The following is a 67,181-nucleotide window of genomic DNA, read 5'->3' on the forward strand; positions in this document are numbered from 1 at the left end:
CATTTTGAGACTTTGTTTTTTGCATCTGTAAAGTGGCCTTGATGACAGTCCCTTCCCTCTTTCGTGGGGCGGATTGTGAGGATGTTTAGTGCAGTGGGCATTCAATAAACGTTAGCCAGGATTACTGACATTGCCTTAAATGAGGCATCCGAGGCTTAGGTGAAGAAACAGCCCCTTGCGTGAGTTACAGTGGGACTGGAGCACCCATTTGATCCCACTGCTTCCCTTAGACAGCCCCCTTCCCCCAACACCATATCCCAGTTAGACGGTCCTGTGGTGGTGTGCCCCTCACTGCTGGCCTTGACTGAGGACTTGAGTGCCAGAGGGACCCTTAGAGATGACATAGCCAAGTTCCTTCTACAAATAAGGAAACTGAGATCAGGGTACAGAAGGGACTTGCGCCAGAGCCACTCCCTGGCCAGGTGTCACAGAACTGAGGCTCTGTCTGCTCCCTTGCCTTTGTCCCTAGGCCAGCCAGCTGAGACTGGGCCAACATCCAGGCCCTTTTGGAATTATGTAGAAGGCCTCCAGTAGAGGGCCTGTTTTCATAGCGCCAGCATTTCAGAGTTGCAGGGTGAGGGTGGGCGGGGTGGGGGGTGAGCAAGGGTTGTTCCAGACACACACTGTGTGACTAACGCTCTGGTTATTGATTTGTCTCACTAGGACATAAACCAGGAAGTGTATAATTTCCTGGCAACCGCGGGTGCCAAATATGGTGTGGGCTTCTGGAGGCCTGGCTCTGGAATCATTCACCAGGTAAAGCAGGGCTTGGCCTGCCTTTCTGGGGGAAGGGCCCTTAGGGAACCAGAGAGCATCTCCTGGCCTACAGGAGCAGAAAGCCAGAGGCTCAGGAGGGTGGAGGGGGGTTGTATCATTTTTTTGTCTGGCTTTTTCCCACGAGTGTTATTCCTTGTTGCACGGACAGCTGACATTTGATGGGTGCGTTCTGTGTGCAGGCACTAGACTTAGCACTTGACAGATGATAACGTACTCGTTGTTCACCACAACTCTATGAGGTAGGTGGCTTCATTATTTGTGCCTCACAGATGAAGAAACTGAGGCACAAAGAAGTTAATCCACTTGCCCAGGGACAACTGGCTGAGGGTGGAGGCAGGATTTGCCTCCGGGAGTCAGTGCTCTGCACCGTGGGCTGCAGGCTCGCCTCCCATCACACCAGGGGTTCTTACCTCTTTGGGCCCCTTATTCTGTAGGATGGAGGTGCCCCAGGTCACGTGGCTTTGTCAGCCAGGAGTTCTTCCGGGGTCTCCTGAAGGATGGATGATCTTTTGATGGGCGATTTTGTCTCTGCAAGTGCAAGTGTGTGTGCATGTGTTTCTAGGGAGATAGGTACTTCGCTTTCATCCAAGGTGACTAGTTTGTGGGGTGTGCACTGGTTTGTGTGTCCATTTGCCGTCCATCCTGTATGTGCGAGACCTGCCTCTTTACACCTTTCCAAGGTGACCCTTCTCTCCACCTCCATCCCAGGCCTCCTTCAAGATGAGGTAAGTCAGGCTGTAATCTGACCCTGCATGGGCTCCAGCACTGCCCCACTCCGAAACCAGAACCCTCGGATCACTGCTCTGCCCTTTCGAGCCATTGCCCTTGCCAGGAAGGGACTGCCTGGGAGTGGCAGGTCACAGCTGTCTGCAGGGTGTAGAAAGCCTCTCTCAGCAGTAGGGCTAGGGAGTCAGGTGGATCCAACTTTGGACTTTGATCGTGAAGGGCACCCCAATCCAAGGGTCTCCCTTTCTACCCCATTAGAAATACCCAGGCCTTTTTGGCAGCTCCTGGGCAAAGTTTGGGGCTACGAGTGATGGCAGCTCATAGCTGCCCCTGGCCACCAGCTAAGTGTACAGCGTGATATATTTTTTCCTTTATTTTAAATTATTGATTTTTTTTTTTTTTAAGATTTTTAAAATTTATTTCTTTGACAGAGAGAGACACAGCGAGAGAGGGAACACTAAGGGGGTGGGGGAGAGGGAGAAGCAGGCTTCCCGCCGAGCAGGGAGCCCGATGCGGGGCTTGATCCCAGGACCCTGGGATCATGACCTGAGCCGAAGGCAGATGCTTAATGACTGAGCCACCCAGGCGCCGCTTAAATTATTATTTTATTATTTTATTTTTAATTTTTTTATTAAAATATTTACTTATTTTAGACAGTGCGGGGGAAGGGGCAGAGGGAGAAGAGAATCTCAAGCAGATACCACACTGAGTGTGGAACCCGATGTGGGGTTTGATCCCAGGACCCTGAGATCATGACCTTAGCTGAAGGCAGACACTTAACAACTGAGCCACCCAGGCGCCCTATTTTTATTTTTTTAAAGATTTTATTTATTTATTTGAGAGAGAGCAAGAGAGAGCACTCATGCACACATGCAGGGAGAGGAGGAGAGGGAGAAGCAGACTCCCCACTGAGCAGGGAGCCAGAAACAAGGCTCCATCCCAGGACCCTGGGATCATGACCTGAGCCGAAGTCAGACGCTTAACCAGTTGAGCCGCCCATGCACCCCTATTTTTTCCTTTAAAAAGAAAATTCCCATGAAGCATGTGATCTCTGTGCAGCTTTGATTTTTCTCTTCCCCTTGATGTCAGGCCATCAGCAGCTTTCATCCACCATGTCTAAACCAAACCTTAACCCCTTTCCCTCTGCTTTGAATGTCCTGTGCCCAGGCCTGGCACATCCTTCCTCCTCCACATCTCTGCCTTTTGGTTACCTCTGTGAAGCCCCCCTGCCCTCCCTTGTGCCCAGCATCAGAGCACCCTTATGTGATCCTCTGTGGGACCCCTTCACGTTATGATCCCTGTATGTGCCAGGACCTTCCGCACCAGACCATGTGCTCTGGGGACAGAGACTGCACTTTACCGATTCCTCTGTAGCTCTGGGCTTGGAGCCAGGTAGGTAGAGACTAGGTCCACAGTGTACACATGTGTTGTGTGGGTGGATGGCTAATGTACACTAATCCTCTCCTCCCCCATCCACATCCAGCTGCCCGAGGAGGTCACTGTCACAGCCAGTTTCATTGTGACACTTTGTGCAGTCCTCGGGTCTGCACTAACCCCTTCCTTTTGGACGTGGACCATGTTGGTGGTCTGCACTGTGTAGATCACACTGAATTTTGTGTGTCTCCTCTTCATGATCAGACTTGCAGAACCTTGAGGAGCCTTATATTAACTAGGTTTAAACTTTGGTTTGTGGTTGGGGCAAGGAGTCCAGAGAAATGAAACAGTTGAGCAGTGTCCTGTCCAACAGTTGTTTGTCCAGGATTTCCTCTCTGTTGGCTTTTTCTCCCAGCCAGCTGTCACCCTCCTGAGGAAGGAACCAGCCCTTCTAACTGCCGGCATCCTGAGAGGCAAGACCCCTCACTCCTTGCTGAGTCTGCTGGGAGATGTGTATCCCAGGGCAGGGGCCCTGGGGTTTCTGTAATATTCCATGGAGCCTGTCCACCATGAGGCAGGCCCGACCATTCATGGAGCCTTTCACGTCTCTGACCTCCTTTGCCCTTCCCAACATCCGAGTGTGTGCTACAAAAGAATACATAGAAATACTGCCTCTCACAGGCACAATTACAGCTTAATACACATAATCCGAGGGGCGCCTGGATGGCTTAGTCGTTAAGTGTCTGCCTTTGGCTCAGGTCATGATCTCAGGGTCCTGGGATCGAGCCTGGCATCGGGCTCCCTGCTCAGCGGGAAGCCTGCTTCTCCCTCTCCCACTCCCCCTGCTTGTGTTCCCTCTCTCGCTGTCACTCTCTCTGTCAAAAAATAAAATCTTTTAAAAAAAAATTACCCATGATCTCATTGAGTTATCACTGTGAGCACTATGGGCTGTTTCTATCTATGAGGAAATAGACCTGGAAGGTGAAGTGACTTGCCCGAGGTCCCACACCTACTAGCAGGCAGTGGGTCTGGGGCTCAGACTAAGGGCCCCTTGGCCAGGGCTTTTCCAGTAATATCCTGTGGCCTCCGATGCCTGGATGGGGGGGCAGGGCTGCTCTGGGATAGCTGTACCTCCGGAATCAGATGTTTTGGGGAAATGCTCACTGCCAGCACCTTCCCAAGCTGGGAAGAGGCCCTCGATGAAGGAGCCATTTTGAACAGGAAAGGGGAGGAGGAGGCAAGGCAGCATCTACATGAGCAAGTCACTTCAATTATCAGAGCCACTTCCAGGCCTTGGGTTGGGGAGGCATTGTCTGTACTTGCTTTCAGTTCAGCAGCAGAAGAGCCCAGGGCCTGTGCTCCTGTCGGGTCTCCGGTGCTTCCTTGCGGACACTGGAGCCAGCTCCTGAAGGAATTGTCCCCCCGAGAAGCCCAATAGGCACGTGCCACGCCCTAGGCAGTCGGCCACGTGAGATGGGGAGCAGGTGTGAGGAGCACCTGTAGGCGGTCACATTTGTCACAGGACACATTCCTTATCTCTGCTCGTCTGGTTCTCACCGTGATTCTAGGGTCAAGGCGGTGTAGGTGTTCTTGGTACCATGCCGCAGACACGGACATTGGGGCACGAGGAGGCACTTGCAAGCCCAAATCAGACTAGTCCAGGACTATTGGAGCTGGTCAGGGGCCCGGGCTTCCTGTCTCTCTTCCAGCCACCCTTGAGAGGCTCTGTCCTGGAGGGGTGCCTGGGAATGGCCCAGAGAGCAGCTTTGCCGGACCCTTTTGGTCCCTACTTCTGTTCTCTGATGAGGGCTTTTAGGCTGAAGATCTTGGGGTCTTTTTTTTTTTTCAGATCATTCTGGAAAACTATGCATACCCTGGGGTTCTTCTGATTGGCACTGATTCCCACACCCCCAATGGCGGTGGCCTGGGGGGCATCTGCATTGGAGTCGGGGGTGCTGATGCAGTGGACGTCATGGCCGGGATCCCCTGGGAGCTGAAGTGCCCCAAGGTGAGGAATAGGGAAGGGCTCTTTTAGCCGTGGCTGCAGAGGGGTGGTTGATGGGGAGGCATGGGAGCCTGTGGGACCCAGATGGGATGAAGGAATAGTTCAGACTCAGACCTCTCTGAGAGAGAGGCAGGGGTAAATAAGCAGGAATGGGAATCCCAGCAGGCAGACCCTTTTGGTTGGAGCATGACACATGGCGCCTAATTGCTGTCTCACTCCACCTATTCAGGTGATTGGTGTGAAGCTGACGGGCTCGCTCTCCGGTTGGACCTCCCCCAAAGATGTGATCCTAAAGGTGGCGGGTATCCTCACCGTGAAAGGTGGCACGGGTGCCATTGTGGAGTACCACGGGCCTGGTGTAGACTCCATCTCCTGCACGGGTGAGGAGGGTGGCCATGTGACATCGCCCGCAGCCTGTGTGGGGCCTGATGGGGCCTGTCGTTGAGCCATGGAAGCAGTGAATGGCCTTCCTCTGAGAACCCTTCCAGTTTGGGGACTTCGATGGACACCGGGGGGGTATTATCTAGTCAAGGTCCCTCAGTATACTTCAGCTGCCATAGCACTGGGCTGCCTTGGGGGACCCGGAAAGGGAATGCCAGAGAGGACGGAGGTGGTGGTGGGAATGGGGAGTCAGAGCCAGGGCTTCATTCACAAAGCAGCCCCCTTCCCACATCTTCCCTGGAGCCTCACTCAGATCCCTTGAATTAGACTTATCACCTACTAGGCTCTAAGACCAAGTAAGTAGGAGCCGGCCCCTTTTCCTCATCACTCCAGGTGACCTGGCTTCAATGCCTGGGTGCTCCGGAGTGCAGGGAGACTTGCAACAAACCTTCCAGATGGTCCAGTCCAGACTTCCCCAGGTCCAGAGCTCCCACAGGGCTCCTGTTCAGCTGGCCCTTCTCCCCTCCAGAGATGGGGGCTCAGTCTTACAGGTAGCCCTTACTGCCATTGGACAGCTCAGTTTGGAAGTGGATAACAATCCTAGTCCCATGCCCCAGCAACCCCATGAGACTAGTGTCCCGGTACAGTCAGGACATCTGTAAGCCTCACCGTTTCTGGGTGAGGCTCTGTGGTCCAGACAGTGGATGTCCTTCCAGTCTTATTGCTGGAAAACCTGAGACGCAGAAACATTTCCACACAGCACCGTGGTGTGGCTGAAAGGAGAGCAGGCCTGGACACCAGGCAGGAGGACCTAGACCCGAATGCCAATGCAGCACCTGCATGTGCTCTGTGGCATGGCCTCGGACCTCTCTGAGCCAGTTTGCTCACCTGCAGAATGGCCACAGTAACAGCTGGGCCGGCTGGCCAGGTCAGCCTTCAGTGCACGGCGGCCGTCTGGTCAGCCGAGCGGCACTGCCAGGCCCAGAAGTGGAACCCGGCTGGGAGGGGCTGAATCTTGTGTTCTGTCTGCGGGCCCTGGTTTTAACCCTGGGCCACGAGGGACAGGTCTGCCTGCTGCCACAGGATGGCTGCGTGGGCAAAGGAAGGAAGGACACCAGCTCCCCGGGGTGAAGATGTGTGTGCACACCCAGCAGGTGTGTGCGACCCATGCCCAGCTGCTCCGCCCGCCTCACAGGCTCTGTTTCTCTACAGGCATGGCGACAATCTGCAACATGGGTGCAGAAATCGGAGCCACCACGTCAGTGTTCCCTTACAACCACAGGATGAAGAAGTACCTGAGCAAGACAGGCCGGGAGGGTGAGCCGGCAGGGCCAGGGGGGGAACGGCAGGACAGTCGTGTTGCATGGAGACCCCTGAGCTAAACCTTTCCCGTTGGGGCAGGGTCTTTAATCTCGTGTTTCCAGTCTGGCTTCAGAGGCCCTGAGAAGCCCCCACAGTGGTGTGAAAAATTACGTGTGTGTGTGTGACTGTTTCTGAGTAGAGTGTCTGGCTCCACCAGCTTCTCAAAGGGCCTGGCATCTGAGATACCTCTGCCTTGGGATTGGAATTTAGTTCTACCTGAAAGGATGGCCAAGTCCGGGGTCTTTTTGGTCTGGTCCCTGGTGCCCCCTACAGGAAGCTCTGGAAATGACACGAATCTGCTTCTGTTTATGATTCCTGCCCAGTAGGAGGAAAACATTTGGAACCAGAACCACTTCCTCAGCCTCCCCCACAATTTTCCTGAGGTTCTAGCTTGGCTTCTTTGAAGCTCAGAGGAAGAAATAGGGCCTGTGGGAGGGATCATTGGAGCCTCCAAAGGGAGGTGAGCAAGGGTGGTTGGTGGAACCAGAAGCCAGGGGTCATGGGCAGAGCTTGTCCAGTTGCTTCCAAGAGCTGAACACATGGAGTCCTACCTGGCCGTCCCATCCCTCTCTTTCATTATCAGGTACCTTCTCCTTCAAAATTCAGTGCTTCTCATTTCCAGGAAGCCTTCCCTGACTCTGAACCTCAGTTGTTACTTCTATGTCCCCGTGTTCCTGTGTGTCTCGTATCATATTGTAACTTCCAGCTCATTGATAACTCCTTCATTAGATTGTGTTCTCCTTGAGGGCAGGGACTGTGTCCTGTGCTGTTTTCATTGTTTCTCCAGGGAACTGGCTCGAATGGATGGGTGTATGGATGGGTGGATGGTCTCATGACCAGGTTCTGTCCCACATGCTTTAATCTCCCTCCCTTATTGGTTTCAGACATTGCCAAACTAGCTGATGAATATAAGGATCACTTGGTACCTGACCCTGGCTGCCATTATGACCAACTGATTGAAATTAACCTCAACGAGGTGAGCAAGGCAATTGGGTCCAAGGAATTTCTGAGGGTGGGGAGTTCAGGCCCCATCTGGGGACTCCTAGGGGGCCCTGCCTGCACACCCAGCAGGGTAGTTGGGCCTTTGGTTCCCCAGTGCCCCTGCAAACTGCTGCCCAAATCAGGCTGCAGTTGGGTGGGAGAGGAGGCTGTGGCTGCTGATTCAGAAACTGGCTCAGTTTGCCTCCACCTTGGCGTTAGCAGAAGCCAAGACTTTGCCCTGGAATTTGCTTTGTTATCTGAGTTCAGGGGTCATGGCCCAAGATTCCTAGGCCTGGGCAGCGTTTGGCACCCTGGGACCGGCAGACCAGAGTGAGCGTCTGGAAGGCGGAGGAAAGGCAGGCTGGAGGAAAGGAAGCAGCCGAGTAGACTGGTTGAAGGCTTAGGCCCTGAAGACAGTCTTCATGAGTTCAAATCCTAATTCCTGACCCTGCCACCTGAAGCCTGTGACCTTGAGCAAGTTCCTCAACCTCTTTTGGCCTCACTTTATCATGTGTAAAATCTCAGGTGGCCATGGGACCTGAATGCGCTAATTCACGTAGTAATATTTGGGCACATGTATTGAGAGCCGTGTGCAGGCGCTTTGCTAAGTGCTTCGCATTTATTGGCAAGTATTATCACAGACAAAGCACCTGGCTTTAAGTCTGTTTTTGTCATAAAATTGATTACAGAGCATCATAGTGTAGGAGACAATGGACTCATGATGCTGACTTCCTTCATTTCTTCCATGCTTTTGCCATCTCCTACTCTGTGACCTTGAGTGACCTTGAGCAAGGCACGCCATCTCCTTCATCTGCACAGTGGAGATAATATGAGCCTCACAGGGTTGGAGGGATCCCGCAGCTGGTGCGAGTACAGAGCCCACCGCTCGGGTGTTTCCTGGGTTTGAGCTAGAAGCTGGCCTCCCGGGTCCTCTGTGATTACCTGGGGGAGTGGGAGCCACGCAGCCTCTGGAGAACAGTCTAAGAGTTCCAAACTACGATTTGTTCTCTCCCCTTTGTTTTTTCAGCTGAAGCCGCACATCAATGGGCCCTTCACCCCTGACCTGGCTCACCCTGTGGCAGAAGTCGGCACCGTGGCAGAGAAGGAAGGATGGCCTCTGGACATCCGAGTGGGTGAGTACCTCCCACCCTGTCGGCTTCACAGGCTGCGGGACCAGGAGGCCTGCCCAGGGCTGCAGACACCTGCCCGCGCTCGCCGTGGGCACTTCCTACAGGTACCAGGCACTTTCTGAAATAGTTTGTTTCTTCTTTATGGTTTTTTAAAAAACGTAGTTTTTTTGGTAATACCAAAAAGAAATACATGCTCTCATTGTAGCGAATATTCACAAACAGGTGAATTTTAAAAACTCCTCATCTTAACCCCCAACCAGAAACCAGCTCAAGGAGCTCCTGGAGGGGTTCTTTCTGCATACGTGTACATACTGACATGTGTCTACTTTTGTTTTACAAACATTTCATCAGCCCAGCCCTGTTGCTTGATTTCCGTTCACATGCTTTACATGTACGGACACACTGGCATGTCATGATGACTGGCCCCTGTCACCGGACAGTGTGACTGGAGCGTGGACCACGAAGCCAGGTGGCCTCGGCTTAAATCTGGCTTGGGTACTACAGAGCTGGGCGACCGTGAGCAAGTTACATTACCCACCTGTGCCTCGGTTCCCTGTCTGGAAAACAAGGGTGATACTGTGTTTACCTGTAAATGTTGGAGGGGCGGCGAGTTAACACGGTGTCTGGCGTAAAACAGTGCCGTGTGTTTTCCCTCAGTGGTTGAAGCAAATGTGCAAAAACGGTGGTGGTTTCATTAGAAGCAGATTGCTGAACTGCTGAGTGAAGACTGTCTTGAGGTCTATCAATAATATGCCATCCAGTCTTTATTGACTTTTTGAATAACTATCACGGACTTTTAAAAAATAATTTTTTCTCCCTGATGATAAAGCAATTAAAGAAGGAGAGAATGCTCAAAAGTATGAAAGAAGAAACTTTATCTCCTAAAAGCCCTGATCCAGCCGTGGTCACTGTTAGTATTCTGGAGTGAGCCCTCTGACTCACTTCACTGGCCACGTCGTTTTCCCCTGAATGGCTGGGCCGTGGAGCAGCCTGTCCTGTGGTGTTAGACAGTTGGATTGCTTCCAACTTGTCTCTGTTAAGAACAGCCCCAGGCCCGGCACGGTTGGTGAACTCTTGACCAGGTCTGGATAGTTGAGGTCAGGTGGAGACCTCTGGTCCTGACCCCTGGCCCCACCACCCACAATGCACCAGGTCTGATCGGCAGCTGCACCAACTCCAGCTATGAGGACATGGGGCGCTCGGCAGCCGTGGCCAAGCAGGCGCTGGCCCATGGACTTAAGTGCAAGTCCCAGTTCACCATCACACCAGGCTCTGAGCAGATCCGTGCCACCATTGAGCGGGACGGCTATGTGAGTGCCCACACGCCCTGCCCCTGGTTCCCCCTCCCCACCGCTGAGCAACGTGGCTTCGGGCAGGACAAGCCACAGCCTTGTGAGCTGGGGCGGGTACAGGTCCCCCTGCAGCTGCCCCAGGGCTCCAGAACGGCTCTTCATCACTCAAGCTGCTGACCCACCCTTGCCCATCAGCCACCAGCCTGCCCCTGACCTTTCCGTGTCCTCCTCTCTGCAGGCACAAATCCTAAGGGAAGTGGGTGGCATCGTCCTGGCCAATGCCTGTGGCCCCTGCATTGGCCAGTGGGACAGGTGAGAGGTGCACCTCTGATAGGACAGCCTGTTGTGTCCTGGGGTCCAGAGCCCCAGATATTGAGGGGAAGTGTTACTGGGTGGAGAGAAGAGACTCAGCCCCAGGCCTGTAGCTTCAGGGGCTACTGCACACTAGAAAACTTCTAGGAAGGACTGGAAAGTTGGGCTGGAAGTAAAGAGGAAGGAGTGGCCACCTGGCTGAAGCCAGATGCAGCCAGGGGCTTTGAGGGAGCCGTGTGAGCGGAGGCCGTGGCCCAAGGTCGGGAAAGTCAGGCCTTGGTTTGGGCTCTGCCTGCCTTACCTGTGGTCCACGCAAACCTCTGGGCTCAACCAGCGACCCTCCCGCTCTGTATGCGTGAGTCCCAGGGAGGAGGTGGCTGTTTCAGGGTCTTTCCGTTTCCCCCTCTTCTGTCATAAGCCAGGCAGGACGGGCTTGGTGACAAGGACAGACACGCTTAACCCTGTCTCCTCTGGCCTGGCAGAAAGGACATCAAGAAGGGGGAGAAGAACACAATCGTCACCTCCTACAACAGGAACTTCACAGGCCGCAACGACGCGAACCCCGAGACCCACGCCTTCGTTACGTCCCCGGAGGTGAGCCTGCCCGGCCGGGCCATGACCCAGGACCACCTCTGGGGCCGGGCGTCTGACCCCATGGGGCTGCTGAGGGAGGGTTGGCATCGCAGAGCAGGGGGCTTTCTGGGTGGAAACCAAGAGCCACAGGCCTCAAGTGTCACGCTCCCTCTGCTCCCTGCCTGGCCCCCTGACGGCCCAGGAGTCTGAGGGGCTTGTCGGCCACAGTTAGGGTCACAAGCCGGAGCTTGGAGTCCCTGCCCAGGACGAAGGGCAGCCCTGCCTCTACCCAGTCGTACGGCTTTGGCCAAGTCACTGTCCTTCTCTGTGCCCCAGGCTCCTGTCAGGATTACAGGAAAGTGCGGAAGGCGTGTGCACCGTGTCCTCCGGGAAGGCGGCCTCCGACTAGGAACGCTGATGCGCCAAGCGCTCCGGGGCGCAGTGGCTATTTGGCCTCGGCCATTGGCAGCACACGGCCAGGCTTTCTTGCCTTCTTATTTTTTATATAAAAGATTTTAAGTCATCTCTACACACCATGCAGGGCTTGAGCTCACAACCCCGAGATAAAGGGTTACACGCTCTTGTTTCTTGACTTTAAATGAGTGTTCCAGAAGTACTTTTAGCCCACAAAAGTGACGGAAGAGGTGGCGCCTTCCTTCCATGTCTTCAGCTGCCCATTTGGGAACGTTTTTGCCGCAGCGGCGTTTCTGTGCGAGGGCCCCAGCGCGTGCCCGTGACCTGCACCCCCAGAGACGTTCTTGCAGCTCTGGCCTCTGTGGGGAGGACTTGTGTGTGCAGAACTTAGATGTACCTGGGCTCCATTCCCCGTTTCCGTCTGGGCTCCTGCTAGGGTGGGGGGTGGGAGTGGTGTTTGGTACTAACCAGCAGTGGGCCACCTCCATTCCAGATTGTCACAGCCCTGGCCATTGCGGGCACCCTCAACTTCAACCCAGAGACTGACTTCCTGACAGGCAAGGATGGCAAGAAATTCAAGCTGGAGGCTCCGGATGCAGATGAGCTTCCCCAAGCGGTGAGCAGGTCCTGCCGCTTGCTGTGGGGCTAAGACACTCCTTCCTGGGCAGGCAGGATGGCACTGGGAGTGAGAATGAGGCAGCTCCGTGTGGGGGGCGGAGGGGGGGCTTCTACAGGAGCCTGTCCTCGTGGGGACGGAGCACTCGGCACCCAGCATGTCCCGATCTCCTCCTGCAGGAGTTCGACCCTGGGCAGGACACCTACCAGCACCCTCCCAAGGACAGTAGCGGGCAGCGGGTGGATGTGAGCCCCACCAGCCAACGCCTGCAGCTCCTGGAGCCTTTTGACAAGTGGGACGGCAAAGACCTGGAGGACCTGCAAATCCTCATCAAGGTCAGCGGCGGGGGGAGAACAGCCCCGGCCTGCCCGGGCCCTGCCCTCAGCAGCAGTCAGGGCTGTGAAAGCACATGCTCTCCCCTGGGCGCCAGTGGGGAAGGTCAGGCTGGGGGTGGGGGGTGGCGGCCGGCAGGGAGGTCGGCTGCAGAGGAACCAGGGCCTCCACAGCCCAGTGTCCCTTTCTCCTCCGCCCCATGCCAGGCCGAGCTGGCTCTGGCCAGCTGTGTCTGGGGTGCTCTGCCATCGGCGGCAGCCGGGGAGGGTCACCTGCAGCAGCCGCGGGCCGTGGGTGCGGCACAGGAAGAGCTAGAAGAGCACCAGGTCTCCACGCCTCCGGCTTGACCACAAAGGCTGCAGAAACCACAGAGTCCTCTGCTCCCGCAGTTGGGCATCGGTTGGTCTGGCCCGTGTCTGGGAGCCGAGCGGACACAAGCCTCTGTGGTGTGGCCAGAGGCCTCAGACCCATGTCAGGCATGGATTTTTGCTGTTTCCTAAGGGTCTTCAGGCAGTGGCAGCCGGTATTAAGCCCACGTGATCGATAAAACTGGTGACCAGCCAGGACCAGGACACGTCCTCGGGCTCCTCTGGGTCCAGCATGAGGTCTGTGGCTGGTCTTCCTGCCTGGCCGTCAGTTGCCTGGGGGCCTAGGTCGGAAGGGGGAGTGAGCAGACCTGCCTGTCCAGCCACTGCCCCCTGTGGGTGTCCTGTCCCGGACAAGTCACCGAGCAGTGCAGGGCCTTCAAGGGGTCGGGGACGGTCTGGCCTGAGCCCTCGTGGTCACAGTGTGGCAAGGCCAGGGCGGCAGACTGTGTGTCCAAAGCCAGACCTGCTGCCCTTGTCACCCTTCCTGGGTCGCAGTTGCTGGGTCTGCTGCCAGCCTCTAAAGGGCTTCTCCCTTCATCCACCTCTCCCGCGCCGTGCCCTGATCTCTGTCTTCTCACCCACCCAAGGTCAAAGGGAAGTGTACCACCGACCACATCTCGGCTGCGGGCCCCTGGCTCAAGTTCCGTGGGCACCTGGACAACATCTCCAATAACCTGCTCATTGGCGCCATCAACATCGAAAACGGCAAGGCCAACTCCGTGCGCAACGCCGTCACCCAGGAGTTTGGTCCTGTCCCGGACACTGCCCGCTACTACAAGGTGGGTCCTGGTCAGTGGGGGCAGGGGCGGGGATGCAGGGAGGGGGTGCTCTCCCCCCAGGAGCCCACACCAATAGCTCTGCAGTTGAAGGATGCCCTGGTGCCACGGGGGCAGTCCTGTGTCACCCTCACCACATGCCCCTGCTCTGATCCCACACTGGCCTTCCCCCAACGCCTGCCTCTGTCCTGAGTACTGATGGGTAGGTGGCACCTCCCATGCCCCTTGCAGAGAGTCTGATCGCAGGTGTCTGATCGCCTCCGTCCCCTCGGCCTGAATGGGGCCTGATTCACCTCTCATTTCACCAGCCCTTGGGGAGCAGGTAGGGAGGGGTCTCTCTAGCCCCTTGATCTGTGAACCTCAGGAAGCCCAGGGCCGGCAGGCAGGGGGCCAGCGTCCTCTCCCTCATGGCCGCCTCACTTGCCTGACAGAAACACGGCATCCGGTGGGTAGTGATCGGAGATGAGAATTACGGGGAGGGCTCGAGCCGGGAGCACGCAGCACTGGAGCCTCGCCACCTCGGGGGCCGGGCCATCATCACCAAGAGCTTTGCCAGGATCCATGGTAAGGTAGAGCCGGGTCCCGCCACATCCGCTTCCCCTCCCTGGCAGCCCACGGTCACCCACCCTGCCCGTGGTGGAGTCAGGCCTGGAGCCGTGCGCCTGGTTTCCACGCCGTGTCCACAGCTCCCGTTTTCCACCACAATCTCTGCCCCTTCTGAGTTGCGTTGGGTCCAAGGCCCACAGCTTCCCAAGATGGGAACTTGCTTCCAAACTTGCAGACCTAAGCAGCAGAAATCCAGGGCACGTGGTCAGAGGATTTTGATTGTAAATGTCTGTCAGGAAGGCCAGTGGAGACCCAAACCAGCACGCTTACGTAGGCTCAGGCAGAAGGTACCCTGTCATTGGGAGTATAGCCACCTTGGTCCTTTTGGTTCTGCTCAGAGTTGTCTCCAGATGGCAGGACCAGGGTGCTTCTCCCAGAGCCCTCGCTGGGCTTAGAAAAGGAAGCTCTTAGGCTGGTGAGGCTCCCTGTGCAGAGAAGGGGGGACTGGCCCTGCGCGCTATGGAATGACTCAGTATGCTCTCTGCCTTCTAGAAACCAACCTGAAGAAGCAGGGCTTGCTGCCCCTCACCTTTGCTGACCCAGCCGACTACAATAAGATTCACCCCGTGGACAAGCTGACCATCCAGGGCCTGAAAGATTTTGCTCCTGGCAAGGTCAGGGGGCCAGGGAAGGAGGGCAGGTCGGGGACACCCACTTCGGCCCCCCCTTGTTTCTCCTCCCATGAGCCTTTGTTTCAGTTGGAAGGGCCCTTAAACTCTCAAGGCACCCCCCCCTCGGAGAGAAGGAAGTGCCTTCCCAGAGACCAGGGTGGAGCCAGCTCAGGCCCCACTCATTAGGGCAGGCTTGGCACTCAGGCCAACAGCCCGTGCAGAGCAGGACCCTCTTGGCCCTGGGAGTCATGCCATCCAGGTCTTTTTTTAAAAAGATTTTATTTATCTGACAGAGAGAGAGACAGCGAGAGAGGGAACACAAGCAGGGGGAGTGGGAGAGGGAGAAGCAGGCTTCCCGCAGAGCAGGGAGCTGGATGCGGGGCTTGATCCCAAGACCCTGGGATTATGACCTGAGCCGAAGGCAGACGCTTAATGACTGAGCCACCCAGGCGCCCCGCCATCCAGGTCTTAACTGGGGCCACCCAAGCCCAGACCTGGCCTAGAGCTTGGTTTGCCTGCTGGCCCCTGAGGTTCACCTTGCGTGCACCCCACCTCCCTGACCCTGCAGCAGAATCCAGGGCCGTGTTCCTAAGAGCCACTCTGCTTCCCCCCACTTCCTACAGCCCCTGAAATGCATCATCAAGCACCCCAATGGGACCCAGGAGACCATCCTCCTGAACCACACCTTCAACGAGACCCAGATCGAGTGGTTCCGTGCCGGCAGTGCTCTGAACAGGATGAAGGAACTGCAGCAGCACTGAGGTCCGGCTCCACACTCTGCCTGCCTGCTCCTCGGACCCGGGGCCGGGGTCCCCAGTGCAGCCCGCACGTCATCAGAACTGGATCCACCCCGATCCAGCCACGGCTTCCTGCTCCAAGACGGTGTGCTCAGCCCGCCAAGTGACCCACAGTTGGGGGGGGGGGTTCTTAAAAGAATGTTCCAGCCCCCCTGCCTTCCCATGTTTAGTCTGATTCAGATCTTGAGCAGCTCCATTCAACTGTATTTATTTTTGATGACAAGACTCCCATCTAAAGTTTTTCCCCTGCCTCATTTCACTGGTGGCTCAAGGATTTTAAAGAAACTTTTGCTCTTACAAGGAAAATAAGAATCCAGACTCGGTGACTGTCCGTGTGTGTGAGTGGTGGTGTCCGTACAGGGCGCGGGGCGGGTTGCTGTGGCCAGTCGGCAGAGGCCCCACTGGCCACGCCACAGCAGACCTGCCACTGCCAGGAAGTTCAAGTGGGAAGGCTGCTTTCCCGCGTCTTCTCAGCCCCACCTTCCTGCGCCCTGGGCCAGCCTCCCCTGCCCGCGCCCCAGCATCCGCACGGCCCCCCTCGTGTCCTTCCCCTGGGCATGGACTCAGCCCCCTCCCTCAAGGCCGCGGCGCCACGCGGCGGCGGGCATCATTCTGCAGCTGCTTCTCCCCCTGGAGCGCTGTCCCCGGGCAGGACCCACGCCCCGGTGCCCCGGTGCCCAAGCGAGCAGAGAAGGCCAGAGCAGGAGGTGGGCTCCAGGGAGGGCCCTTCCTCAGCACGAGACTTGCCTGACTGACAGAAACTCGGTGTCCCGTGGGCGCCATAAAACAAGGCTGCGGGTCCTGCGGAAGTGAGTGAAGAGGCAGGAGGAACCTGGCAGAGCCCTTGTGCTGAATAGACAAGGTGCTGTGTGCCCTCGTCTGGGATTTGGCGCCGCCAGCAGGCCCACGGAGTGTTCCTGGCGTGGCCGAGGTCTGAAAGTGACCGTTGTCCTGCCGGGGGTGGTGGGGGGGGATAGCACAGCTGGCCACCAGCCCGGCCCTCGGGCCACCTAAGCCCACGGCCGCCACTCTCCTGATGGCGCCAGCTTGCCTGAGTCCAGGCCCCTGCCTTCCAAACGCTGGTGGGGAAAAAGGCGGTTGTCCCTGAAAGGTCAAGACCTGACAACAACTAGCAGCTAGCCCAGGCCAGCCTCTCGCTCAGTTACTTTAGGGAGCCACCAAGCTTAGCCCAGAGCCCAGCCTGAGGCCCTCAACCCCCAAGTCCTGCCATGGGGGCAGGTCACCTGCAGAAGTGACCTGGGGACAGGAAGGACAGGCGGTCCCAGCTGTGGCAGCTTGGTGACCTTAGCTCACGCAGACAAGGGTGGCTCCTCCCTGACTGATACCGTCTTTTTATTAAAAGCGTGCGCCGTCGCCAAGAGGCAGAGGTCCAGAGGGAGAGCGTGACTTCAGGGATAGCTCGTCTGGCGGGGCACGCACTCCGCTCCTCGGCATCTGCGGAAGCGGCCGTGCTTCTCACGGCCGGCCGCACCACCTTCCCCGGGGCTGGGCTGGGGTCTGCCGGACTGGCCGAGGTCCGCCGTCAAGCCCCAGGGCTAGCTGCTGGTCCACCAGGAGAGAAGGCCCAGGCCTGGCTCACTGATGGATCCCTGCCGGGGGAGAGAGAAAACAAGCACATTTCATCTACCTTCACGGCTTGAGCCACCTCGGGAGGCAAAGGGGCCCACCCTTCCGGGCGCCCCCCGCATAGGCAAAGGGAATAGTGGAGCGAGCACACACCAGCCAAGAGGATGGGGCGAAATCCAGGGGCCACCCCAGCACTCCCGGCTGGCCCCCGGGAACACAGCCCAGCTCCCCTCTCCTGCCCCAACCTCTCCTGGGGCCTCTAAGGAAAGTGCTGGTTCTCTAAGGGCATGGCCTCTGGCCCCAAGGCCTCAGCTGGGTCAGGTTCCCTTCCTCGCCCCCAGGCCTGCCCAAACATGGCCACCGGCAGGCCAGGCCTGGGCATGCTCTCAGTCCTGCCAGGAAGGCCTAGTGACCCTGCGCCCCAGCCTCCAAAAACATGCAGAGGGGATGCCCTCGGCCACCCAGATTTTTGACAAAGCACAGCAGCCCCCAAAGCAAACCACCTGCAGCGCAATTATACTGGGAAACCCTCCTAGCAGGCCCCAGAAATGAGTCCTACTTTGTCCCGCATCACAGTCCCTTCATGAGGGTAGAAGACCCAGGGAACCCCGGTCAGGTCTGGTCACAGCTCCCCTGCCACCCCATGCGCACACCTGGTCGGGTGTGGGAGCAGCCCCGACGGAGGGTCACCCCTCCCCGAAGCCCCACTCTTGTGCTTGACCCGCTCCCACGCCCCTTCCCCGCTTGCTTTCTCCCTCAGCCTGCTCATCAGCAGCCTTGTCACCCAGCGAGGGCTCGGTCCCTCTTGCTGTCCGGAGTCTGACGCTCCCAGTGTTATGCCCTGGCTTCCGAAACAGGCTCCCCAGGGAGAAGTGACCACCTAAGAACTCATCAGGGACCGGCGCCCTGACCTGCGGGGAGAGGGGCTCCAGGCGGGGAACCCCAAGTCAACACCCTAGGAAGCCGCTCCCGCGCCGGGGTTCTCCCGCCACACCGGGGCCCGTGCACATCTCACCATAAGCGTGTACGGCGCCTCCTTCTTCGGCAGCTCCTCACTGGAAGACGTGGCCTCGGCCGAGCTGGGCCCCGTGGGGGACGTGTCCACAAAGCTCTCGTCCACCACCCGGAAGCGGATCTCCTCGCCGGTGTCCATGTACAAGTCGTGCGCTCCTTCCTCCGTCTCGTACTCCCACACCCACACCTGCTCTGCCTCGTCGCTGGGCGGGGTGCGGGGTCAAGGCAACAACCAGGCAGGCGGCAGCCCGCGGTGGGGGGGGGGAGGGGTTCCTCCCCCAGGCAAACCCCACCCGAGGATGAGAGCCCCTTGGCTGGGGGGTCAAGGAGAGGCAGGCCCACACCACGTGCATGAGGCAAGGCTGGGCAAGGTCTGGGCCCCACAGGCAAGAGCGGGAACGCTGGGGAACACGGGCACCACAGCCAGGCGGGCACACACATCCTCAGGGCCCCAGAGCAGGAGGAAGGCTCAAGGGCAGAGCGAGCCCCACCTCTTGAGGCAGGAGTGACGAAGGCCTCTCGCTGCCCGGGTCCTCGCAGGCCAGCCATGTTCAGACCTCCGTTCCACCGGCCGTGACCGGGGCCAGGCCCAACCTCTGAGCCTCGGGGCCCCGTGTGTAAAACGGGCTGTGGCGAGGCCTGCCCCCGAAGGGCTGCGGTGAGGAGGTAATAACGCAGCGCTCCCAGAAAGTGCTTTCCACGGGACCCGCGCAGTCGGCCCTGGGGTGCTAGCCGAAGCTGCGCTATGTTCTCTGCAGCCCGACTCCGCACCCCTTTCCATCGTGCCCTGTGAAAGTGACCAACACGCGACGCAAGGACCTTCCCGGTGCTCAGGATGGACATGGCCGGAAGGTCACCTGCCTGAGGGCCCATGGCTGGCGAGAGGCCCAGCCGGGCAGCGCCGGCTTTCCTGACAAGCCCCGGCGTGCCCCACAGACCCTGCCCCGGCCCCCACGCCCGAGCCACAGTGACCCGATGAACCAGTGAGGGCAGCACCCCGGGCTCCCGCCAAAGCCCCAACCCCTCCCCCAGCCCACACCGAGGAGCCACAGCGCCCTCTAGTGGCGGTCCCACGCCTTAACCACCCCCCCTCAGGAGCCCGGTCCCCTGCTGGGTCCTGGGGACACAGTCCTGACAAGATGGGGTCCCTTCCAGGGAGCAGTCTCAGCGAGGACCCCCAGAAACAGACAACCCTAGGGCGACCAGGCAAGGGCTGGGGCAGCGCAATGGGGGAAGCCAGCAGAGGGGAACCACAGCGCAGGACCGGGCACAGTGAAGCCCTCAAACGTCAGCCGACGGTAACCGTTCTCATAGCAGGGAAGCGGGGAGGCGAGCCAGTCAGAACAAACCTCTCCAGGGAGGGGATCTCCGAGATGATCCCTGAGAGGACAACCTAAGCCAAGGGGACAGCACGCCACCTACAGAGCACGAGAGCCCCGACGGGGGCACGGGCGTGGGGACACCACGGTTAGCAGGGGAGCATGGGCAGGTCAGAGCTTCTGGAGCACGACTGCGGGCCGGGGCGGGGGGGTGGACACAAAGGTCAGCAGTGTCAGATCCCAGGCCCCAGGGTCACCCCAAGGAGCGGGGACTGTCCTTTGGAAAGACCTGAGCTTCCCTGTGACCCACTTTAACCTTGGGAGGATACAACTTGGCTGGCTGCTGCAGCGACTCGGGGGGAATGAGAATGTCATCGAAGAACCCTAGAGAGACTGGAACACACGGGAAAGTAACAGCATGGGACAAGGGCAGTTGTCGCCATGGAAATCTGAGCCCCCCACCCCCACCTCGGAGCCCTGCGCCCCCGCCTAGGCCACCCAGCCACCAAAACCTGCAGTGGACACCACGCAAAACTGGGACCAGAGGGTGCCTGGGACCCCGAGCCCCCTCTGGCAGCTGCTGTGTCCAGCCCGCGGTCCTGAGGGAAGGCCTCACGGTGAAGCCCCGCAGCTGGCCAAGGCCTTCACTGTTGCGTGAGCACGAGGGGGCTGTGTGCTGCCCTCCCCCCCGCAGCTCCCTGACAGCACCCCCCCCCGACCTGTGGCCCAGCCCAGAAGCTGAAGGGAGGCCTGCGGGCCTGGCCACTTGCCCCAACGTGCTCCCAGGCTTCGTCTGAGGATCAGGGCCACCGTTACCGTGCACTCCCTCCGGGCTGCAGCCTTTGATCTTGCCAATCAGAATCTCGTCCAGGAAGGGATGGAACACCACATAGCGAAAATGGACTGGAAGTGAAGGAAGAATGTCAGTGACGAGCAGGCACGTGAGGGACGGCTGCTCTGCGGCGGCCCTGGCTTCCCAGTGTTGACCGCCCTCGCCAGCCCGCTGACCCGGAGGCCCGTGGCTACCCCGGAGTCCGCTGGGCCCTCCATACCCAGTCCCTCCGTGGGTCCAGACCCACCAGCGGAGCCACAGAGACCCACGCCCCGTCCCCTGCAGGGCCACAGCACGGTCCCTATAACAGGCCAACAGCAGTGGCCCTGAACGGAGGGCTGGCCCCCAAGCCCACCCGACAAGTCACTCCTGAACCCAGATTCTGGGCCATGGATGACTCCAAAGTCAATTCCACCCTTCCTCTAGACTCACTCCCTTAAATTCTAGAAAGGGCAGAAGTAACCGGCAAAGGGAGCCAGGTTCGGAAACAAGTCTTCCGTCTCCCTCTGATGGGAAAGTTTGCCCCAGGCATAGCTCTGACCTGGAACAGGACGTTAAAAATGCCCTGAAATGGACGGGGCCACGGGGAGGCAGAGGCAAGAAGCCAACAAAAATGCCTCTGTGGGCTCGCAGGCCCCGCCCTGGGTGGTCCCCAACTCGGCAGACCCCCAGGACCTGGCAGAAGCCATTACCTCGTCACTCCTGCCCCTGACAGCCCCAAAGGGGTGACCAGCACTGGCCTGACCCCCGCCAGAGCTAGAGAATAACCGTGAGGCTACGTCCTGCCGGTCACACGGTGCCCATTGCCACCCACCCGTGTCGGCTGTCACGCTTCCCCGCCGTGAGGATGGGGAAGCGGCTCAGAGGGGCCGCGGGACCTGCTCACAGCCACTCAGCTCTTCTGTCCTGCTTTGCCAGGGGAGGACTCCAAGCCTTTCTGGGCCACCAAACATGGCCACAGGGTGGAATCTACCTTCCCCAGACAGCTTTCACCCCCACACAGGCTCCCGCCACCAGCACCCTCAGCTCCCCACTCTGCCAACGCCACCCGAGGGCCGACGGGGCCCCCAGCTCCCTGCCGGGCGGCCTCTCCGTGCCCCACCAGGCGGGAAGCACGAGGGAAGAAGCGGGCGCGAACGTAATGCAGTCTATCCACAAAACGGAATATTACTCAGCCTTAAAAAGGGAGGGAGTACAGACACCTGCCACGACATGGATGAAGCTCAAGGACATTACGTTACGTGAAACAAGCCAGTTCCAGAGAACCACATACCATGTGACTCCCTTATATGAAATGCCCAGAATAGGCGAACCCAGAGACAGAAAGTAGATCCGCGGTTGCCAGGGGCTGGGGGAGGGGAGCAGGAGGAGCGACTGCTGGTAGGTACGGGGTTGCTTTTCGGGGGTGGGGAAAATGTTCTGGAATTAGATCGTGGTGACAGTTGCACAACTGAATATCCTAAAAGCTACCGAATGGTAAGCTTTAAAAGGGTGAATTTTATGGCATGTAAATGAGATCTCCATTAAAAACAAAAAGGAGGCCACAGACCAGCGGGAGGGCCAGCCGGGCCAGGGCCGTATTTGGAGCCACCTCCCAAGAGCCCGACCTCAAGTTCCGGGGTGTGTAGTGGGCAGACGGGAGCCGGGAAAGTCAGCAAGGATGGGGCTGCAGGATCAGTAAGAGGAAGACCCGCTCCCGGGGGCAGGCTCGGGCCAAATCCCAAGAGAAGCAGGGCTGCCTCAGGATGTAGTGAGTTTCTGTAAAGGGCAGACACTGGATGATTCCACTGTATGAAGTACCTCGAGTAGTCAAATTCATAGAGACAAAGTACAACGGTGGTTTCCAGGGCCCGGAGCTGCGGGGAACGGGGAGTGAATGCTTACGAGGGGCAGAGTTTCAGTTTGGGAGGATGAAAAGGGTGGTGGTGGTTACCCAGCCATGACTGTACTCGATGCCATTGAACTGGGCACTAAAAATGATTAACATGGAGGGCGCCTGAGTGGCTCAGTTGGTTAAGCGACTGCCTTCGGCTCAGGTCATGATCCTGGAGTCCCAGGATCGAGTCCCGCATCGGGCTCCCTGCTCAGCAGGGAGTCTGCTTCTCCCTCTGACCCTCCTCCCTCTCATGCTCTCTCTCTATCATTCTCTCTCTCTCTCAATAAATAAATAAAAATCTTTAAAAAAAAAAATGATTAACATGGTAAATCTTATGTTATATATAGTTTATCACAACTTAAACAAAAACAGAACAAAGCAAACGGTGGGCATGAGGAGAGTCCACTCTGGAGCTCCGAGCAGGTCAAGAGGGGCTCCCCCCGGGGCCAGCCATCTTGTGGGGCAAGGGTAACAGGGCACTGGTGCCATGTCCAAGTACCCTAAGGACAAGAGCTGAGGCTGGACACCCGGGCGCAGTGTCACAAGTCACAGAGACTGACATCTTGTGAGCACTTACCGTCCGAGAGAGGTGAAGTGATCCGGCCCGGGGAGAAGGAAGTACAAGGCAGTAAGCAAATGAAGAGCCCTCAAAACAAAGGGGGAGGCATGGGGCTGAGGCCTCCCTCCAACACCCTGGCCACAGCCCTGGGTGAGGCAGTGGGCTGGGAGGGCGGCAGGAACAGGGCCCAGGGTAGAAGATCAGCCCTAAAGCATGGCACTGATCGCCACAACAGAGCACCACCCTGCATGGCGCTCCGCAGACCACAGCGAGCTTCACAGCTCCAAGCGTTGACCCCATTTTACAGATGAGGAACCCGAGGCCAAGACAGGCGGCGTTACCTGCTCAAGGTCCGCATCCGGCGGGGGGCGGGGAGCAGAGCCAGAATTCAAATCTGGGTCCATGTGACATGCCTCACCCAGGGCCCTAATCCTCACACCTCATTCCCAAGGAACCAGGGGGCCCAGGGTGAACTGGGGGTGGGGGGACAATGAAAACCAACAGTGGAAATCTTACACCAAGTGGCAGAAACAACCAAATGAAAGAACAGAATTTCCTCAAGTTTAACTTTTTCCTCCCAGTCTTCCTTGAAGTTCTGGTGCCTCTCACCACTTGTCCAGGGCAAGTCTAAAGGCAGAGACTGGGCTCAGCTTGAGGGCATCCTTCTCCGTAAACAGAGGCCCTGCGGTCTTGTTTTCACGTCTCCGTTTAATTTCTCTGCGAAGCGCTCCTAGGGCTGTCCACAGAGCACGGTAACGTCTCTGTGAATCTAATTAAGTCTCCGGATTCCTGGACACAGACACCAGGCGGCCTCATGGCACGTTCTGGAATGCTCGACATCTCTGTGTCCAGAGGCTGACCAGGATGGGCCAGGGCGGGGCTCCTCACACTTGGCCTTGTGTGAGAAGCACCCGGCTCCTTATTAAAGAGGTCTGCAGGCTCACCTCCAGAGACTGTGATTCAGCAGCTCTGAGTGCCTAGTGCATGGAAAGCTGCAGGCCTGCCCGCTGATTGGCCCCGAACCACGTCAGCGGCCCCTCCCTTGCCCTCTGCTGCTTCGGCTGGGTCCAGGGACGAGAGAGAATGCCCCACGCCCTCCCTGAGGACCCTAGCCAAGGTGACCATCGCTCTACTCGTCCAGGTCCGCTAACCAACCTTGCCTTCCCTTCCCAGGGTGCACACCCCTTTGCTGTGCGACTACAGCTCCTCCCACCGGGAGGTGGAGTCTATTTTCCCATCCCTTGATGCCAACCTCAGCCATGTGACCTGCTCTGGCCAATGGGATCTTCCTACATGAAGAAGAGACCACATGCAGCAGAGATGAGCTGTCCCCGTGAGGCCCCCGTCCCCACCAGCCAGTCTGCCAACCACCAGACACATGAGGCCATCCTACCCCACCCAGCCCTGGACAGGCCAGCCCAGAAGAACCCATTTAGTGGATCCACAGAATCAGGGGAAACAGTTCAAATCAATGAGCCACTGAGCCCTCCCTATGTGCCAAGGACCCATCCTAGGACCTTTGCACGTATTAATTTAGTATTCTCACAACAGTCCTGTAATATGAAATCTACTGTTAACTCATTTTATAGGCAAGGAAACAGAGAAATGGAAAGATTACATATTCTACACAGGACACAGAGCAAATAAGTGGCCAAGTTGGGATTTGAATCCCAGAGGCTACACTTAACCATTAAGTCCTAGGGCCCCTCAAAGTCCCCCACCCTCAACCAGCTTCCTTCCCAAGAGACAGATGCACTCCCCTCGGCTCTCCACACTGTTAGTTTATTTTTTAAAGATTTTAAGTAATCCCTACACCCAACATGGTCTTGAACTCACAACCCGAGATCAAGAGTCACACACTCTACCAACTGAACCAGCCAGACACCCCTGCTCTCCACTTTTAATCCAGCAATGACCATTCCAAGTGCCCTCACCTGTCTGGCCACCCCCTCCCCCCCAAACCAGACTGAGCAGCCTGATGGCCCGGCAGAGTAGGGCTCAGTAATAAATGAGACCAAAGGGGGCACAGACACGGAGCCACAATCAGAGCGAGAGAGGCCTCCAGAATCACCTTGTCTGGGGCACCTGGCTCAGTCATGTAGCAACAGATTCTTAGCTCAGGTCTTGATCTCTGGGTCATGAGATCGAGCCCTGTGTTGGATTCCACATTAGGCAAGGAGTAGCTTGGGGTTCTCCCCCTTTCCCTCTCCCCCCATTGGTGCGTGCACACTCTCTCGTGCTCTCTCTCTCTCTCAAATAAATGAATAAATAAAATCCTTAAAAAAAAAAAAAGAATCACCTCGTCCACCATTTCTTATAGGTAAAGAAACCAAGGCTTAGACGGGGGAAGATTCTGCCCACTGTCACCCAGTCAATTCCTGGCAGAGTCAGGACTAGGCCTCAGGTCTCCCAATCCCTAGACCAGGATTCCCACAACCAAAAACCAAACCCCAAGAAACCCAATGCCAAGGAGGAAAGGGCAGGCTGCCTGGGTGGCTCAGTCGGTTAAGCGTCTGTCTTCAGCTCAGGTCATGATCTGGGGGTCCTGGGATTGAGCCCTACATCAGGCTCCCTGCTCAGTGGGGAGTCTGTTTCTCCCTCTCTCTCTGCCCCTCCCCCCTCCGTGCTTTTGTTCATGCACACTCTCAAATGAATAAATAAAAAAATCTTAAAAAAAAAAAGAGGAAAGGGCACCCACCTTTGGTGTGCGACGCGCCGTCCCCTGGGAACACGTAGGCGTCCTCCAGCTTGGTGATGTCAAACAGACAGATGCAGAGCCCCACGTTGTACACGACCTGTGTGCATCCGCATACACACACACACACACACTGTGACTCTGAGGCCAGGCTCCCCAGCATGCTCTCCTGAGACCCTCACCACCCACGGCAGGTAATGATTACCCCCGTTTTACAGCCAAAAATGAGTTGGGGCACCGTCTGAGGTAACCATGGGTCAGGGGCCTCTGAAGGATGCGGAGCTCTGGAAAGAGCGGGGCCTTTGTGACAAGACAGATCCTGGTTACAGTGCCAGTTCCAACGCCCACTGTGTGACCGCCAAGGTCACTTCTCTGAGCCTCAGTTTCCCCCATTTGCAAAAATAGACCTCCCAGGCTGCAGGTTTGTTAAACAGAGAGAATGGATGTGAAGCCCCATGCATGTGTCTGGCTTACATGCTAGAAGTAGTAACAGTCAACCACGGATCACTATTATCATTAGTCAGCATCACTAACAACCAGGGAACCCTGGTTTAAACCTGCATTTCCCAAAGTCTCCAGGTCCATGCTAGAGCTCGGTGCTTGGCGTCAGAGGCCCGGCTAATCCCCCATTCCGCTCACAAAGTAGGAGACACAGCCGTGGCCGCAGGGACTGAGGCTGGCAGAGTGACCCAGGGCCAAGGCGCCAAGACTAGACAGACAGCATCCTTTGCCCCCTCCGCACCCCACGGCGCTCCAAACCACGGGCCCGCTGGTGTCACCCTATCTGCCACCGGTATCATCACCTCCCAATAACAGCCCTGCAGACTGTTCAACGATTAGCAAGAAGCTCAGAGAACTTACGCTCCGGGCCAGACCTCACCACAATGAGGCACAGAGTCGGGCTGGCTTCGGCAGCACAAGATCTGTGCCCTTGGCCGGACCACGGACCTCTTCTGTGCAGCCTCCTCGCAAATGACTCAAATACAGAAGACTCAGCTCAACAGGTCACTGAAGGACCCAAAGAGACTACATTCCCTTCTTGGACTTTTCACACCTTCTCTCTCCAAAATGCTCACACTTCGTCCCTCCACAGACCCCTTGACCTTCTACCTCACAAAGTAACCGGAAGCCATCCACTAAGGACTTCATGAGTTCTCTCCACCAACAATTGCCCAGATCCATACACCTCCCTTCTATGACCTCAGCCTCTATGGAAGGGACTGGCCTCCTGTCTAAAGCCAGCCAACCTTCCTCTTACTGGCTCCTTCTCAGCCTATCACCTCCTGCTATTCTACGGATGAACACCAATACTGCCATGACATCCTGCAGGCCCTGTGTGGCTTGGCTCCTGCCACCTTTCCAGTCTGCCCTCCCCTCTCTTCCTCTGCCCAGGCCACACTAGCCTCCTCCATGTTATCATGGGTGAAATATTCCCTCCTGCCACAGGGCCTTTGCACATGCTGTTTCCTCTGCCTGCCCAACTCTTCCCTCTGCACCCTCAAAAATGAATCCCCTAGGGGCGCCTGGGTGGCTCAGTTGTTAAGCGTCTGCCTTCGGCTCAGGTCATGATCCCTGGGATCGAGCCCTGCATCGGGCTCCCTGCTCGGCGGGGAGCCTGCTTCTCCCTCTCCCACTCCCCCTGCTTGTGTTCCCTCTCTCGCTGTCTCTCTCTGTCAAATAAATAGATAAAATCTTAAAAAAAAAAAAAGAATCCCCTAGTTAGTTCCTCTTCAGCATCATCTCTCAGCTCAAGCTCAAATGCCATATCCCTAACAAAGCTGCTTTCTCCCTCATTGTAGGCAGAGTTCCCCTTCATTCCACAGACTTGTGAATGCCTGTCCTTCACAGCACTTACCTCAACTTGTCATCACATACTCAACCGTGGGTCCCTCTCATTCATATCTGCTCTCCCCACCACACTACAGGGTAGAACCTTGGCTGCTTCATTCATTCAATCAACAGACAATTATGGAACATCTGCTATGTGCCAGGCTCTGGCTAAATATGAGGGTACCGTGTGGAGAAGACAAAGGTCCCTGCCATCATGGAGCTGGAAAAAAAACCATAACCATCTAAGAAGGAAAAAGTGATAGGACACAGAGTAACTGAGGGAGGGTTACTACAGAAAAGGCAGCGGGAAGGCCCCAGACTAGCTGTCACTAAGTCATGTAGGGCCGGCATATAAAAGGTGCACAAACACTTTTTTGCAGGAATGAATGGATAAACCTCCTGACCGTTAACTCTAAACCACTCTGTCCATCTTCACAAAAACAGTGCGCGGTTGGACAACCATTATTATTTCCATTTTACAAATGGAAACTGAGGCCCAGAGGGGTAAGTGACCTGCCCAAGACTGCAAAGTAATCTGGCAGTGTAGAATCTAGCATTTCCCAGTTACAAGAGCCTTTTTCAAACCCAGTTTCTTTTTTGATTCCCTCTGACATCCTTCGTGCAGAAGGATTACCCCCATCCCGTGTACAGGTGAAGAAACCGAGTTCTGAGACGTTAAGCTACTTGCCCAAGGCCGAGGTCTGGCATGACCAAGGCCAGGCCTGCAGCGGGCAGGTGGGCAGGGCTGGGCCCTCCGATGCCAAGGCCTGCCGGCGACCGCGCGGGCCCACTACCTTGTTGGCCAACTTTTTGTTCAGCTCCTCGGCAATGGAGTCGTTGAGCTTCCTCTCAAACTGCCACGGGGGAATCCGCACGGTGTCCACCATCTCCACCAGGACAAACATCCCGGCCTGCGCTGGGGCCCTGGGAACGGGAGGGTCAGTCTCGCACCGTCGGGGGCGGTGGGCATTCCCCAAGCCCCTCCCCCCCAACCCGGCGGTGGGGCTGCGAGGTAGGGCGCCGGGTACCCCGTGCGGGGCGCGCTCAGCCGCTGCAAAGTGAGGAAACTGAGGCTTAGCGCGAGGGGCCCTCGCTCCAGTGGGAAGGGTGCGAGCACCCGTCGCACGACCCCGCGCTGCCCCGCCACGAAGTACGCGCCGCGACCACGCACCGCGCTCCCACGCGCGGCCGACTCGGGACAAGACTCCGAATCTCGCTTCCGGAGAACAGACCAATAAGAAGCCTTTGCCCGCCCCCCGACGCGGCGCGGGGGCGGGGCGGGGCGGGGCCTCCCCTTCCGCCGGGGCGGAGCCGTCAACCCTCCGACCGCGCTTTCTGGTTGCTAGGCGACCTCGGTGCGTTCCAGACTTCACCGGCTTGGCCAGTGCTCTCCTCTCTTCTTCCGGGTCTCACGTCGTGCTCTGCGCCGCAGCCGGAGGGATCCTCTCAAAAGCCGGCACAGGATGCTTAGACCCCTCAGTACCCTGGAGGCGGGAGAATTAACTGGAAAGGGGCAGGCGGGACCTGATAGAAATGTTTCGTATCTTCTTCTAGGGGGTGGGTTACACAGATGTATGCAACTGTCAGGGGTGCCTGGCTGGCTCAGTCGGTAGGGTCATGCAACCCTTGATAGCAGGGTTGTGAGTTCAAGCCCCACGCTGGGTACAGAGGTTACTTAAAAATAAAATCTTTTAAAAAACCGCATTAAACTCTATAGTTGAGATCTTTGCATTTAATTGTAGGCAGATTACATCTCAATTGAAAAGTGATAATAAGTTGGGACCCAAAAACAACCTCAGTAGCTTCCCACTAAACTAATAATAAAAGTCCGAAACTTTGAGGCGCCTGGCTGGCTCAGTCCGTGGAGCCTGCGACTCGATCTCTAGATTGTGAGTTCAAGCCTACACCTTGGGTGTAGAGATTACTTAAAATAAATAAATAAATAAATAAATAAATAAATAAATAAATAATAAATAAATAGGGGCGCCTGGGTGGCTCAGTCACTTAAGCAACTGACTTCAGCTCAGGTCATGATCTCAGGGTCCTGGGATAGAGCCCTGTGTTGCTTATCCGGGAGTCCGCTTGTCCCTCTCCTCCCCCTCCCTCTGGTCCTGCTGGTGCGCGCGCGCTCTCTCTCTCTCTCTCTCAAATAATAAATAAATATCTTTAAAATAAATAAATAAGTCCAAAACCTTTATGGTAGCTCACAAGGCCCTGCAGGGTCTTGCCTCTAAAATAAAATCTTAAAAAAAAAGGGGGGGGGGGGCGCCTGGGTGGCTCAGTCGTTAAGCGTCCGCCTTGGGCTCAGGTCATGATCCCAGGGTCCTGGGATGGAGCCCCACATTGGGCTCCCTGCTCAGCAGGAAGCCTGCTTCTCCCTCTCCCCCTCCCCCTGCTTGTGTTCCCTCTCTCTGTCAAATAAATAAATAAAATCTTTAAAAAAAAAAAGGATCTTGCCTCTACCCACACCTCCAGCCCCAGTTTGTTCTTTCCCCTGCCACCCCTGCCATTCCCACTCATCTTCATATGATAGGTAACATGGGCTTGGGCTAAGACAATTCAGTAGCTTGTCGGAGATCACAGGCTGCTAAGTGGTAGAAGCGCGCCCATCTAAACCTCTACACTGCCTCTAAAAGTTGGTGGGCTGTGGAAATACACTAGCTTGTGTTTAAACCAAATAAAATAAAAAAAAAATAAAAATTTGAGAACTTAAAAAAAGCCTTGGGGTGGATGAGAGAGGCACTCGGAAATGCATGGTGCTTCACTTTGCAGATTTTACACATGTGGCGGTATCTGCGTGAGGCTGGTGCAGTGATACTTAATTTGGCCTTCTCTGCATCCATATTTTTATTTTTAGGTCTGTCTGCTTCTCCTAGGATTTGAGCTACTTGAAGATAGGGGGAAATGCTACTTCAGCTCTTTAGTCCCATGATCCCCTAATATATTTCTAGGAGGCATTCAGGAAAAGTATTGAGGAGATGAGTCTTTTCCTCAGTCTCTCAAACCTCCGTCTTCATTGCATTCCCACTGCTACTGCCCTGGTTCAGGCCCTTCCATTGCTCTGCTGGAGCTTAGCCACACCCCTGGCTTCTGGCCTCAGTCTCTCCTTAAGTGACTCTCACACTGTCAGGAAAACCTTCCCTTCATGAATATCCTCTGCCTACATGGAAAGGTCTGGACCAAATGCAGCCTTTCTCTCCAGTCTTACCTTCCTTCTGTTTCCAAGCACTGGGATGGAGCAAGTTCTTTTAGTCCTTCCTCAAACACTTGTTTACCTGGAGAACTCCTACTCATCCATCAGAACCCAAACACAATGCCTACCCCATTCATTCATTCACTCAACATACTGTGTGCCCAGCTTTGGAGATCCAGTGGGAAGAACTGAGCCCTGGGCCCCGCTTCAGCTCAGAGGGATTGCAGGGAAGAGGGAGAGAGAGAGAGAATTTGATGCTCTCAGGAAATTAAAAGTATTTCAGCTGATTTATAGGGAGATAAAAACCGTGAGATTGGAGACCTCAGCAGGGTCCAGATCACAAGGGCCTTATCATTATAATTTAATCCTCACAACAGCTATATAGTAGGGTCTATAATTACCATTACCTGATTTATCTCATTTTCATTTATCTCATTATCTCATTTTGCCTCATCTAAGGCAGAAAGAGGTTAAGTAGGTCGTTCAAGGTCACACAGCTAATGACTGGCAGAGCTGGGATTCAGGCTCCAGAGCCCATGATCCTAACCACTGGGCTGTGCCAGGACATTATTAACCCAAGGACGGCAAAAGGAAGCCTTAGATGGTAAGAACAGGGGAATGACACAGTGACGCATCAGTGGGATGGACAGTGGGTGGGAAGGGGCTGGGGTGGAAACGTGAAGACCAGGGAAGAAGTTATTGGGTGGCTCCTGTAAGAGAAGGCCTGAGTAAGGCTGGTAGCCATGGAGCGTGAAGCTGGGCAGAGTCCAGAGGTCTCCAGGGGGTGGTCTCAGGGATAGGGTGGGTGACCTAGGGACAGAAGTGGGAGGAGCCAAAGGCAGGAGGGCTTTGGGCCCTGGCTGGGTAGTGGGCCTTTCATTGAGACGGGAAACTGGAGGAGGGCCAGGCTGAGGGGATGGGGCCCGCATTGCAGAGTTAGTGTTTTGGGTTCCCAGGCTTCTTTTATGGTATTCAGCTCACACGACTGCAACAGTGATTTGTTGGCACGTTTGGTTTCCTCATTAGGAAAAACAGGGACTGGGCTTCTTTGTTAATTCTCTGCGTTGTTCCATGGAAGATTTGAGGTGGCTTACAAAAACACACAAAGGCAGTTTGTAAGCTCCTCGACGGCAGTGGACTTCTCTGCCATGTCCCTCCACATCCTCTGGGCCTAGCCCTGTGTCTGGCACATGGTCAGGGCTTGTAAATATGTGTTATTTGAGCGAACAAAAGGATAGCAAAATAATTGTTAAGTGGAGGAGTGAGGGAGAAACAGGGTTGGAAGCTAACCCAGGAGGAGGAGGAGAGTCCAGTGAGTGGTTAAGGGCATGGAGTTCCCACGCCACAGCATGCTAAAGCCAGAGAACTTCTCAGTGCCTCGGCTGTCTCTCTGTAAAGCAGAGATAATAATAGAACTGATCTCAAATGATTGTCCATCATGGAGGACTGGATAAAAACTATATATGGTGCCTCACAGAAAGAAATAATATGAAGGCATAAAAAAAAAGGACGAGAACGCTCTTTGTGTATTGCTGTGGAATGATATTCAGGATACATTAAGTATAAAAACACAAGGCACAGCGCAGTATGTATGGATGTTACCATTTGTGGGAAAAGGGGAAAAATAATACTCTGTTGACAAGCATCTGATTACATGGGGGGACCGCAGGGTGAGGAACAGAATGGCTGAGGGTGTGGGAGTGGGGAAGGGGGGGAGATTACCAAACGCCCTCTGGAATCTTTGATAATTAGGATCATGGGAATATCTTACCTATTCAGAATTTAAATTTAAATTTAAAAAGCAATTAAGATTTTTTACGTCTTAAAAACACCCCTCTCTTGGCCCTCCGGCTAGTGGCCCATTTTCTGCTCCCTTTACTGGCAAAACTGCTCGAAGGTGCCGTCAGAGCTTGTGGTCTCCAAATCTCCTCTTCTTGTCCTCTCTTCAACCTGTTGTGGTCCGGTTCTGGCCCCGCCACGCAGCCCACACCACTTTCTTCGGTTCACCAGTGGCCTCCACGTTGCCCAATGCAGTGCTAATTGTCAGTGCTCAGCAGCCGCGGGCCCTCCCTCGTCCTGCACACACTCCTGTTTGGCTTCCAGGGGACGGCGCTCACCCGGGTCCTCCTCCCGTCTCTAAAAGCTGGCGGGTCCCGGGCCCACTTTGTGCCATCTCCGCATCTCCGTGCATGCCCGGTGCTGTCATGGGGCCTCGGGGCGGTGACCAGCACCTTGCCACGGAGGCTCCCCCGTGGCTCCCTCGTGGCCCTCTCCCCGAGCGCCAGATTCACCCCCTGCCCGCTCCATGTCCCTGTTCAGCTACTCGAGTTTAGTCTGGGCCAGAGTGGAACTCTTGGTCATGTCTCTCCTGCCAACCTACCCCCGCCCCAGTCTTCCCATCTTAGAAAATGACTCCTCCATTCTTAGGTCGCTCAGGCCCAAACATGGGGATTATGTTTCATTGTCTCTCACCCCCTCCCCTACGCAACTGTGAACAAATCCTATTGTTTCTACCTCCGACGCAAACAGAGTCCAACCCTCCTGCTCACCCCCACTGCAACTCTTGGGGCCCAGCCACCCTCACCCTGCACCCCTCACTCCGCACTCCTCACCTGGGTCTTTGCTTCAGCCTCCACCCTGGTTTCCTTGTCCTGGCCTCACGCCCCACCGTCTCTGCTCAAAACAGAAGCCGGAGAGACACTGTTAAAATGCCGATCAGAAATTCTCAACCCTCCTCTCTGGACCCTGCAATGCTCCATCTCATAAAAGCCAGGCCTTAGGACGTCCTTCACAGCCCTCGGGGTCCTCTGCCCCTCACCCCTGTGACCGCATGTCCCACTGCTGTGCCCAGTGGCTGTTTCTGACACCCCAGACACACTCCCCACTGGGGCCTCTGCCTCTCCCCAGAACGGTCTCCTGTCCCCACCCTCCTGTCTTCAGTCCTCACCTCCTGCAGACCCTTGCTTTAGTGACACCTCCGTGAGGCTTTTCCTGACCCCCCACCCGGAGCCCCCCATTTTAAATCTCAAACCACCCAGCCACCAGCCCCCACTCCCTACCCCACTTACCAGTTTCCCACAGCACATGACCTGCTTTATGAGGTTCTTCTATTGCCCCCTCCCTCTTCCTGACTGTAAGCTCCATGAAGACAGGCATTTCATCTGTTTTGTTCACTGTCGACTCCCCACTACCTAGAAAGGTGGACAATCAGTTCAGGACAAATATTTGTTGGATTATTGAATGAAAGAAGGAAGGAAAGAAAAGATTAGCCCTGGGACTCCTCCCCGCACCCACCCCCCCAACCTCCACCGTGGTCTGGAAGCTTGCTGATGGTGGAGGGATTTGGCTCTGAGCTTTCCAGCATCCACAGCCAAGAGGAAAACATTTTCAATTACAATATGGAAACCAACCAGGTGTCAGTAAGTCCAGATTGTCTCAATTCTGAGCCCCAGAGACCTCCCTCTGGGTTCTTAGGAATGGAAGCTCTGAGGAGCAGCACCAGGCCCTTGAAGGTCTGTCTGAACGGGCCCAGAAACGATTCTTATTTGGGCACTTTGTAAAATGTCCTTCCATGGGGGCACCTGGCTGGCTCAGTCGGAAGAGCATGCAACTCTTGATCTTGGGGTTGTGGGTTCAAGCCCCACGTTGGGTGTAGAGATTACTTAAAAATAAACTCTCAAAAAAAAAAAAAAGTTCTTCCATGGAGACCAAAAGCACAGCTGAAGTACCACTGGGAATAGTGATTCTAGAAGGGACCTAAAAACAGAGCCTCCCAGTATGTTGCTCTCTGTTCTGGCTTGAGCCAAAAGCAAAGTGCAAAAGGTCAACAGGTATTTGTTGGGGGCGGTTGTGCATGAGGCCCTGCTCTGGGGGCTTGTGTTCCAGAGAGGGGAGATCATTCCAGGCATTGCTATGGAGAAAGGTCACATGAATACTGTGACAGTGAGTGACTAGCACTCTAGCTAGGGCAGTCAGGGACGGCCTCACTCAGAAGATTCAGATGGAGGTGAGCCTAAATGTTAAGAAGCCTCAGGGTGTTCAGGAATGGATGTGTGAGGCAGGCCTGGCTCACAGCCCATCCCGGCCATGGGTTCGCTGGGGGTTAGCCTGGCTGCTCCAGCCCCAGGGCCTCAGGGCAGGGTGCAGAGGAGGCCAGCTGTGGGAGGGACCCCTTACCCTATGACAGAGAGCATTTCTCAATGACTTGAGGGGATTTAAGCACCAGGAGACCCTCACCCACAGGCCAGAGGGTAATCTCCAGCCCTGGGGCCAGGGCCAGGGGACCCCTCCATCTTCCTCAGTCTCCCGCCTGCGTTGATCATTACCCAGGATGAGGCTGTGAGGCCACCAGGGATACTGTCTGGAGGCAGGAGCATCTCATGCCTTCCTATCTCATTTCAGATGAGGAGCAGGCCTCTTGCCAGGTCCCCCCCCAACCCTACACAGTGTGACCCCGGCCCTCCTCTTGCTTCCTCGTCCAGTCACATCAGTGACCTTTGGAACATACAGCATCCTTTCCTGCCTCTGGGAGTTCACCCATGCTGTTCCCTCTTTGGGAAACACTCTTCCCCTACTTTTTACAAGGCTGGCTCCTTCTCACCCTTGGGGATCAGCTTACAAGGGCCCCTTCTCAAAGTGGCCTCTCTCAGCCCTCAGCAGGTGGACTCAGCCCTGCCCGGCTCCTTCTTCCCACCCCGCTGGTGTGCTGTCTTCATAAATAGCATTCATACATTTATTCGTTTGCATCCTTGGTACCATGTCTCTTCCTAGACAGGACATGAGCCTTATAAACTCAACGTGTGTATCTGTCTGGTTCACTGCTGGGTTCCAGCCTAGACCATCTGAGGAGTCAGTAAGTATTTGTCAAAGGTTTGACTGAATGAACGAATGACGTGGTCAAAGCTGCAGAAGAGGATCTTCCCACGGCCCAGGAGACGGGCATGCAGGGAACCGAAAAGACATCTCAAAGACAGTGTGGCGTGGCAGAAAGAATAAGAGGGTAATGACGCCAGAACTCCCGAGTTCTCACCAGCTGTGTGATGTCGGGCAAGTTTCTTAACCTCTCTGTGCCTGAGTTTCCACATCTGTCCAACGGATGGCACTGACGTCTTAAGGATGTATGCATCTTAAAGCATTACATGGATTCAAGGCCAGGTAGTCCCAGGCCTGGCCCCCAAGGGTGGGGGGACAGTAGGCAACAGGGTGGGAATCAGGATTCAGATGGAATCAGTAGGACTCAGGGGCTACTCTGCTCTTACCCACCTCTTCAGATTCTCTGAGGTGAGGAAGGCTTTCGAGGAGATGAGCTTTTTGAGTTCTCAGCCTTTCACAAAAATAGCCTCGGCGGCAGAACCCCTGGTTTCAAGCAGACAATTTCTTTGTTACTCAGCTGCTGGTGGGTGGGTGGGTGGTGCCACGGGCCGCTCATTTCCTGAATGAACAGCTGTGCCCTCTCCTCGTTGTAGAGAATAATCATAACACTACTTCAAACCTCGGCCCAGCCTCCTTCATTCACAGCTCTCGGGCTGCCTGGCAGCCTCCACACATGTCCACCAGCCGGCGGGTGGGGCCTCCAAGAAAGGCCGGACACGAAGTGAGGGTCAGGCCCGTGGCCCTTGCCTTGGCCTTGTCCACGGCAGACCAGGCCTTGGCCTCTCACACGTAGCCTGGATATCCTCCCCCTCCATTCCCTCCCCGCCCTCCGGCCACACCAGCCTCCTTCCTATTCCTCAGGCACTCCGAAGCCCTCACCCATCCGGGGACCTTCCGACCAACCATTCCCTCTTCCCACAGTGTCTTCTCTCTGGATTCTGGCAAGTCTGGCTCCTTCTTGTCACTTGGGGCTCAGCTCAAACATCATCACCTCAGAAAAGTCCTCCCTGGCTACTCCCCGCTGGTGGCCCATTGGCTTGTAGTCCATAGCTCGGCCACCAACAGCCCACGGCCAAAGCTCTGCCAACTCAGGACCCATGGGGAGAAGAGCCAGCCTTGGCATCGACGTTCCAACCCAATTCCTGACTCTGGTTCTGATGGGCCGCCAGGGGTCCTGTGGCTCAGGAGAGAGGAGAGGGCGTTCCCCAGATGAAAGCATGGGGGCTGTTTCCCCGCAGAAGGGACAGTGGGTGGTGGGCACGGGAGATCGCAGCCATGACCCCAGCCCCAGCCCTTCTCCTGGAGCGTGAGAACCATGGGTCCAGGCCCCTGTTCCGTCACTCTGTCACTTCCGAGCTGGGTGACTCCGTGAGGTCCCCCATCTCTCCCAGCCCATTTTCTCGTCCAGGTAAACCTCACAGAGTTGTTATAAGCAGCAGGTGAGCTGAAGCCCGTGCGGGCACTTTGAAAACCATGATTATCTTTGGAAGAGAGGAAGACAAAAGAAAGAAGAGAAGGGTTTAAGCGAGTTGAGGTTCCTCTGGGCGGGGTCCTCAGTCTAGCAGGTGGAATAGAATCTGAACTCCAGGCCTCAGGTAACAATGGGCAACAAGGTTCCCCATCTCTTGTGTAGGATCAGAAACCTAGACTGTCTGAGCCTGATTGTTCTGGGAGATTCTGGAAGGGCAGGGATATGTGGTGGCATTGGAGGGCCCTGGCTTCAAATATCCTTCTAACCAGACAATGAACACGGGCAATTCCCTCCTCCTACCTGAGCCTTACGTCCTGGCCAGCAAAATAGGGGTGATGATAATAAATTGCTGGATCGTTGTGGGCCTTGAATGGTGGAAAAGCCTACTGCCCCACGGCCCGGGAGTCCTCAGTGTATCTTACTAGCTGTTGTTATTATTTGCATTTTTCTCGATCATTTCCCTTTTGACTCCCTCCTCCTTTTAATTTTAATAAAGCTTCTGTTGAAAATGCCAGCCTGCGTCAGGAGTGCTAAGGATTATAGGCGGGAAAGCCTTCCTTCTTTCCAAGCTGAGGCCGAGGAGAAAGGATGGGGAGGAAGAGATACCCCTTTGTGGCGGCCTCTCTAGCGGGGCCTGAGGCTTAGCTACGGACTGTTCTGGAAACACCGACAGCGGCTCAGAAAGGGCCTTCTTACCTCCTTTACAGAGAGGCTGTGAAGGATCAGAGTCAGTAAAAGATTTCCCAAGTGTGCACAGCCTGGGAGTGATGGAGCGGAGATTCACACCCAGGGCCTCTCTGATGTGGAAACCAGGGCACTGGGAAGGGGGCGGGGGCTGTCCGGCCTGGAGCATGTGTGTGTGTGTGTGGGGGGGGTGAGCGTGTGTGGGGGGGTATGTGTTGGGGGGTGTGGGTGTGTAGCAAGCTTATCACTCCCTACGGGGCTTCTCAATTCAATTCAATTCAATTCAATAGAAATATCTTCTACTGTGGGCCAGAGAAGGGGATGAGCGCCTGCGATTGCCCACGTTCATGTACTCACAAGGATCTCCGCCGAGCGAGGGATAGACCTGAGCACAGTGTTGGTGCTAATGGAGGCCAGGGGACACTCTGAGGATCCAGCGGGTAGAGGAAGGTCTGAGAGTCCCTGGAAACTGGGCTCTCCCCGCCCTTGTCTGGAGCCCCCTCAGAGAGGGCTCCTCTCTGCTGAGACCTCTGTTCTCCCAGACTTACCCCCCTCTATCCCGTGGCCCCAAGTAGACGCGCGTACACACACACACACACACACACACACACACACACGCACACGCACTCCCACTCACTAGCTCTCTAATTGCCAGGAATGCAGGCTGTCCCAGCTTCTCTTCCCCTGCATTCCTCAGCGGCTACTCCCACCTGGCAGGGCAAATTATACCCTGGCCTGGCAATAAAAGCCACTTTCCAAAAAAAGAAGCTTTAGGGCCCCGAGAGACGCAGCTAACTCTCTCACCCAGCCTGTGCCTGTCTCCGGAGGCGCTGTCTGGCCCAGAGGCAACAGGGCCCCGTGTCCCTTTAAGCAGGGAGTACAAATTCTCATCGCAGTCCCTCCCTCCTGCTCTTCCTGACGTCAGGAGGAGGGCGTGTGTGAGTGAGTGAGTGAGGGGCTCGAGGTGCCGCATGCTCACACACACACACACACACACACACACAGAGTCGTACCCACAACACATCCTTCAGACCATCCCCTGCTGGCCAGCTCCGAGCCGGGGAGAGGCGGAGTGCTGAGGGCGGCTGCGGGAGCCGGAGCCTGGACCTCGGCAGCCGGGGAGAGGTAAGGGTCAGGACGGGGCGGCGAGGGCACAGCAGCTTGGCAGGGGCAAAGCAGGGAGGTAGGACGCCCCGGGGCTGGGAAGGTGGGTCCCTCCCCTGGGGCTGGCCCAGCCCCATTCAGTTTACAGAGGGGGGTGTAGGAGGGGATGTGGATGAGCCCACCCTGTCCTCCCTCCTCCCCTCCCTCCCTCCCTCCGTCCCTCCTCCTGGCCCCCAAGGGAAGCTGAGGCCGTGTGGCTCCCTGTGAGAGCGCACGTGTGTGTGTGTGTGTGTGTGTGTGTGTGTGTGTGTGTGTGTCTGGGACTTGTGTCTGGCTCAAGAGGCAGAGAATAGCAGACACCTGCCAAGCCCCAACCTCCTGTCTGGGAACCAGGGGAAGAGAAATGACTGGGGAACGAATAATCGTGCTCCTACCAGATGCCAAAAGGAGAATGCAGCAGGGAGCATGTGGGTCTGTCCCCCTGGAATTTGGGGCTGGGGCTGGGGAGGGACCATCTAGGGCAGGCAGATAGTTGGACCTGGAGCAGCTGTCTTGTCCTGACTCTATTTCGTCCCCAACGCGATGGGGATAATTGTGTTAATTGGCTTGGAGTGGTGGCTCCATGTAATTATCTTTGCCTCAGAGCCACCCCTACCCAGAGCTCTCGCCTCTCCTGAGGCCACTCCTCTCCCCTGCTTGCTGGTCTCGCTCTGACCTCCCCCCTTGCCAGGGTGCAGCCCCGGGGGCAGGGGGCGGGCTAGGCTGCTGGCCCCCAGCTGCGGGATGCAGGGATGCAGGGACTCGGGGCAGCGTGGGCTAGCCCCAAGTCCTTGAGGGGCCTTCCCCGGGCACAAGGAGTCCAGGCAGAGATAAGGGGTGATGCTGGCCCCCGAAAGGGAGACAGCAGGTTCCTGCCAAGCTGCCAGCCTGCAGCCTCTTCCCAGGGAGAGGGGAGGGGCGCTGAGTGAGAACAATAATAAATACAGAGTGTGAACTGCTGCATCCGCTGGGGCTGGGGGAGGGGAGGAGGAAGTGCGCCCGGGTGGAGGGTGGGCAACCTCTCTGAGGACCTGGCACCGTGCCCACCTGGATGTGCTCCAGAAGAGGCCTCTCGATGGGGAGGGGCAGTCTCCGGCCCCCTGGAGGATGGGGAGCCAGTTTTTGTCCCCAAAACTGACTCCATTCCAGAGGCCTCTGGGCCCTCCAAATTCTGGATATTTCCTTCACCCAGACTCCCTCCGCCTACCCTCACCATTTCCTTGAAGTCCTTTCTAACATCTATTTCCCATATCTGTCCCACCCCCTGGGTCTGTCTGCCCTCCACTCCAAGAAAAAGGTCTAAGCAGGAACTGGCCGCACAGGGGCCTGGGAAAGGCCGAGGGACAGTATGGGCCACAGAGTCCCCTCTCAGGCCTGGCAATGTTCACGGATGCCCGCTGGCCATGGAGGGGCTCTGGAGGGAGGAATAGAGGGTCCTACACAGCTAGCCTGTGGGGAGGGGACACCCACAGGCTGGTTGTTCTGGAAGCAGGTCCCCAAGATTGGCACCAGCAGAGGGCGCTCCGGGCTTGGCTGAGCTGCTCACGTCTACTGGTCACAACCAGCACAGCCAAGTCCGGGGGCTTGGGGCAGTTGGGACCCGTGTCCACGCAGAGCAGCAAGGTAGGGAGCAGAAAGTAGTGGGGGGCTTCTCCCCTGCTCCAAAGCCGGTGGAATGATGGTCACTGGGGTGGCGGCTGGCATGCTGGAAAGCTCTGGGCTTTGGGGTCACACTGATTTGAGTTCAGCTACTCTAAGTGTGACTTTGACCAATCCTTTCCTCTCTCTGGGGGGACTTAGAGTGGGAAGTGACTTGCTCAGGGTCACACAGCCTGGCAGAGATGGGATGTGAGCCTGGCCCTTGAGGAGCCCATCCTGGCACCTTCACCCTCACTGATGCCAAGGAAGCCCAAAGGCCTTGTCACATGCCCCAGGGCAGTAGGAGCATGTGACAAGGAGAGTGAAAAGGTCTCCATGAAGCTCAAATATTGGCTGGGGCAGCCCCTCACCCCCATACACACGCGCGTGCACACACACGTGCACGCGCACGCTGCCGGAGGGGGAAGAACCAGGTTTAATTAGGTCACCTCCAGCTGCTGGAGCAGCTCTTGCACTGATGTATTTTAAGGACTGTCTGGGTGGCTGGGGGAGGGGAGGGACTGGGGAAGTGCCAGCTTCTGGCTGGTGGTCCTGAGGCTGTTTCCTCAGGCTCCCAGGGCCACCCACCGTAGATAAGACCCCAATGTTCAGAAAGCCCTCCCAGCACCATCCTGCGCCCCGTGGCCTTCCCCTTTTTAAGTCACCATATCCTCTCCTCCCCCGGCTGTTCCTCCACACTGGGGGTTCGGGGCTGGGACATTTTTATTGGGGGAGTTGTTTTTAGGCTTGCCAGAGTTGGCAAGTGATTCACCCAAGGTCATAGTCTGAGTCAGCACAAAGCCAGAAATAGAACCCCAAGTCCTGACTCCCCAGTTCTTCCACGCCCCTGTTCTTCCTTCTCCAGGGGAGGGCAGGAGATGTCAGGGAGCTTTCCTCCCGCCTCCCAGAGGCCTTTCTGTAACCCACCGCCCCCCCTCAACATCTCAGGTGCAGAAAGCACCGCTCCTGACCAGCTGTGTGAACCCAGGAAGCCTCTTTCCCTCTCTGGGCCTCAGTTTACTCTTCTGAAGAATGGGGATAATAACGATCATTGTCACGAAGGGGTGTTGTGGGGACCGCCTGAGGAAATGGGGCCAGGGACTTGGCAGAACACTGGCACGTGGCTAACAATCAATACACGATAGCTGTGTCTCTTGTCACTCTATGCTATGCTGTGCTCTGGTCAGTCTGGTCCTCCCACTGGAGAGTGGGGCTGTCTCCTCTCGGGCCTGTTGTCCCAATGCCTGGCATTCAGCTTCCTTTCAGTTACGTGGGTGCTTTTGACAACCTCAGAGGACAGTCGGACTGACCTTCAGTAGGCGTCTGGACCAGTGATGGTTCGAGTAGTGAGGCCCAGAGAGGGTTGAGGGCTTGCCCCAGATCACACAGCACTGGGGGCGTTGACCCAGCTTGCTTTCCCTACTCTGCCCCGAACAAGACGGATTCGCATGGTCAAGAGAGGACTCTGACAGCCATTTCCTGCCCCATTCTTTTTGGGGTACCTGAGAATTGGAGGAGGCCCAGCACCAGGATGATGGTCACCTGCTGACAGGGCTGAGTCACGCTGTATCACGGCCTCACCTCAGGTTACCTCTGAACAGTCCTGATGTTCTGGTTTTACCTCCCCTGGTCCTTCAGTCTGCAGAATTGCTAGGGTTTGGCCCTCACGCAGGGAAATGAAGACAAGCTTGGCCGGGAGGGTCAGAGCCAGACCGCGTGGGCAGGGCGCTGCGCCCTCACAGGTGGGCCGTCCGTCCATACAGCGGCTCCTCGGCCCCTCCCACACGCGGGACAGGTGCTAACTATTAGCCCTATCTGACACATAAGGAAACTGAGGCTCAGAAAGGGAGGGTCACTGTCGAGTCAGGGTTCCAGCCCAAGCCAGAAATGGTCCCGGCCTGTCCTTGAACCCCCGGCGGCCAGTTCTGAAGGGCATCGTTCTGGGCAACAGGTGCTCCCCGACAGTCGGACCGAGTCCCTTGGGGGCTGGGCTTTACTCTGAATCGAAACAAACGTCCTACACACTCATCTGTTTCTCTGCTTTTGGAGGAGTTTATTTTCCCCTTTAGTCTCTCAGGGAAAGTTCTTTTGATAAAAACTCCAGCCGTGTTTTGGCTGAACCAGGAGCAGAATTTATCCTCACGAGAAGAGCACCCACCATTTGCCTTCAGATGGATCTGGGCTCTTGTCACTCACCTGCTGTGTGACCTTGGGTGAGTCACTTCACCTCCCTGAGCCTCAGTTTCCTTATCTGTAAAATAGAAACAATGGGAATTCCAAACTTTCAGGGCAACTGGGAGATTTCAAAATGGAGAGTAGCCTCTGTAAAGACTTTTGCGCCGGGTACAGCATTCAGACAATAAAAGCCCATCTTTACTTGTCCCTTTCTGCAGCAACACTCTGGGAAGAGGGCCTGAACCAGAGGCTTGCCCTGCATCCCCTTGTTCTCTTCTCCCAGGGTTCTGGCAGGGCCCAGAGAGGGGAAGACTGTCCAAGTTCGCACAGCAAGTCAGTGGCAATGCAGGCCTGAACCCAGGGCTCCAGAGTCAGATTACCTTGGTTCTTGAGTCCTGGATCAGACATTAATTGCTGTGTGGCCTTGAGTGAATGACTTAGTCTCTCTGAGCCTCAGTGTCCTCATCTGCAAAATGTAGGCATAACAGCAGCTGCTGAAGCGGGGGCTGCAGGAATTAAAAAGGGAGGGGGCTGGGCAGGGACCTAGTGGGTGGGCAAGTCTTTGGGGAAAGAGGAAAGAGGAGACTGGGGGTGGGCTTGGCTCCGGTCAGCTGGGGCTCTCCTTCTGCCCACTCCCTCTTCCCCCTCAGCCCCATTTAGCAGCCTGGTCCGGGAGGGCCGACCTCTCACCCAGCACCTGCTGTTCTTCCAGCATTCCGTCCCATTTCATCCTCCCAGGAGCTCTGGGGGACGCGCTCTTGCACTCCCCATTTTCCAGAAGAGGAGGGAGGTGGGGGAGATCCCAGAGCAGCGCTCTCTGCCCTGCGGAGGCTGCCTTGTCTGCGCCCCCAGCCCTAACTCCTGCTCTAAGGCTAACTGTGGGCTTCTCGAAGGAAGCTGGCGGAGTGGGTGGGGGTGAAGGAGCCCAGAGCAGCCAGTCCTGCGGGGCTGGAGGGCATGAAGGCCTATCACTGCCCTTATTCCATCCTCCTCCCTTCTGCTGCCTGGTCCGTTATGGGGAACTTATTTTGGGGAGGGGAAGGAAGGGGGCTGCTGCCCTCAACTCTAACCCTGGGTAATCAATCAATGCATCTGTCCACCTTCCCCGCAAGAGGCCTTGGGTCGGGAGGCCGGGAGGCGAGGAGGCCGGGAGGCCAGAGCAGGGCCCGGCACAGCTGCGTCTCCCTGGTAACGGCTGTGGGCTGCCTCTGCCCCTCCTCCCCACGACCTCCCAGCACCGGCTGTCACCGCCAAGCACAATACCAGCTCTGGGAAAACCGTGCAGTGGGCAGGCCGGGACCGAAGGAAGCAGAGCCTCTGTCCACCTGCCGCCCCTGCCCAGGTGGGGTGGGGACGCCCGGACGCGCGCCAAGGGGCCCGACGTCTCTTGCTTTCCTGGCCCTGACATCTTGGGTAGCTTTGCTGCCTGTTTTCCTTTTTGATAACAGCTTTCTGGCGATATAACTCACATACCATATGATTCAACTGTTTAAGGTGGACGAGTCGGGGGTTTTCAGAATACTCACAGAATTGTGCGACAAGGCCGCGGTCAACTTCAGGACCTTTTCATCACCCCGGAGAGAAACTCTGCACCCATTAGAATTTACTCCCCATCATCCCTTCCCCCCCAACTCCTGGCAACCACGGATGTCCTTTTCGTCTCTGTGGACTTGTCCATTCTGGACATTTCACGGGAATAGCATCACGCAGTGTGCTCTTTTGCGACTGGCTGGCTTCTTCCACTCGGCGTAATGGTCTCCAGGCTCATCTGTGCCGTGGCAGGTGTCAGGGCTCTGGACTGCATTCCTCTTTATGGCTGAGTCATATTCCACTCTGTGGCTAGACCGCGGTTTGTCGGTCCACTCCTCTGTTGATGGATATCTGGGTTGTTTCCACTTTGGGCCTATTGTGAATTACGCCGCTGTGAACGTTCAAGTCCAAGTTCTTGTGTGATTGCGTTTTCCTCTCTCTAAAAATGGGAATAAAAAGGCCAAACCCGGCCTTGACTCCTGGAGCAGGCTCAGAAAGAAAAACCTCACATCAGCTTGGGGGGGCTGTGAGGAGCTGTGAAGGGCCGTGAGAGGCCATTCTCACTCCCCGGCAGCTCTCCTGGATGGAGAGGGATGTTGAGGCACAGGAGGCTGGGGAGGAGGAAGGCTGCCTCTCCACCCCCAGGGATGGCAGAGCTGGCTCATCAGCCTGACCCAGAAAAATCCCACTTGCTGTGTGACCTTGAATGGCGGCCAGGAGACCTGCCCCACTGTTGGATGGTGTGACTCCGAGGCTCTCCCAGCACTTGCCACACTGTGTTTCGGGGCAAGTATGCCCTGAAAATTCTAGGCTGGGACTGGGGCACAAGATGGAGGCCAGAAATAGGGTTGAGGCTCAGGGATTTACCTCCTGCACTAGGGTCTTTGGATGAGGGGGTGAGGTGGTGAAGCACAGGGGTGAGGAGGTGGAGAACCCTGTCATCCTCACTCCTACGTGACTGTGGATTATGAGAGCTTCTTTATCCCCCCAGGCTTAGCCAAGCCTCACCATAGCCTGTGAGGGATCAAGGCAGGGTTTATCAGCTCCGTTATACAGATGAGGAGACCGAGGCCAGTGGAACTACTCCCCAAGGTTGGCAGCTGCTACACGGCAGAGCTGGAGTGCTCCTGGTCCGGGTGTCCTGCCTGGCCCTACTGTGGCCCCAGGCTCCGTCCACAGCCTGGCTTAGTACTCTGAGCTGTCCTCCGCAGGGTTCCACGGCAGTGTCTCTTAGGGCCCGAGACTTCCCAACCCTTGTGGGGAGAGGACTATGTTCTCTTCCTCAGTAGAGGAAAATACAGGATGAATTTTTTCAAGGTCATCCAGGCACTGAGCAGGTGATGAGGGAATTTCTATCCATGAGCATAGATGATAGCAATTCATTGGGTATCTCTGAGATGCCAGAAGCGATCACACACTCCATCAGTGTGACTCCTCAGCAACCTGGCATGATAAGTATCCCCAACCACATTTCAGAGCAGAGGAAAATAGGGCTAAGGCAAACTCACCAACGTTCCCAAGGGCTTACCACGCCCTGGCACGGAGAGGGTCATTGAATCCTGACAGCAACCTCTCTGTGAAGTGAGAACCAGCACTATCCCCATTTTACAGAGCAGGAAACTGAGTCAAAGGTTAAGAGCGTTGACCAAGGCTGCACAGCCAGTTAGGTGCAGGAGGCAGGATTGAAACCCAGGTCACCTGGGTCCAGAGGCTGCACTCCCACCCACCATGTTGGAACTGTTGAAGTCCCCAAGGTACAGCGACAAAGCTGAGATTCGAACCCAGGTGTGTGGTTGTGAAGCTGCTCACACTTGTGCCAAACTGTGTTCCAGACTGTCATTGACCACTTTCCCCATCCCACCTCCCCGGCCCCTGGAGTTAGAGAATTGAGCTTCAAGCTGGAAGGACTTTGAGGTTAGTTTTAGCTTGGTCTGGTTCTAGTGAGAGCCCTCTTCCTAGTTTGTAGACAGCTTCCATTTCGCTGTGTCCCCAGATGGCAGAGAGGAAGCAAGCTCTCTGGGTCTCTTCTTCCGAGGGCGCTAATCCCATCATGGCCCCCCCCCCAACCTCATCTACACCTAATGACTTCCCAGAGGCCCCATCTCCAAATACCACCACCTTGGGGGGTTAAGACTTCCAGATATGAATTTTTGGGGGAACAGTTCAGTCCAGAGCAAGGATATAGGACTGTTTTGTCTTTCTGGGGAGGACCCCGAATCAGGGTGGGGGGACCGTGAGTGGCCTGAAGTCACTCTGTGAGGACTGGTGAGCAGGCCCAGCCCTCCAGACTTGGGCCTCGTGTCCAGAAGCCGCTCAACCTGGCCCACACTCACCTGTACCTCTTTCTTCCCATTCCAGACGGAGCCTGTGGCTGGTGCGGCTGCCGAGCAGGGCCAGGCCGGGCCCTGCCCGCAAGGACGCCCAAGCTCTTCGCCGGCCCCTGTGCCCGAGAGCCCACCAGGCTCTCTTGCTGGACCCGCCATGACTTCAGAGCCCACGTCGCCCCCAGTAGTGCCCCCACTCCACTCCCCCAAGTCTCCTGTCTGGCCCACCTTCCCCTTCCACCGGGAGGGCAGCAGGGTCTGGGAGCGAGGCGGCGTCTCATCCCGGGACCTGCCCAGTCCTCTGCCCACCAAACGGACCAGGACGTATTCAGCGTGAGTATCTGCCCCTTGCCCAGACTCCAGTGATTTTCCCCAGGACAGGGCTCCAGCCCTGTCCCTGTCCTTGTCTAACCCCTGTTGTCCTCACTCAAGGACAGAGGAGCTGTGTATGGACCTTCCAGTAACTTCTGTGTTCCTTCATTCATTCTTCACTCCACTAAGATTTATTGAGCACCTGACCAGGGGACCCAGTGATGAATAAGACAGTCTCCACCCATAAACTGCCTACAATCCAGGAGGAATTTGTCCACCATTCACCTCCACCCAGGGTTGGGGGAGAGGACACAGCATCAGGCGTCAGGGAGGATGAGGTCCTAGTGGGTGTGGAAGATGTGGTAGGTGAAGAAGGAAGTTGGGTGTTCCAGGTACATGGGTCAGCCTGGACCAAAACGGAAGCAAGGGACTGACCTCTGGTGAGGGGTGGGCAGGCTAGACAGAGACCAGGCTTGGGCCTCTGGCATAGGTCACTGGCTGGGGTCACATGGGGGGGACGATTTGGAGAAATCACAAGGGAGACTGACTTGCCTTGGCCAAAGGAGAGATTTTTGTTTTTGTTTTAAGTAAGCCCTATGCCCAACGTGGGGCTTGAACTCACAACCCCAAGATCAAGAGTCACACGCTCCACCGACTGAGCCAGCCCGGTGTCCCTAAAGGAGAGGTTTTGGATGGCAAGCACTAATTGTCCCCTGTGTCCAACCCAAGGCCAGGCACAGAGCAGATGCTTAATAAATGATGAATGAGTGGGTAAGAGACACATAAGTGAATAGGATACTGTGACCTCAATAGGTAGTGAGCTCCCCATTTTGAGAGAGATTCGAGTTTAGGCTGAGCATTCTTCCCTCAGGAATCTTACAACAGGAGCCCATGTAAACCTGAATCGTCTCAGGAGGAAAGGGTCCTGTGCACAGAGAGGGGCACTGGCTGGGAGTTAGGAGGCCCACTTGCTGTGCACCCTCGGGGAGCCAGTTCCCCTCTCTGGGCCTCAGTCTCCTTATTGTCCAGTGGGACCACAAGAGAGCATTACTGTGTGCAGTTTCAGCGCTGGGACAGGCTTTGCAGGCAGGCAGGGCCCAGGGGGGCTGTGGGAGTCCAGCGAGGGGAGGCCCCAGGTCACAGCTCTTATCCCCCTACTCTAACCTCAGGACAGCCCGTGCCTCGGCTGGCCCCGTGTTCAAGGGCGTCTGTAAGCAGTTCTCACGCTCACAGGGCCATGGCTTCATCACCCCTGAGAATGGATCCGAGGACATCTTTGTGCACGTGTCTGAGTGAGTCCCTCCCGCCTCCCTATTCCTGGCTGGGCCTCTGCTGCAGGGTCCCTGCAGGGCCTCAAGAAATGCCTCTCCAGGCCTCTCCCCTGGCTGGCTGAAGTCTGGGTCCCTGGCATCTTTCTCCTCCTGTCACAGGGGCTGCGGGTGCGTGGGGGGGGGGGGGGCATGAGGAGGAGAAGGGCTGGAGCCAGGCGGGGAGGGGACACCCAGGCCGTGGAAGCCCTGGGAACCACTGGCTGAGCCCTGGGATCCTGAATCACGGGAACTGAGAGGACTGGGCCAGCCCCTGGGTCTTTTGGCCTGGAGGGTAGGCGGACATGGGAGAGATGATCTAGGCCTGGCCCCCAACCCTGATGCCAGGCAAGACCTGGGGGGGGTGGGCACTGAGCTTCTCTAGGCCTCCGGACCTCCCTTGCCTTTCATGGCTCAATCCCCAAACAGCACAGACAGGGAGGGACCTTTTTGGGTTCCCGTTTTACAGATTCGAGCTGAAGTTCTGAGAAGGGAGGGGAGGCAGCCCTCAGGCCAGCCCGCAGTGGGTGTCTGGGAGTGGGGCCTGCTGCTGGGCTGACGCCCCTCTCCCGTCCACCAGCATCGAGGGGGAGTACGTGCCCGTGGAAGGCGACGAGGTGACCTACAAGATGTGCCCCATCCCACCCAAGAACCAGAAGTTCCAGGCTGTGGAGGTGGTGCTCACCCAGTTGGCCCCACATACTCCCCACGAGACGTGGTCCGGCCAGGTCGTGGGCTCCTAGGCTGGGGGGCTCACGTGTCAGCTGCTGGGCGGGTGGGGAGCCACACAGGGTAGATGGGCAGCGGCGGGCTCCAGGCCCCGCTGCACTGGCTGGCCGGAGCCCCTGGGCGGCCTCAGCGTACACGTCTGTCTGTCTGTGCTTGTGGCCGTGAGCACGTGCCTCCATCCACCCCGCGTGACCTGTGACTGTTGTGTGAGCTGGACCAAAGGTGAGGCCCCCAGGCCTGCCTTCTGGTTGTCCGCTCTCTCCTTCCCCTCCCTGCCACATCCGCACAGGACCCTCTCGCCCTCCTGTCCACTGAGCCCCTGAGGGCCTGCGTCGGGCCTGGGCCTGGGAGGCAGGGGGCACCAGTGGGCCCCTCCCCGTGCAAGCGGGTTCCCCTTGCCTCTGCCCCAGGCCCAGCCCAGGGCCAGATTCTGCTTGTGCTACTTACACCTCCCACCCTGGGCTGGGGTCTCCCACGGTGGCCTGGACCCCTTCCCACAGAAGCCAGGCCAGCGAGAGCTCTGGGGGAGCCTCCCAGCCTCTGGCAGGGGAAGAGGGCAACGCTTGGAGTAGGACAGACCCCTCCTCACTGCCACGGGCCCAGCTTCCCTTCCTTCCATCTGCTCTCTCCTCTCAGCATCCCCGAGAGACAGGCAAGAAGGAACTGAGGGCAGAAGGTGGTTTTGGGGTCTCGGTCCCTCCTCCTCCTCGGCCTGGCAATGGCTCTGTGAGCTCAAGGCTGTGTCCCCTCCCCTGGGCTGCGCTGAGCCACGCTGCCACCACTCTCCGAGACGCAGATCTGTGGAGGGGTGGGGGCACATCTCCCCCCGCTTGGATGGGGCCATCCCCTTCACCCTGACCCACAAACTCCGCTGACGCTCTGCCCATGCCCAGATAAGGCTGCCGAGGACCTGACGAGGCAGACGCACGTCCCCTCAGGCAGGGCCAGGCCTGGGCACCCACAGGATGGCCCTCAGCCCGAGACCACGAGCCCTGTAGCCCCTTGCTGGACCCTCTCCCCGAAGCACTACTGCTGGCCCCCACTAGGCCAGTGGCTGAGGTGTGTGGTCCCTATCTCATGCGTTGAGTCCCTTAAGGTGTGTGTGCGTGTGTGTGTGTGTGTGTTTGTGTGCATTCACTCTCAGGTGGGGGGTTGGTCTGGCCTGGGAGGCCAGAAAGGAGAGGCTTTGCCTCAGTCCCCCATCACCACCACACCCCTTCCTAGAAAACACATTTGATGCGACAAGAAATGGGGGTTGAGGGAAAGCCTGCCAGGGACAGTGAGCCTTGTGAGACGGGGTCTGTGAGTAAAACAGGGGCTCAAATGCCCAGGATGAGGGTTATCTGTTTAGAAGGATCCCCAGTACTGCAGATACCCCGAGGCCTGAGGGGTAGAGATCAGCTGGGGTACGTGCACCCCACCCCCAGGCTCTACCAGGCTGGGAGGGGGTCAGAGCTGCTGAGAAACAGAATGGCCCAGCCTGACACCCCAGTCTGAGCTGGAGCTGCCCCGACAAGGCCTGAGGACTTGCCCCAGAGGAACAAGGACTCCCTGGCTTCCTTGGTGGAAGGTTTATTGGTGCAGGTTAACTCCTGGGAGCCCCCTAAGACTCCCTCCTGTGAGCAGACCCCCCCCCCCCCCCCCCCAGTTTTTAGGCACTAGCCAGTAGACAGGATGTGGCATCAGCCCCAGGGCTGTCTGGGAGGCAGAGGGGCGGCAGTGCCCGTCCAAACCCATAGCCCCGCAGTGTCGAGTCAGAAATCCTCCCAAGACCCCCAGCCACCTGGACTCCCCCCGCCCCGACCACCACCAACCCTCCATCCTTCCTAACACTGGCAATAAACCCTCAACTGTGACTCAGCCTGGCCCAGAGCCGCCTCTGTCTGTCTGGGTCCTGGGGGAGGCGCTTGGGGAGGGTACCCCCAACTTAACCCTTGTTTAGGGCTTCAGTGGCCCACTCTCCTCAAGTGGATCAAAGACTTCCTGTGTGACCAGGCAGGGGGTGAGGGGAGTCCCTGCCCACTCTGCCTCTAGGCTCCCTCACCTGCAAAGTGGTGGCTGTAATGTCATCTGTGATTGGGGCCAATTATCCATTCAGACAGAGCTGACACCATTCCTCGTTCCAGGAAATTTAATGTTTGTGAGAGAAAGTTCTGGCAAATACGCACCTTCCCTGGTGCTCTGCGCCCTGCCTGGGACAGGCAAGCAGAGCGGGCTCTATCTTGTACCAACACTAGCACAGGCCTCCTCCCGGCGTAGACGGAAATCTGTTCTGTTTACAAGTACAAGCAGCAGCTGTAGCCAGGGCTGTCGGGGTGGAGGGCGGAGCCGGCCCCCCTAGGAGCTGACCGGCTGGGGACGGTTGTCCACGCGGACCCTGGCCCCATCGAGGTGGGCCTTGCAGCAGGTAATAGGAGGTAGGCATCCTGAGCCGGAGGAGGAGGGGCCCTGGCATCCCACCCAACACCAGGGCCAGGGGCTCTCTTTAGGCCTGGGTGGAGCTCTCTAGAAGTCCCTAGGAGCGGGTGTGGGCCCTGGTCACGCCTCATGGGCTGTCTCTGGGAAAAAAATCTCACGGCATCGCTGTACTGTATCCTGCGGAGAGATCACACTGTGGCCGACGGTCCGGGGGTCAGCGTAGATCTCGAAGTCATTCCCACCCTGCACACAAGGAAGGGCAGGAAGATGCACAGACATGTGGTGCCTGGAGGAGGTTCCCTGGGCTAAGGCCCAGCACGTGCCCTGCCATGGGGTCCCCTCCCCACATTGGCCCCTGCAAAGCTGCCTCTCCTCCTGCCCCCTCAGAGCCACCCAGACCCCCACCTTCTCAGCCTTCACCAGATCTGCCCTGACTTGCTGTGTGACATGGGACAAACGTCCAGCCAGTTCTCAGCCCCAGCCTTCCAATCTGTGTAATGGGGCTGAGGAAGACTGGCTGGTGTCCGGGAGTCTCCCCGGGGACAGTTCTGTCACCCTGTGTCCTGGCCTTGACCTGGGGGTGATATGGGGTGGAAAACACCTGGGCTGAGCCACACTCACGGGGCTGGTCTCGTTCCCAAAGAAGTGAATGGTGTCGAAGCTGTCCTGGTCCAGGCTGTCCAGGCAGTAACGCTTGTCCCAGCCCTCAGGGAAGACGTCAAAGCTGATCATGCCGCCTGCAGGGGGTGGCAGACAAGGCGAGCACAGGGGTGGCCCATGGGATGAACTTGGGCAAGATCCTGCATTTATTCATTCATTCAATAACCTTGAGTGCCTATGCAGAGCCAGGCACAGGGCATGGGAGCCTCAGGCTCCTCACTGAGAGCTATGGTCCCGGGGGGGGCAGAACAGGCAGTGGGCAAGCCAGGCCACCTCAGAGCCGTGGGGCGGAGAGAGGGAAGCTGCCCCAGCCAGCACCACCGGGGAGACCTCTCTGGGAGGGGACACTGAGCCAAGGCCTGAGCCAGAGCAGCAACTGCGGGAAGCAAACATAGTCCCCAAGGTGGAGAAGGGCACAGAGTGTCCCAGCACCAGAGAAGGCAGGGCAGGGGCAAGGCCATGCAGGCCCTGGGGTCCGGCAGGGTCTGCTTTTCAGGGAGCATCCCTCTAGACACTAGGCGGTGGGAGGACGGCTGCGCTGGAGTCAGCCAGAGCCTGAGAAGAGGCTGCTGGTGGCAGAGGTGTGAGCCGTGGTCAGATTCCAGAAGGATTCTGGATGCAGGGCCCTGGGACTTGCTTGCTAGGAGACTGCCCTTGGGAAGGGGGTGAGGGAGATGCTTTGGTTTTTTGACCTGAACTACTGGGTGGGTGGCAGGGCATGGACTGGGTTTGGGTGGGGAGGACTACCGGGCAGGAAGGCTTTCTAAAGGCGCTGGGGAGGGCCGCGTGGCCTGGGGAGTGAGGCCCAGGGCTGGCTTCTGGGCCAGGCTCTCAGACCCTCCACGGGATGAGTGGATGCACGTACCTCGAGAGAACCTCAGCCCTTTGCCGGCAAACTCTGTTTTCAGGGCTTCCACAAACTTCTCCCGGATCTTCTCCTTCTGCAGGAGGGGAGGGAGCAGACTGAGGCTCAGAGGGCTGCCCTGTGCCAGGCCCTGTGCTGGGCACACAGCTGGTGGGAGCTCAGAGTCTTCCAGGTGGAGATCGTGACCCCCATTTTACAGATGAGGAAACCGAGGCTCAGGGAATGGCTGTGTCCTGTTCAAGGTCATCCAGCCTCAGTGGCAGGATCCTGCCAATGGGGGTGTGGGTGAGGTATCTGAAGGAGGCCTTGGAGTGGAGGCATGAGGAGAAGTTGAGGGGATGGGCTTTCCCCAGCTCAACAAAGCCAACCAGACACCAGAAACGAGCATGAGGAGCCGAGAGCACGTGGAGACCTGTTACTACGTGGCAATGCGTGCTCGGAGGGAGGTCAGCAGGATGCCGGGCACAGCCAGGACCAACCACATGGTGCAGGGGGCTGGGGGCCTCCGCGGTGCCAGGAATCCCCTGCTGCACCCCAGCCCTCGGGCAGGATCTTCTAAGTCTGCAGCGTATCTAGAGGCTCGGACTAAGGAGACATTCACTTATTAGGCCAAGGACCCCCGGCCTGGCCCTGCTGGGGCCATAGGCGGAACAGCCATGCAGGGCCTAGAGGGGCAGCATCTTGGCTCCTGTGCGGAGGGCCAGCACCACAGGGATGGAAGGTTCGCGCAGTGCAGGCTCGCTGTGCCCGAAGCGCAGTGAGAGCCTGGCGGGACAGTCAGCTCACGGACGGTCTGGAAAGGAGCTTGGACACATCCTAGGGGACCAAGAGCCACTGAGGATTTTGAAGCATGGGAGTAGAGTGCCTAGGACTGCATTTTAGTCAGTCCACGTTGGGTAGGACTGGAACGGAGGGAGGCAGGCAGTGGCCAGTGGTTTGGGGCCTGAAGTGGGCCAGGGAGGACAGGAGCTATCAGGCCAGATATGACCCAATCTGAGAGATAAAGGCAGGCCTCCTGGGTTCCAGGCCTGGCTGTGTGACCATGGGCGAGTCACCTGACTTCTCTGAGCCTATTTGCTGGGGGAGAAGATGGAGAGGTAATGAATGAACCCTACCTCCCTCCTTCTCCTAGAAAAGCAGAGGTGGGAGGTGGGCCCCCAGGGAGGCCAGAGTCCCCACCAGAGGCTACTTTGTGGGCCCAGGGTTAGAGTCAAGGGTGCCCCAGGCTCAGAATAAATGTTCCCACACGGCCCAGGATGGCTGTACCTCCTGTCTCTGGAGAACCAGGCTGACCACTGGACAGCCCCATGTGTCAAGTCCAGCCTTAGCAAGCACCAGCACTGTGACCTTGAGCTAGTCAGCCTATGGCCTCAATGTCCTCTTCTAAGGAAGGGGACTACTGGCCCTTGGGATCTGAAGGACTAAAGCGGAATAAAATATTTATATGGGATCCTGGCTGGTGTAGGTCACACAGATCAGGAAGCTTGTGCCCTCCCCTCATACCAGAAGGGGGCGAACAAGAGCCAGAAAGACAAGAGAAGACCCTGGGAGCTGCGGGAAGGGTCAGCGTGTGCCAGACTTCCATCTTGCGCAGTCATTACAGCCCACGAGATGGGACCTATGCTCACCCCCACTTTACAGACGTGCAAACGGAGGCACACGATAGTAAAGCCACTTTTCCAGGCTGCTCGGCAAGCAGGAGGTGGAGCTGGGATTGGAAACTGGGTGGCCTAAGTAGGGGCCACCTCTCAGTATGTGTGTGGGAGGGGTTCTCTGCCAATGGTCAGTCTTCACCACCCCAAAAGAAAAGCCTCCATGCCCGTGGGCAGTGCCCACCCTAAGCCTTGGGACATGGAGTGGGAATGGGAGTGGGGGTTGGTGAGCATCCCTCAGAGTCCCACCCACTCAGGGAAACATCACCAATTCCCTATGTGACCTTGGCAAGTTATTTCCCCTCTCTGAGCCTCAGTTTCCTCATTCATAAAATGGGGACGACACCACCACCTATTTCATTCGTTCAGAAAGTATTTCTCGAGCACTTGCTGTGTGTTGGGCCCGTGCCACGCACAGGGGATCCAGCAGTGAACAGCCACAGAAATCCTGGCCCTTAAGGAGCTTACAGCTTCAGTGCGGGAGACAGACAGTAACCAAGATTTGAAAAGTAGGTGACAAGAGTGTATTAGAGGGTGGTGATGGCTGCCTGGGGAGAAATAGGACAGGAGAGGAGCAGGAGGGGCAGGGGTGCCATGTTCAATGGAATGAGAAAGTGACACCTGAGCAGAGCTGGAGGGGAAGGGGGAGAGGATGAGCGGAGTCTGAGGGAAGTGTGTTCGGAGTGGAAGGCATAGCCCTGAAGCTATCTCTATCTCCATCTGCTATCTCTAGAATCAGCAAGGAGGATGTGGTTGGAGCAGAGACAGCAAGGGGGAGAGAAGGCCAGAGACGGGCCAGTGGCAAGAGGCTTGGATGGATGGACTTACTCCATCCCTGAAAAAGCAGGGTAGGCGGTGGGGATGACAAGCAAAATGCAAGTCAAGGTTTAGTAGGGGCAGCATACCCAAAGGCAAGAGAAATGCTGGTATGTTCTAAGAACAGATGCACAGAGAGAAGGCTGAAGGGGTGGGTCCGAGCTGGGCAGACCCCTCAGGGCTCAGGGCACCAGCGGAGGGGCTGGGGCATTGCCCAGCTGGCAAGGGGAGCGATGGAAGGACTGTAAGCAGGGAGTGGAGGGGGCCGACATGCTTGAAAAGGTTCTCAGTGGCCCCGCTGGAGAACAGACTAGGGGTTTTGGGGGGAGAGCACATAGGTGAACAGATTTGAGGCCACTCCGGAGGCTGAATCAAGAGGAATTACTGCTGGACCCCACATGGGCGGGAAGGTCGAAATGATGCCCTTGGCTTAGGTAAGTGGTGGCTGCTGATGCTGGTCACCAAGGGAAGGAAACCAGCCATGTAGGGAAGATACGGGAGTGCCCAGACCATGGCACATGGTGGGTGACCCAGAGGGTATTAGTTGAATCAGAACCATTCCCCCCCGCCCCATCCATCTCGCTGATGAGAAAGCAAAGGCCCAGGGGGGCTGAGTGACCAAGGTCCTAGAGCCCAAGGTTGCACAGCTGGTGGCACCTTGTCCAGTTCGGAGAACTCGATTCGCTCCTCCAGGGTACAGCTCCGGCCGATGGGCGAGATGTTCAGCATGCCGTTCCGGAATTCGATGAAGGTTCCGCTGGTGGTAACGGGGGTAGGAGAGAGGGCAGGGAGCCAGAGAGAAGAACGGCCCTGAATTCAAATCCAGCCCCGTCTGGGACCACTGCCTCCCTGGACTTCACACGGGACAAGAATCCACACACTGAGAAGTTGGGGCCCCAGCACCTGCCGGTTGCGTCCGGGAGACCTGCCCCTGTCCTACCTAAGGCTTGGGATGGTGGGGGGGGGCGGGGAGGCTGGATGCAAGGCTGGGAGGGGTCTCACCGCTTCTTGGGCAGTCTGAGCAGGGCCATGTAGCGGAGGCAGAAGTTGATCAAGTCCTGCAGTAGCTCCTCCCCCAGGTGGTTCTGGATGGTCTGGGCAAGGAATACGGGGCTCTGAGGGCGGGGGGCACAGGGCCCTCCCCCAGCCCAGGGCAGAGGGACCACAGGCTGTGCCACTGTGGAAAAGTGTTGCAGGCTGAGGCCCTGGGGGGCACTGACCTGCTTGGAGAGCAGCCGTCCATGCTTATACTGCACGGTCCCATTCTCGGCAAACACATAATCAAACTTCTCGATGACTTCAGGGGCCCATAGAAGCCAGGAAAAAAGGAGTGTGAGACCAAGCACCCAGAGCCAAGTAGAGGGATAAAGCCCACACTCCTGGGTTTGGCATTCAAAGCCCATTTGTTCCATCCTAAACCTGCTTTTCTAGGCTCTTCACCTTCAGCTTTTTTTCCAAACAAGCCAGCAAGCCAGTCACACCTCTGGGCCTTTGCTCACATAGGTCCTTCTGCCTGGACCGCCCTCCCCTCACTTCCCCTCCCCCCTCCAAGATCCAGCTCCCTCCTCTGGAAGCCTCCCAGGACTCCCCAGCAGGGGGCGCCATTTCTACTTGTTCCCACAGCCCCAGGGTCCAGGGGCTTCCGCTTTGTTTTAGAGCTTCCGTCACTGTTCTTCAAGGGTGGCTGCATGGGGGAGTTTTCAGATCTGGCTGCCACAGTAAGTGGCTGGAGGGGGCATGAGGAGGAGGCTCAGGGAGCACAGTCAGGAGGGAACCTGGACAATGGAAGGGCGGTGGAGATGCCGACGTGGACCCACAGGGAGATATTTCTAGACTTGCTGATGGAATGCACAAGGGGGTGAGGAAAAGGGGAAAGTCTGGTAAAGTTTCCGGTTTGCAAACTGGTGGGATCTGCCTCAATTGTGCTGAAACGGGGCACTCAGCTGAGAACAGATGCTCTGGGGCCCAAACAACTTCCCGGGTGACTTCAGAATCCTTGTCTGTTCAATGCGGTAACTGTGCCCACCCTAAAGTGTGGTTGTGAGGATGCACGACAAGAAGTCAACACATGGTCATTTTCAATAATGGTAACCATTACTGACTGCGCGTATTTTAAAGAGGGCACCTGAGACTCAGCAGAGAGAGCTGAGAATGTCAACTTCTCCAGGGCAAGATTCTGCCTGCTTTGTTCCCTGCCCTTCCTCCAAAGCTGACACGGTGCCTGGCACATGGCCGGCGCTCACTATGAATCAGTGAGGGAGCGATCTGGCTGTTCCCTCTGCCTCCTCTGCCCCACAGACGCGGGGCTGGGTCTTTGAAGGCACATGGGTCCAGGGACCTCCCCAACTCCCCCCACCCCCATCCAGACTGTGGAACTGGCTCTGGGTGCTCCTCCTACCTTCATCCCCCTCTCCCAGCTGCTCAGCAATCTTAGAGTAGTCGGAGCCGCCGACCACACCGATCTGCACCCTACTCCGCAGCTTCTGCAGGAAGGCAGCCACCTCAGGGTCAATTTTCTGCAGGGGGTGGGGGTGGGGAAAGCACAAGATTTCTGGCTGTCAGCATGTCTGGGACCTCACTCAACCCACACTCAGCGCTCAGAATCCAGGAAGCTATGTTCCATCTGAATCTGAGGTAGCTCAAGGTTTAGAACCCAGACCTCAAAATGAGATGTAATGGATTCAAACTCTGGCTCAAGTCCCTCAGTTGCAGGCTGATCTTGGGCAATTGGCTTTGCTTTCTTTGCCTTAGTGATTGTCCCCTTTATAAAATGGGGATCAAAGTAGCAACCAGCTGGAGGTGGTCAGTGCTAAGAGTAAATGAGATAGCCCGACCAGAGTGCTTGGAAACGAACAAGCAATTAACTGGTGACTAATCACATGAAGATTCCCCAAGGAAATGAAAACTAATGAGTTACACTCCACGTTTTCAGGCCTTCAGCTATTTAAAGCTGACAATTCCTATAGGGAATGACCATGTCAAATTCTGCCAGTGAGAGTCTAAATTGGTGCAGCCACTTTGTAGGGTAATTTGGCAAGAAAACTTAAAATGCATGCACCCCGTCACCCAGAATTTCCACTTCCCTTGCCTGGGTGTATGTGGAGGTTCACTGAGGTATGGTTTATCACAGTGAACACCTGCAAACAACTCCTAGGCTTGTCACCCGGAGAATGGTAAATACGTGCTCTGAAATACTACACTGTGGTCACCTAGAGTAAGGCAGGCCTGTGCTTCCAACAGGGGAGAGCCCCTAAGACATGTTGTTAACTGTCAAAAGCAAGTTGCTCAGCACAGAGTCTGCTTGAGACTCTCTCTCCCTCTCACTGCCCCCCCAAAATAAATAAATCTTAAAAAAAAAAAAAAAAGCAAGTTGCAGGAAGGCACACACAGTATGATACTACTCATTAAAAAAAAACAAAACAAAACAGGAGCATCTGGGTGGCTCAGTCGGTTAAAGCAGCTGCCTTTGGCTCAGGTCATGATCCCGGGGTCCTGGGATGGAACCCCGCTTCTCCCTCTTTCTCTCAAATAAATAAATAAAACCTTCAAAAAAAAAAAAGAAAGAAAGAAAAGCCTCACAAAAACCGCATAGTATTTGTTCTGAGCAAACAGATCTAGACGAAGGTCTGGAGGGAAGTCACATGACAGGCAACCACCTGTCATGTGGGGTTGGACCTGGGATCCTGATGTAGTCAGAAGGCACTTTAGCATCTCTGTTTTCATTCTTCACAAGAGAATGTGTTCATGAATATGTGTATAATTAAAAATTAACTTTTATTTATTTATTTGTTTTAGTAATCTCTGTACCACGTGGGGCTAGAACTTAGGAACCCCAGATCGAGTCACATGCTCTTCCGACTGAGTCAGCCAGGGGCCCCCGAAATTAACCTTTAAAAGCACTAAGGATAGGGCTCGGCACTAACATTGGCGGACAGCAATAACACACTTGCACAGGCTGTTGGGTCAGTGGAGCAAAGGGTCAGAGGGAGGGGTTGGGGCTGTGCCTTAGACCTTGCCACCCTCCCTCCACTGTCATCTTTCTCCCATCCCTGGGGACCCTGGGAGCTGCTGGAGGCAGAGGAGCTTGATTCCTCCTTGTGTTCCCAGAGCCTACTTAATCCAGGGCCCTCAGATAGGAAAGGGGGTTGCATTCAGGACCTAAGAGGAGAGGCTAAGACCTGTCTTCCCATCAGCCTCTGCTCTGCAACCCAGCCCTATGGCTCCCTGTTCTAGGGGATCCCAGTTGTTCCTTATGGCCCGACTGGAGGGTGGAATACCCTCAAGGCTGGCAAGAAAGAGGCCTGCTTATTTATGTACCCAGCTGGTGAGGATCGGTCTAGGGGCTCATCTAGGGTGAGATCCAAAGCTAGAAAAACGAGCATGGAGCAGAATTTGGAGGCTCAACACCGTGACAAGTCTTTAGAAGAGTTGTACTCCCACCCTCCCTGGGCCACAATACCTTCACAGTGACCAGACTAGGCCCGGGGACTCTCACTTCCAGGTGGGCAGGGCCCAAAACTCATCCAAAAAGGTACAGAAGCCCTACCTCCCTCCATAACTGAGGGTGGGAGGTAAAGTGGTTGAGGAGCTTGAGAAATCAGACCTAGGCCCAGGCCTGTAAAGGTCAGGTGGTATGGCTCCAAGACTCCCGGACTCTCACTAGATGGCGACTCTGGTGCCAGGGCGCGCGCCGAGCCCTGTCTAGAACCCTGGGCTCAGATGCCAGCTTCGGGCTACAGGTGCGTCCTAGGGGCGGGAGCCCGGGCTGGGGAGGCGGGGGCGTCCGGGGACCAGGCTTCGGCGAGAAGAAGCCTGAGTGGGGGTAGGGAAGCTAGGTCCCCGCTCGCAGCCTCCTCCCTCCAGAATCCCACCCGCCCCGACGCTCCCGGGCAGAAGGTGGGCGCAGACGCTCGGGGGCTGCGACACGGGGGACCGGGGCCCCATCACTCCCAGCGGGCGGCCCTGGGTGGGGTACCGCTGCATCCCACACTCGGTCCTGGGTCACCACTTTCGGCCTCTGAGCGTCCGCGTGACACTCCCGACGGGAGCTGCTGAACGTCGGGGCCTTACCTGGCGAGCCGGCGTGAGGGTCCCGTCCACATCAAACAGGCAGAGGACGCGCTCCTTCCTGCGGGCGCCCTCAGCGGAGACCGCCATACCTCCAGCTCCGCGCGCACGGCCGAGGCCAGGGATGCGGCCGCCGGAGCCGCTTCGGAAAGAGGCTTGAGAGGGCGGGGCCTGGGAGGGGCGGAGCCAGTCGGCCCGCCGACGGGTGCCAAACCACGAAGGGGCGTGGTCAGGGCGTGATCTCGGCGGGAGAAGAACTGCCTGGACGGGTCAGGGGCGGGGCCTGAGCTGACTCAGGAAGGCTGATTCTGATTGCACCAGGAGGGGAGGGGGCGTGGCATAGGGCGCAGCAGAGCGCGGCAGGTTGGTCAGACTGTTCCAAACCGGACGCGGGCAAGGCCTGGGCCTGGGCCAGGCGGGAAGTGAGGGATAGAACCCGGAAGAGAGGAGCGGGGCCAGAGTCGCTCCTAGGCGGGAAGATTCTGATTGCATCTGGTCAAGAAGGGGCTGGACGGGGGCGGAGCCTCAAACCCCGCAGTGCAGTGCAGGGCGGGGCGGGGGCGGGACTCAAAGAACCGGAGCTGTCCCCGACTCGCCCTGCCTGCCATCTATGACTCACCCGCTCGTTGCTAATGTCTTTGCCCTACAAATCTTAAGCTTTATAAGTAATCACCTGATGTCCTTTGCTCAGGCTCTAGACTTTGCCAGATGGCCTTCGCCGACCCTTACTCCTCCTGCTGTCATTCTGCCCACCCCATGAGGCCCAGGTCATGGTCCACCTCCTTCAAGAAACCTTCCCGGGGGCGCCTGGGTGGCTCAGTTGGTTAAGCGACTGCCTTCGGCTCAGGTCATGATCCTGGAGTCCTGGGATCGAGTCCCATATCGAGTCCCATATCGGGGTCCCTGCTCAGCGGGGAGTCTGCTTCTCCCTCTGACCCTCCCCCCTCTCGTGCTCTCTCTCTCTCATTCTCTCTCTCAAATAAATAAATAAAATTAAAAAAAAAAAAAGAAACCTTCCCGGATCCTTCTGTTCACAACTATTTAACCATCACATTGACTTTACGGACAGTTCTAGATTTTCTTCCCAGCTCCACCACTATGTGACTTTGGACAAGTCACTTCACCTCTCTGAAGCTTTGTGTCTCCATCTATAAAATGGGAAGAACACCACCTACTTTGTACGGTTGCTGTGCACCTGCAAAGAAATAATAAATAAAAAAGCCCACATAGTACCTGGCACACAGCAGACCTCCTCCAAAGGAGAATTTATACAGATGTGTTTGATATTGTTACTGGTTAAACAGCTATTGGCACATCAGAAGTCTTAAAAATGGGCAGACCTTTGAGCCAGCAATTTAACTTGTAGAAAATAAGGGAAAAAATAAGGGAAAATAAAGAAAAAAAATAAGGGAAAACATGGTTAAATTAATTATGATCCATTTATGAGATGAAGTGCCGTGAAGCCGTAGAATCTGTGTTGTAGAATATTTAACATGGAAAGAGCATTGTAATGGAAAGTAGCAGGCTGTCTCCAGGTGGTGGTATTACGGTGAATTTTAACGTTTTTCTCCCCTTGGAAATGCATCAACTGCAGCTTCCTCTTCTCCAAGACTCTCTTTTTTGGTTTCCTTCCATACTGCCAGAGCCAAGCCCACCCCTGCTTCCCTCTGTGCTCCCAGGGGGTGCCATTCAGCTTGAGAGTATGCCTGGGTGGGCATTTTTGCTGCACCCACCATTCTTGCCCTGATGCCTGTGATCAACTCTGGCAGTTTTGGTCATGCAAAGACACACATCCACACACCCACGAGTGGCACTTCAGTGCACCATGCCTTTGATAGTTGGGCTTTGTTTGTTTATTTTTGTCTCGGTAGCTGCAGAGGCCTGGGAAGATCATGGGAGGCAGAGTAAGGAAAACTGTAGTTTGGTCCCTGCTAACTGTAAGGACTTGAACAGGTCACCTTTCCTGACCTGTTTCTCCATCTATATAATGGGGATGTAATCCCCACCTGATATGACTATGAACAGTGAGATAGTAGTGATGAAGGAGCAGAAGGCAAGCTGAAGACAAAGCACAAGCTAACATCCCAGAACCCCCGCCCCCTTCCTGGGTGGGATATGTGTGACATTCCTCCAGGAAACTTCCAACTATCTTCATGTTAGTGCTTTACTAGAGGGAAAAACCACCTTAGTTTGATAATGTCAAGGCCTCCAGGATCCTGAAGGTCCTCTTCAGCAGATGAAAGTCCTTTTGGACACCTCCCTTTTTCCTTAACCCCAACTCCCAAGTATATAATCAGCCACCCCTCACAACCCTAGTGCAGCAGCTCTTTCTGCCCACGGTCCTGTCCCTGTGCTTTAATAAAATCACCTTTTTATAAAATCACGTTTTTGCATCAAAGACATCTCAAGAATTCTTTCTTGGCTGTTGGCTCCAGACCGCACCAACATTCCAAAACTACATCAGTAGTAACCATTATTTATTGACCCCTGACTGTGTGCTAGCCCCCACACTGGGCACTTGACCGCATATCTTCATTCATTCTCAGGGCAGTTCTAGAAGGTACTATTGTTGTTGCAAGATTTATTTTCCTTCTGTGCCCGCAGTCCTTGGTCAATGTCGCTTTGAAGAATGAAGAGGTAGACCAGATGAAGAGTGGAGGGCAGCAAAGCAAAGTTTGAGTGATAGTATAAAGTTTATTGAGTAATAGTACAAAGCTCCTGAAGAGGTAGGAGACCCAAGAGGGTTGCCACCGGAGTTTCTAAGTCTAGGGGTTTTTACGGGCTTGTTGGCGGGCTGTTTTAATCTGATTAATCCTCTATGTGGGGTGCCTGGGTGGCTCATTCGGGTTAGGCGTCTGCCTTTGGCTCAGGTCATGATCCCGGGGTCCTGGAATCGAGTCCCGCATCAGGCTCCCTGCTCAGCAGGGAGCCTGCTTCTCCCCCTGCCCCTCCCCCTGCTCGTGCTTTTTCTCTCTCAAATAAATAAATAAAATCTTTAAAAAAAATAAAAAGCCAGCTAAATTATATCCAACAGCATAGTTCTAAAAAAAAAAAAAATCCTCTATGTGCCTGTCACCCAATCAGGTTTTTGTCATCTATCTATCATGTGGAAAAGGGTGGAGGGCTTCTTCCAGGGTGGGTGTAGAATCCTTTTAAGGGTGGTTTCCTCTTATGGTAGGGGAGTTTGGGGGGCCATGGGGAGGTAAAGTGAGTTATCCGCCACAGGCAAAAAACTTAGGAGAGTACCAAAATAAATCTAAAAATAAATGGCATTTTAATTTTTTTCTTTTTAACTTAATATTTTTAAAAAAATCAAAATTAATGCAAAAGAATCCATGATGAGCAGAATATCAGAAAAAATTTAAAAGACAGGATCAGTAGGGGCGGCGCCTGGGTGGCATAGTCGGTTGAGCATCTGACTCTTGGTTTCAGCTCAGGTGGTGATCTTGGATCCGTGAGATCCAGCCCTGAGTTGGGCACCGTGCTGAGCTCAGAGTCTGCCTGAGATTCTCTCTCCCTCTCCCTCCCACTTGTGCTTTCTCTCTCAAACAAATACACAAATCCTAAAAAAAAGGATCAATAATTGTGCTCTGCTGAGGAGCCATATTCAAGCTGGGCAAAAGAAAAAATCTGCCCTTTTTTTCCAGGCCCTGTGCCAGAGTCTGATTTATTCATTAAACAAATGCATTGTGCTACACACTGTTCTGGGTTCTGCAAACACCATAGAGAACAAAACAAGGGCCCTGCCTTCAAAAAGCTTTTGTTTTCTGTTAGATGCAGACAGCCAACAGAATCATCTCTGTGGGAAGAAAAACCCAGCTCGTTCTCCTGCTCCTCCTGCTCCATCCAGATCTGGTCCCTGGGGCTCTGGGCACTGGCAGGACCTGAAACCCCTCCCAGGGCCCAAGAGTGTAGAGCCGGCGGGTGGGGCTGGAATTGTGTAGATTCGCCTCTCATATCTCACAGCCAATATCTGTTCCATTGCCGAAGAATTCCTACAAATTGATTAAATGCAGATACCCAGGTCCCACCCCTGCTGCTAGGATCCAGAAGCTGTAGGATGGGGTTCACAGGGCAGGACAGGTTTTTGTCTCCTGTGGATTGGGTCCACAACAAGAGCACACCTGTGCCTTAGACCTGGGGTGAACTAACTTCCTTACAAATACCTTTCACAGTCTCTTCCTGAATTCTCACCTCAACCAGAGGGAGTAGCCCTTGTGGCCACCAATGTGTCCCTTTAAGAGAGAGGCTCATCCCTGGCAACTGGTGCTCAGATGGGGCCCTGGAGCTGCCCTAGGGAGAGGGAGGAGTAGGACTGGGGGAACTGGGACTAGAAAGACTGGCCAGAGGGCATTTCCAGAGCACGAGAGGAAGCCAGGCCTGAAGACAGGGGGCCTGAGACCCTAGCCTGGAAGGCTCCTGCTCAGAAAGGCTCTGGCCCTATGGGGCCAGGCATTTGCCTGAGGTTTGGAGGTTAGTGTGGCTTCCATATTTGGTTTGGACACTGTGGCTCCTACCCTGGGTGTTTCACTTACTTTTGCCAAGAACCCTTGGAGGTGAGTACCCTTCTATCAATTTCTAGAGGTCGGTACTGACACCAGAGAGGTGAAGTTGGCTTCCCAGGATCACAGTGTGGTCAGGATTCACATGCAGTTCTGTTCTTCCAAAGCTCATGCTTTTCCCTGCCCCCTTGGTGGAAGGCCAACTGTCAGCATGTGCTGAGCGAATATAGGGGCTTTGGACCCTCTTTTTCCCCACCTGGAGTGTGACTTTCTGAGGGTGGCAGTCCCAGCCTGAGGGGCAGTCTTGATGTAGTGTGTGGACAGTCAGACTGACAGCTCCTGGGCTGCCCCTCCTCCCCAGCTGGGTGACCTTGGGCAGGCCCCTCCCAATGTCTGAGCCTGTTCCTCGTCTATAAATGGGGCCACCAGCGCCAGCTTCTCCCAGGCTGTCAGGAAGATGAGGGTGCAGGAAGGGAGACGTGCTAAAAGAGGCTTTGCAAAGAACAGTCAGGGCTGGTCGCTGGTTCTAATTCCCTCTGGGTTCAGGGGCAAGTGGGAGGTTGGGGGAGATTGTGGATGTTGGCTTTTTTTCTCCCTCTTTCAAAATATCTGCAGGGCTTATGTTGTTTTCACAATAAACAAATGCATGGATTTAAACAAGTGGAAGGGTGCATGCTCAGAGGTGTTTGTGGAGGGGGTGGAGGGCTGTTGCTGGGTTGTCAAGGCCCCCCTGGGGCCAAAGCCAGTGGGGACAGGGATGACACTGCCCCACCTGGAGGTGGGGGGCAGGGGCGGCAGCCCTCCCTCCCCCTACACCTGGGGTTAGTGATCTCTGTGGATCAGAGCCAAGCCCCAGGACTGAGAACTTGGGCGATTCACTCCTCATCTCTGGAGCCAGAGGTTGGGAGAGGAGTCCCCGTGAGGAGGGTTGGTAGAGACCATCTGATCCATAGACTTCATTCTACAGATGCAGAAGCTGAGGCCCAGAGAGAGGGGGACCTTGACCAGGGTTATTTGAGTCAGAGCCTTGATCCAGGTAGGTCTGTATCTAAGTCCAGGTTTTTTATGATCCGATCTCCCCTTCAGTGTTGGCCCCACAGGAGATGCTGGCTCTGTGCCAGGTCCTGTGCTGGACGCTGGGCACACAGGTGATCAGAGCCAGGTCCTACCCCTGGAGGGTGCCTCAGCTAGTAGGAGTGTGCCAGGAAGCACCCACAGGAGGAGGGGTCCACTCTGGGGTGGGGAGAAGCCAGGAAGGTTTTGTAGAGGAAATGCTGGAGCTAGGCCTTTAGCTCTGGGTAAGCAGTTGCTCTGAGGATAGGTGGGGAGAGGAGATCCAGGTCCTGCAACAGTAACTGAAGCTGGAGGTGGAAACGGCTTGCAGTGACAGGGGCCTGAGCTTGCAGCAGGATGTGGGGGTTGGAGAGGTCCAGGGACAAGTTTAAGAAGGGCCTTGATAGGGGCACCTGGGCGGCTCAGTTGGCTAAACATCAACTTTTGATTTTGGCTCAGGTCATGGTCTTAGGGTTGTGAGATCCAGTCCTGCGTAGCTCTCTGAGCTGGGTGTGGAGCCTGCTTGAGATTCTCTCTCCCTCTCCACAGCGCCACCTGGTGCCCATCTCTCTCCCTGCAGCACGACCTTGGCGGTGGGCGTGGGGTGGGGGGGATGGAGTCTGGAGCAGAGATCTCTGCAGGGGACTCTGGGCTCCCAGGCAACCCTTGAGACCAGGACCAGTCCCACAACCCCTGCCCCCTTCCAAAGCAGCCAGGCTCCGTGGTCAAGGGCTCACATTCAGAGATGTGCCAGGCCCCTCCTGGGTTCTTTGCTGCCCTCTCAGGCCAGAGCACCTCTGAGCTTGAGGAGACATGGGTCTCATGGTCCAACCTGCCAGCCTGGGCAGGTATCCTCCTACACCATCATCCCACTCCAGAGCAGGTCCAGCCTCCACGCACACAACTGTGATAAGCGGTCCACTCTTACCTAATGGTTCCCTCAAGCTTTGGGGAACTTTGCTGGAATGTTCTCTCCTTAGAGCTTCCTCTATCCAATACCACCAGGCACCATCACTCCCTCCTCGATGGTTCTCCTTCCACCTTCCTGGGCCTTACAGATCTTCACTACATGCTGAGAGAACAAAGGCAAGTACCACACAGCATGTCTTCAAATCCCCAGAAACGTCTGCAGAGATGTTCACAAAATCCAGTATCTCTTAGGATGATGGAATTTCAGAATTTCATCTTTGTACTTTCATTGGTTGCTTACATTTTCTAAATATAGATTATCTTCTAACCAAAAAAAAAAAAAATCACTTTAGGCAAAACAAATTAAGAAATTTAAGCACACCCCAAATCAAAGCTGGAGTAGCTCCGTCAAAGCTCACGGACGCAGGGTGAGGCTGACAGTGGTTCTGCAGTCACCGCAGCTCTGGCCTTTCCTACTTCCCGGGAGCTGAGGATCCCTCCCCGCACTCTGAACACCCGGGGAACAGGAGCTTCTTCACAGCTCCGGGCACTTAGCAGATGCACAACACACCTCACCTCTTACCTGACTTCTGCACTACCCTCCTCCCTGGTTTTCTGCTGCTCTTCTTACGCCACCCCCTCCCCCGTCTGTTCTCAACATAGCAAATCGCTTGTGTCATTCTTTGACCTACAAGGCCCTGCACCGTCTGACCCA

The 67,181-nt window shown here is 56.2% G+C and overlaps 4 protein-coding genes across 8 annotated transcripts in view; 2 read left to right on the forward strand and 2 right to left on the reverse strand.

The window, feature by feature from the left end:
* ACO2 (aconitase 2) overlaps nt 1-15,765 on the forward strand; it is a 52,336-nt gene extending 36,571 nt beyond the window's left edge. Inside the window, exons 4-18 of the mRNA XM_032416808.1 lie at nt 664-756; nt 4,727-4,885; nt 5,112-5,262; nt 6,476-6,580; nt 7,510-7,601; nt 8,634-8,739; nt 9,889-10,046; nt 10,267-10,340; nt 10,823-10,934; nt 11,821-11,943; nt 12,123-12,278; nt 13,232-13,423; nt 13,852-13,984; nt 14,519-14,640; nt 15,261-15,765. Of these exons, the coding sequence (XP_032272699.1) occupies nt 664-756; nt 4,727-4,885; nt 5,112-5,262; nt 6,476-6,580; nt 7,510-7,601; nt 8,634-8,739; nt 9,889-10,046; nt 10,267-10,340; nt 10,823-10,934; nt 11,821-11,943; nt 12,123-12,278; nt 13,232-13,423; nt 13,852-13,984; nt 14,519-14,640; nt 15,261-15,398 (1,914 nt within the window). The 3' untranslated portion in view covers nt 15,399-15,765. The remainder of the gene's footprint in view (nt 1-663; nt 757-4,726; nt 4,886-5,111; nt 5,263-6,475; nt 6,581-7,509; nt 7,602-8,633; nt 8,740-9,888; nt 10,047-10,266; nt 10,341-10,822; nt 10,935-11,820; nt 11,944-12,122; nt 12,279-13,231; nt 13,424-13,851; nt 13,985-14,518; nt 14,641-15,260) is intronic.
* Nucleotides 15,766-16,770: 1,005 nt separating this feature from the next.
* POLR3H (RNA polymerase III subunit H) lies at nt 16,771-28,372 on the reverse strand. 2 transcript variants are annotated; one of them, XM_032416836.1, is made up of 7 exons: nt 28,318-28,372; nt 27,941-28,070; nt 25,320-25,416; nt 20,171-20,257; nt 19,684-19,747; nt 18,037-18,238; nt 16,771-17,044 (listed from the first exon to the last, which is right to left on the reverse strand). In XM_032416836.1, exons 2-7 carry the CDS (start codon nt 28,049-28,051, stop codon nt 16,991-16,993), a joined length of 615 nt encoding a protein of 204 aa, XP_032272727.1. In that variant the 5' UTR covers nt 28,052-28,070; nt 28,318-28,372; the 3' UTR covers nt 16,771-16,990. The 2 variants fall into 2 exon arrangements, with proteins under 2 accessions (XP_032272727.1, XP_032272728.1); XM_032416837.1 differs by lacking the exon at nt 28,318-28,372 and adding an exon at nt 28,175-28,311.
* Nucleotides 28,373-38,332: 9,960 nt separating this feature from the next.
* CSDC2 (cold shock domain containing C2) lies at nt 38,333-50,375 on the forward strand. Of its 2 annotated transcripts, none has more exons than XM_032416833.1 (4): nt 38,333-38,491; nt 46,211-46,509; nt 47,658-47,780; nt 48,376-50,375. In XM_032416833.1, exons 2-4 carry the CDS (start codon nt 46,334-46,336, stop codon nt 48,536-48,538), a joined length of 462 nt encoding a protein of 153 aa, XP_032272724.1. In that variant the 5' UTR covers nt 38,333-38,491; nt 46,211-46,333; the 3' UTR covers nt 48,539-50,375. The 2 variants fall into 2 exon arrangements, with proteins under 2 accessions (XP_032272724.1, XP_032272723.1); XM_032416832.1 differs by lacking the exon at nt 38,333-38,491 and adding an exon at nt 39,815-40,132.
* Nucleotides 50,376-50,507: 132 nt separating this feature from the next.
* On the reverse strand, nt 50,508-60,192 carry PMM1 (phosphomannomutase 1). 3 transcript variants are annotated; one of them, XM_032416825.1, is made up of 9 exons: nt 60,006-60,192; nt 57,334-57,451; nt 56,156-56,232; nt 55,938-56,029; nt 55,593-55,692; nt 52,468-52,543; nt 51,564-51,679; nt 51,101-51,185; nt 50,508-50,796 (listed from the first exon to the last, which is right to left on the reverse strand). In XM_032416825.1, the coding sequence occupies exons 1-9, from the start codon at nt 60,090-60,092 to the stop codon at nt 50,591-50,593; spliced, it is 957 nt and encodes a 318-aa protein (XP_032272716.1). In that variant the 5' UTR covers nt 60,093-60,192; the 3' UTR covers nt 50,508-50,590. The 3 variants fall into 3 exon arrangements, with proteins under 3 accessions (XP_032272716.1, XP_032272718.1, XP_032272717.1); XM_032416827.1 differs by lacking the exon at nt 60,006-60,192 and having other exon boundaries at nt 56,156-56,242; nt 57,334-57,409; XM_032416826.1 differs by having other exon boundaries at nt 50,638-51,185; nt 60,006-60,189.
* Between the last annotated feature and the right edge of the window lie 6,989 nt (nt 60,193-67,181).

Source organism: Phoca vitulina, unplaced genomic scaffold, assembly GCF_004348235.1.
Source record: "Phoca vitulina isolate PV1807 unplaced genomic scaffold, GSC_HSeal_1.0 scaffold19, whole genome shotgun sequence".
Classification (NCBI taxonomy): Eukaryota; Metazoa; Chordata; class Mammalia; order Carnivora; family Phocidae; genus Phoca; species Phoca vitulina.

Coding starts and splice junctions, on each gene's coding strand:
- POLR3H (XM_032416836.1), bottom strand. CDS start 28,051: ATGTTTGTCCTGGTGGAGATGGTGGACACCGTGCGGATTCCCCCGTGG. Junction 25,417..27,940: donor ACAAAAAGTTGGCCAACAAG/GTAGTGGGCCCG, acceptor GGATGCACACAG/GTCGTGTACAACGTGGGGCT. Junction 20,258..25,319: donor CGGCGCGTCGCACACCAAAG/GTGGGTGCCCTT, acceptor CTTCACTTCCAG/TCCATTTTCGCTATGTGGTG.
- CSDC2 (XM_032416832.1), top strand. CDS start 39,890: ATGTTCACGGATGCCCGCTGGCCATGGAGGGGCTCTGGAGGGAGGAAT. Junction 40,133..46,210: donor TGTCCACGCAGAGCAGCAAG/GTAGGGAGCAGA, acceptor TTCCCATTCCAG/ACGGAGCCTGTGGCTGGTGC. Junction 47,781..48,375: donor ATCTTTGTGCACGTGTCTGA/GTGAGTCCCTCC, acceptor CCCGTCCACCAG/CATCGAGGGGGAGTACGTGC.
- PMM1 (XM_032416825.1), bottom strand. CDS start 60,092: ATGGCGGTCTCCGCTGAGGGCGCCCGCAGGAAGGAGCGCGTCCTCTGC. Junction 57,452..60,005: donor CCCTCACGCCGGCTCGCCAG/GTAAGGCCCCGA, acceptor CACCCCCTGCAG/AAAATTGACCCTGAGGTGGC. Junction 55,693..55,937: donor CTCAGACTGCCCAAGAAGCG/GTGAGACCCCTC, acceptor CGTTACCACCAG/CGGAACCTTCATCGAATTCC.